The 67,445-nt window shown below is 41.1% G+C and overlaps 4 protein-coding genes across 6 annotated transcripts in view; 1 reads left to right on the forward strand and 3 right to left on the reverse strand.

Annotated features, from left to right (window-relative positions):
- Nucleotides 1-2,005: 2,005 nt before the first annotated feature.
- On the reverse strand, nt 2,006-4,275 carry urahb (urate (5-hydroxyiso-) hydrolase b). 3 transcript variants are annotated; one of them, XM_084396269.1, is made up of 5 exons: nt 4,194-4,275; nt 3,968-4,028; nt 3,619-3,760; nt 2,413-2,548; nt 2,006-2,334 (listed from the first exon to the last, which is right to left on the reverse strand). In XM_084396269.1, exons 3-5 carry the CDS (start codon nt 3,747-3,749, stop codon nt 2,245-2,247), a joined length of 357 nt encoding a protein of 118 aa, XP_084252395.1. In that variant the 5' UTR covers nt 3,750-3,760; nt 3,968-4,028; nt 4,194-4,275; the 3' UTR covers nt 2,006-2,244. The 3 variants fall into 3 exon arrangements, with proteins under 3 accessions (XP_084252395.1, XP_084252397.1, XP_084252396.1); XM_084396271.1 differs by having other exon boundaries at nt 2,045-2,334; nt 4,213-4,257; XM_084396270.1 differs by having other exon boundaries at nt 2,045-2,334; nt 4,137-4,238.
- Nucleotides 4,276-4,865: 590 nt separating this feature from the next.
- Nucleotides 4,866-40,150, reverse strand: LOC311283273 (uncharacterized protein). Its single transcript, XM_084397623.1, has 7 exons — nt 40,046-40,150; nt 38,385-38,460; nt 21,747-21,901; nt 18,607-18,720; nt 18,183-18,322; nt 11,279-11,323; nt 4,866-5,565 (listed from the first exon to the last, which is right to left on the reverse strand). The coding sequence occupies exons 2-6, from the start codon at nt 38,450-38,452 to the stop codon at nt 11,288-11,290; spliced, it is 513 nt and encodes a 170-aa protein (XP_084253749.1). The 5' UTR covers nt 38,453-38,460; nt 40,046-40,150; the 3' UTR covers nt 4,866-5,565; nt 11,279-11,287.
- A 3,063-nt stretch (nt 40,151-43,213) lies between these two features.
- On the forward strand, nt 43,214-60,711 carry LOC311283334 (fibulin-7). Its single transcript, XM_084397685.1, has 7 exons — nt 43,214-43,286; nt 52,576-52,726; nt 52,816-52,989; nt 54,985-55,155; nt 56,985-57,122; nt 58,452-58,587; nt 59,914-60,711. Exons 1-7 carry the CDS (start codon nt 43,224-43,226, stop codon nt 60,272-60,274), a joined length of 1,194 nt encoding a protein of 397 aa, XP_084253811.1. The 5' UTR covers nt 43,214-43,223; the 3' UTR covers nt 60,275-60,711.
- A 1,229-nt stretch (nt 60,712-61,940) lies between these two features.
- The window catches only part of glg1a (golgi glycoprotein 1a), a 42,655-nt gene continuing 37,150 nt past the window's right edge, over nt 61,941-67,445 (reverse strand). Inside the window, exons 24-27 of the mRNA XM_084396685.1 lie at nt 66,966-67,086; nt 66,784-66,890; nt 64,688-64,851; nt 61,941-63,126 (exon numbers count right to left, since the gene is read on the reverse strand). Coding sequence (XP_084252811.1) covers nt 63,060-63,126; nt 64,688-64,851; nt 66,784-66,890; nt 66,966-67,086 — 459 coding nt within the window. The 3' untranslated portion in view covers nt 61,941-63,059. The remainder of the gene's footprint in view (nt 63,127-64,687; nt 64,852-66,783; nt 66,891-66,965; nt 67,087-67,445) is intronic.

Below are 67,445 nucleotides of genomic sequence, written 5' to 3' on the forward strand. Positions count from 1 at the left end.
AATATAATAATCTGACTATAAAAGCCCCATTTTATTTTGACTACAAAGTTCATTTCAGTTTTAAACCATCAACTAAGTTGTTTATTTTACTTAATTAAAAGCTTGAAGGTCCTGAGAATAATTAAATATGAATAATTAAAGTTATTAAAGTAACATTATAACTTTTAAGTTGCTGTAGTCTGTTTCAGCTCAGTGTAACTCTGTTGTTCTTGATCCGACCACCAGATGGAGATAATGTGACAAACTAATAAAATAATTACTAACTAAAGACACGCTCCTTGTTTTTTGCCAACAAATGTGTGAATCATAACGATGCCTTACCGCAGTATATTCCATTATGCTTTTATATCTGGATTGTTATCTATGTTTCCCTTTACATAAAGATAATTCCAGCATGCATTGATTCAGAAAAAGGTGCATAAAAATTCACCAGAATGCAGGAAATGAAGTGTTCAATGCTCAAAATTTTTCGGGGGTGGTCCCCCAGTCAGACCCCCACATGATTAGGCCAGATTATGGTGCCCCTAACTTGCTGATTACACATATTAAGCATGTTTTGTTGACTTGTGGATAGGCCCACCTCGGCTACTCTAAGGTGAGGCTCACATTCACCCAATTTGAAAACCCCTTGTCTACGTGATACACAGGTATACACAGTATACCCAATAAGAAAGCTCCAGGATTTTCATATACCCGCTTAAAAATGTGAAATGACACACAACAACATACTTTCTATTATATTTTTGATGTATTTTTTTTTTTGTCATTTGTATTTTTCATCTTCACATAGGCTAAATAAAAGCAGCTGGACCAATCCCAACTCATGTGACTTATTCATCAAAATATCTGCTCATGCTACACAACAATTCAAAGTTTAGCCTCTCAAGATTCAATTAAGCCCACACACAAAGCAAAAGATGATTTATATCAGTTATACAACTGTAATCAAGTTAAAGAAAATTCAGAATTAGACTGTGCAGCTGGTGTCTGTGGATTCATACCTCTTTCATTGCCCTTTATCCACAGAGGAACGATTACTCGAATAATTTGAATAATTCGATTACAAAAAAGCTTCAAGGCAGAGAAGCTTCGTTTAATTCCAATCAGTCGCGTTATGCTGCGGTGACTTTAAAATTTGGCATCAAAAATTACAATTGGCATTGAAAACAAAATTCTCTCTGCCATTTACATGTTTATTCACGTGCAACCTGGCCGGTTTGGTTAACTTTTAACGGGCCGTTATGCTGTTTTTTTCGACGTCGACTGGAACATGTAAGTTACTAACATTAGCCGTGTTGGCTAACTTAACCTGTGGTTAATGCAGGGTCAAAAATAAACACCCGCCAAGCACCATATGCACCGAACAAGGCTAAAAGTCCGGTTTGGCAAAAAAATAAATTAACGTTAGGTGTCTGTCGGTAAATATTTGTTGCCGCTAAGTATGAATACATCACAACAGCAGCTAACAGTAACATAGCCTGTAACGTTAACATTGACATGATAAACAGACGTCATTAAGACGTTGCTTTTTGGGCTAAATCTCGTCGGCCCGTCATAGCCTTCATTTCGCCAAAAAATAGACGTTGAAATTTGGGCTTTGTTTGGTCCGTTTGATTTGCATCTAGATCATCTTCTAGATCTTGGTTCAGAGTGAACTTTTCCAAGAGTATGCTGTCCCCCAGCCAACGTATAAAGTTAATATCCCTAATCAAGCATGTAATTAGTCCCTGCACATGCATTTACTTAAAGTACACCAATTATACTTGAAGTTGGTCCAATTTAGTACACAAAAGTACACTTAATACCCTTAAAATTATGCTTTATTACAATTTAATTACAACTGAAATACTAAAGTATACTGATAAGTTAAGCACATTTCTTTTCACCAGGGTATGAATTAAAAAAGCAGGAAATTGTTGGAAAATACAAAACTCTGTAAAAACAGAAAAATGACATCCCTGTTTAAGAGTAATCTGAATGCATAAAAACCTTGACACAAACAATTATATGAATATAATTTTATTTTATTTGAGTTTTCTTTTTTAAGCACTTTGAGACAATAATAAAAAAAAAAATAATTGGTCATTCTAAACTAAGAATATTGAGCAAACAACAGGATGAGGTTTGGATAATTGATCGCTGGGGTGTTGAAGCTGAGGGCTGCAGCACGAGGTGATATCTCGGACCCATTGTAATGTGAAGAATGAAACTCGAGCAGTGTGTTGAATGCAGTGTGTGTGCTCTCTAGCTCCCCCTGTAGGTACTGTACGAGTATCTGCTCACCAGCAGCGGCACATGAACGCTCTGATCAGCAGCGCTTACAGTGAACACAATCTAAAGGAAGAAGAAGAAAGACATTAGCATTCAGACTGTGTAAATTCAATCAGTTCACCATTAGTCTTTCCTACAGACCTCAACATATGGGTAAAAGCTGGACTGCCCCAAACTCTCCCAGTACTGGCCCGTCTCGAAGCGGATCTTGTACATTCCTGGAGTTAAGGCGTCGCTGGTTATCAGTCCTGGACAGCGTCCGTCCTCATTTGTGGTTCTGGAATAATCAGTGACATACTATTTAACATAATGACATGTTTATTTTCCAGGGTTTTTATTGTAAACCTCTCAGAGTTTGACCCAAACAACTTTGGACAGTTTCGATGGCAACAGTTTTCAGAACAGTGTTACAATAATTTACACATTTCTTTGGACTGAGTGAAGACTCGACACAAGTGATGCCAACAGAGCTGAGTTTCTGTTTGTGTCTGATCCTGGTTTCGGGTGTCCTGTTCTGACTGAACTTATATCCCTCTGCCTGGAAATATCCCTGTTTTACAGCAAGTTCAAAATACCCAGCAAATATGTTTGAAAATTTCATAAAATTACTGTATACAGTATATTTAAGGTAATTCAAATGTTAAATACAATTAGAATATTTGTTAAATGTGTTTTTATTTATATTTTCTAATTTGTTTAGGTTTATTTTTGCAGAATGTTTTTGAATATAGTGAACATGTTGTTTTAGAGTATACTGGTTTGGTCTGCTATTTGCACTGGTTATTATTTACTATTTTTCATAGTGTAATTTTTTTGTAAAACCTAGTCGGCATGCAAGCCTGTACACGACTCTAATAAACATGAAAATGTATTAAATATTGGGTACAACAGTCCATTTTAATGAGACTGAATGATAAATACTGATACTTTTTAATATTTGATAGATTTCAAGTATATTATTGCCATTTTGGATGATTTTTTTCACTGAGCTTGTTGCTACACATTCTGAAATTGCTTTCTCCATGTAGGATACAGCAGGCAATGCTTTATTATTATTAATATTATTAAGGTTTTATTCCTATAATTCTAATACATTTGCAGCAGTTTTGGAATCGGGAGCCCCAACAAAGTTGTATTTATGAATGCTCGATGGCTGTTTAAAGGTAAAGTGTAATTTCCGAATTGCCAAAAATATGACTATTTTCAAACAGGTTTTCTGCCATTGGTTGACCAAACAGATAGCCCCGCCCCAAACTCACATGATTGGTTGAGCCAGTGTTACTGCATCAGGCTGGTGGAGATGTTCAGACACTCAAAAAGAGGCAGAGACGACATGCGTGGACTCACCCGATGGTCACGAGGCTCCAGACGGTCATGCGGGGGTCCAGCCGGTGTAGACTGAGGGCCATCCGCGCCGCTGGGACCCCGTCCCCGGTGTTCAGCACATGTGTAGTGAGGGGACCTTTCACCGAACCCATCGCTCTCAACCCTACAACACAGGAGATCACCCCGTCACATGCGGGGACTACCCTTACATTTAACTACATTAAGACCGTTTAAAACTGAGACCATGTACCGGCAACTTCCACATCTTTACCTGGAGATGTTAAACATTAAGCACATTTAAAATGACTCGACTCACTGCTTTCTACATCAGCCCTCTCTAACAGAATTACTGAAGATATTAAGAGCTTACCTGTTATGAAGTCAGTGTCATCTGGCTGTGTGTTGCTGTTTATATGGGGATGATCTGGACACTGTTTGATTAGTTTCAATGAGTTAATCAACAAAACAAATCAGCGTAAGCACACATGCAGGGTTAATATTTAAGCAAACCGGTCTTAAAAAGTTCCAGTATCACAAACCTTTAGAATATAAAGTACTACAAAACAAAGACAAGATATCTGAATCTACAATCCTACCCTGAAGTCGTTTACATACACTAGAAATGTGGACGAAGCGAGCTGAAATCCTGTTAGAGTGTAGACGGACTTTGACCTCCAGTAACTTGTTTGATTTGGTTCTTTAGATGAGTGGAAAAACATGAAGGTTAATGCTAGTCACAGTGACAAAACAGCTGGAATTTAGATCAGTGGTTTCAGAGAGCCAGAGCTACATTACGCACATTAACTAACATTATTACACTATATTGTGCTCAACAGATCATTAGTTATAAAGTTAACAAGTAGTTAAAATGTCATGAAGATTGAACTTCTATCCTCTCCTATAGACTGCCTTCGGGTTCAAAACCATGATGATTGTACAGATAATGGCTTTTGAAACGTATTAAAACTCTGTCGTCAAAATTATATTCAGGGAGCATACAGTAGGCCTACTGTACATGAATGTATTTTTATTTCTGTTGGTGAATACATTCAGAATTGTGTGATACAAACAAATGTAGCATTCCCATAATATTTTACATAATCACAGATATATATTACGAAAGATACACAAGCATGCAGCGGGAAACCGCTTTAACATGTTATGCCTTATTTCAAAGAACAGTTTTGATAAGTGCTACATTTTTACATAGAAAAAAATGACATATGCTGATCATAAATCTAGTCATAAAACTAAACTGGCCAGACTGATTGATGAGCAGATAGTAAATGACATTTGGTTTCAAATAAGTGTTTTAAATACATCTCATTTTAAATCTTAAGTCTCACATACATTTAATAAATATAAATAAATATTAATTGAATACATTTTTATATATCAGGGTCATGTATGGGGTTATCAGTTGACAAAGATTTATTTAGATATCGTTATTGGCATCAGCCGTTTAATAACCCATATCAGTAACCCATAACTATTGCGTACATATCGTAAAATTAGTGTGTAGGATATTTGCAATAACATGGTGTGTCTGTGTTTCCATCTTCGATATTATCGTATCAGTACTTTACTGATTGAAATCATGAAAAAACAACATATGGTTAAAGTAAGTCATAAAATCATCAGCAGCGTCTGACAACAAAATACAGTAGTTGAGTTTGTTTCGGTCTGTTTAGACAGCTGTTCCTGAACTGGATTCAAACCAGATTCAAACACTTGAAGCTGAAATCAGTGATCCTGAATGAGTGTTTCAGCATCAGTCCATCACTGAACCCCGAGCTCATGAAGATACGAGCTGATGTCACTCAGCTCTGCGCTCATGTTTAGTTTACAAGATGACAGCTTCAGCGGATCAGTGGAAATTATCCACACATCTCTCCTCGGTTTTAATGGTCCTTTTCTTTACACCGTCACTGAATAATCCTGTGGCTTTTCCCAAGGAACTTGCCGTGTCTGTGAGAAAGAGCAACAGAGCACTTAGAAAAAAACATCAGTTTCATACAGTTTATTTAAAACGTATCGGTTACCTAACGTAACCTCTGTTCTCTCTAGAAGAGGGAACGAGTATTGCGTAAGTAGCTTACGCGGCGGGAAAGTCTTCTTTCTCGAGATACTGAAGCCAAAAAATTATCCTTAATTTTTTATAATCTTGTCAACGCAGTGCAGCAGCAAGCAGACCTAGGGCAGGCTAACTAGCGTGCCCATTGGCTGCCCTGCGGCAACTGCAGCAGCCTATTGCGTAAGTAGCTTACGCTGCGGGAACTCCCTTGTCAACGCCGTGCGCACCCAGCATCCACTGAATTAGTCCCAGGGAGAGCCCGGGGCACGTGATAGCAGAGAGCCGGGCGGCCAATAGAAGGCTAGCGCAGTATACAAGCACATACTAGGGAGCACGGAGCGGAACAGCCGGTCCGAACTGACAATTCCCTGCACAGTGCAGCTCAACCAGTAGAGCTAAATCACACAACGTAGCCCGCGCACTGATAGTGTGCCGGTCTACGTGAGATTTAGACAGATAAAACTTTCGCCTGCAAGGCGGGAACTTCCAGATTGTAAAATCTAACAAATGTAGAGGGGGAGGCCCAGCCTGCCGCTGTACAAATGTTGTGAATGGAAATCCCGCTGGACCACGCCCACGACGAGGCCATGCCTCTGGTGGAGTGAGCTCGAATGCCCAGTGGGCACTGCAGGTCTTTAGATGCATAAGCAGCTGCGATAGCGTCCACTATCCATCTGGACAAGCTGTGTTTCGAGGAGGCGAGACCCTGGGTGCGCCCACCAAACGAAACAAAGAGCTGTTCCGAGCGCCTGAAAGCGGCGGACCGTGTGATGTAGTTTCTCAGCGCCCTGACCGGGCAGAGGAGATTACTATCGGCCTCGCTGCCGGAAGTTGGCAGGGCTGAGAGGGAAATGACCTGTGCTCTGAAGGGAGTGCCCAATATTTTGGGGACGTAACCATGCCTCGGTTTGAGAATAACTTTAGAGTCGTTAGGTCCGAACTCGAGGCACGCGGCGTTAATAGATAACGCGTGAAGGTCTCCGACACGTTTGACTGAAGACAGAGCTATCAGAAAAACGGTTTTGAGCGTGAGGTATTTCATATCCACAGTTTCCAAGGGTTCAAAGGGATGCGTTTTCAGGGCCTCCAAGACCAGTGAAAGATCCTACATAGGAACCGAGGGGGGTCGCGGGGGGTTCATTCTCCTGGCTCCTCTAAGGAAGCGGGTGACGAACTCGTTCCTTCCTAATACGCGACCCAGCTCTGAGTCAGTGAAAGCTGAGATGGCCGCAACATAAACTTTGAGCGTGGAGGGGGACCTGCCCGCGTCCAGCAGCTCTTGAAGGAAACACAATATGTGTGATACCCCACATGCCTGTGGATTGAGCCCCCTGGCAGTGCACCATTTGCTAAACACAGACCATTTAGACGTGTAGAGCCGCCTCGTAGAGGGGGCTCTAGATTGGATGATCGTGTTCATAACCCCTCTTGGCAGATCAACGGGTAAACGTTGAGGCTCCATGCATGCAGAGACCAGCGCTCTGGATGGGGATGCCAGATCGAGCCGCGGGCTTGAGAGAGAAGGTCTCTCCTCACCGGTATCGGCCAGGGGGCTGAGTCTGCCAGCTGTATTAATTCCGGGAACCAAGCTTGGTTCTCCCAGTATGGGGCTATGAGGAGCACTGTGTGGCGCGCTTCCCTGACTCTCCTGACCTGAGGCAACAGAGAGACCGGGGGAAAAGCATATAGCGGGCCGCTGGGCCAGGTCTGGGCCAGCACGTCCTCGTTCTTCGTAAAGAACTCTGGGCAGTGAGCGTTGTCTTTTGACGCAAAAAGGTCGACTTTCGCTTTGCCGAAACGGCGCCACAGTGACTGGACTGTTTGGGGGTGTAGAGACCACTCCCCAGGGGGAACGTTTTCCCTGGACAGTCTGTCGGGACCCTCGTTCAGGTGGCCAGGCACATGCGCGGCTCTCAGCGAGCGCAGAGAGTGCTGAGCCCACACGAGGAGGCGTTCCGCCAGGGTGCAGAGCTTCTTTGATCTGACACCGCCCTGGCGATTCACATAGGCCACTACTGATGTATTGTCCGTGCGGACTAGAACATGGTGACCTAGGAGGAATGGGAGGAAGTGCTTGAGCGCTTTCTCGACCGCGAGCATCTCTAGACAGTTTATGTGTAGGAGATTCTCCTGGTATGACCGGCGGCCATAGACCGGTCTGCCTTCGAAGAGTGCTCCCCAACCTTGGTTGGAAGCGTCTGTCGAGACAACTTTCCGGTGTGAGATCACTCCCATAGTCACTCCTGTGTGATACCATTCGGCTGCCAGCCAGGGCTGCAGGGCTGAAATGCAGCCCTGATTCACTCTGACTCGCGAGCCGCCGGCTGCCCAGGCTCGGTGAGGCACGCGCGCTTTCAGCCAGCGTTGAAGCGGGCGCATGCGCAATAATCCCAGCTGGAGCACCGCTGCAGCTGAGGCCATGTGCCCCAGGATACGCTGGAATGTCCTCAGCGGAACCTGGCTGCCTACTTGGAAGGATGCGGCGAGGTGATGGATGCGGTGCGCGCGCTGCTCCGACAATCTGGCTGTCATAGCCACTGAGTCCATTTCTATTCCAAGAAAGGGAATTGACTGACGGGGCGATAACGAGCTCTTGGTCCAGTTCATTGAGAGACCCAGACCTTCCAGATGGCTGAGAAGCGCTGTTCTGTGAGACACAAGCTCTGTCTCTGACTGCGCTAGAATAAGCCAATCGTCCAGATAGTTCAGTATCTGCATTCCCTGTCTTCTCAGGGGTGCAAGAGCCTTGTCCATGCACTTCGTAAACGTACGGGGTGCTAAAGACAGGCCGAACGGCAGGACTGTGTATTGATATACTCGACCGTCGAAGGCGAATCTCAAGAATGGCCTGTGACGGGGAGTTATCTGGATCTGAAAGTACGCGTCCTTCAGATCGAGAGAGATAAACCAGTCTCCTGGGCGAATCTGCGCGAGGATTTGTCTGGTTGTGATCATTTTGAATGGCCGTCTCATGAGGGCTTTGTTCAGATGTCTCAGATCTAAAATAGGTCTTAGCGCTCCGTCCTTCTTGGGTACCAGGAAGTAACGGCTGTAAAAGCCAGACTCACTCAGAGAAGGATGAACCTGTTCTATAGCCCCTTTGCGCAGCAGCTTCGCTATTTCTGCTTGAAGCAGGTGCGCTGCTTCTAAACTCACTTTCGTCTCCGTCTGCGCTAGAAAGCGCGGGGGGGTGACGAACGAATTGAAGCGAATAGCCGTGTTTATAGTATTCAGCACCCATTCTGACGCGCCCTGAATTGCTTCCCATGCTTTTGCACGTATAGCTAGGGGTCGAATGGTCTCTGGGTTCAGATCGCCGCGCTGCGCGGGATGGGGAACCTGTATAAGAGAGGATGGAGCGGCGCACGCACCGCTGGTGCTCGAATACGGGGGCTGGTAAACAGTGCTGACTGGCTTTACAGCATATGATGGCTCGATCCCTATGGATGAGTGCGTTTTGTTGCTGCTGGCGCGAGAGCGGCGTGGGGGTTATCGTGTCTGAAAGTGAGTGCGCGTGCTTGTGAGCGGGCGCAGAGTTTACACTTATAACACGGCCAGTGTTTGGGAGCTTTAGAAGGTCTGTAACCCGAGGTAACTGAGTGGCAGAGCGAGCAGCGGGTAGGTGTGAGCACAGAATTGTGGGCACATTCTCTAAGCTTAGCACTCGAGCGGCGCGTGCCCGCTCTATGAGAGTGCGCTCTGTGAGCATTACCGGGGAGACCGTGTTTGTGTGTAGCAGTGAGCACGTGGGAGTGGGCACATTTTCTAAACTTATAACACCATCGGCGTTATAGGAAACTGATAGAGCGAAATGCTTTGATGGCTCATATGTTTAGACGCTCATAAATGCTCAAGCACCATCCTGTGAGCGGGAGGGTGCGAGATGCGGGTTCGCTTTCTGTATGTAAGAAAGCTGGCCGCGCTCGGAAAGCCAGCAGAAAAAATTATTTATCTACCGCCAGAGCCGGATTCGAACACGGGTCTCTGGAGCGGAAGCCTAATGTTCTGCCACTGAGCCACAGGGGCACACATAAGTTTGTTTGCAGGCGCGCGTGTATAAAAACAGTCTCGTTTACTGCAGTATTAGTATTTCCAGCCGCCTGAACTTAGAGGGGACTGAGAAATATGTGAGAATGGGAGGTTAGTCCGGTCTAGGCGGGACGAAAACACTCTCTCTTCCTGCTTTTCGCCGGTGCTCGTGACGTCCGCTCTGATATCCCTTGAGAACAGCACAGTTGCGCGGCTCAAACAAAGGGAGAGAGAGCGGGAAGATGTCATCATGTGCTGTGACATCGTTTGTTTGCAGGCGTGCGTGTATTAAAACAGGCTCGTTTACTGCAATATAGATATTTCTAGTCGCCTGAGCTTAGGAGGGGACTGAGAAATGTGTGAGAAATGGAGGTGGCCGGTGAGTGACACGCGAGACCGAGACGCGGGGTAGCTTTCTTATATCGTAAAGGAAGCCAGCCCGTGACCGTCTACTTCTGACATCCCTTGTGAGCGGCGCGTTTGCGCAGCTCGAACAGAGGGGGAGAGCGCAGGAAGGGGCGAGCATCATCATGTTTTGCGTCAGCGTTTGTTTGCAGGCATACGTGTATAAAAACAGGCTCGTTACTGCAATATATGTATTTCCAGTCGCCTGAGTTGAGGAGGGGACTGAGAAATATGTGAGAAATGGAGTTTAGTCCGATTTGGGTGGGGCTAAAACACTCTTCTCTCCTTTAGCCAGTGACTTGTAACGTAAAGGAAGCTATAGCCCGAGACCGTCCGTTTCTGACATCCCTTGTGAGCGGTGCCATTTGCGCGGCTTGACAGAGGGGGGTAAGCAGCTGTCTATGATAGCAGCGCTGTCTGCTTCATCCCCTGAGGCGACGGCAGTGCGGGCGAAAGCCGGCCGCTGCGCGTCGGGAGGTGGGAGGGGCTCCGGCGAGCGCTCAGCTGCTGCATCCGTGGACGGAGAGACAGCGGAAGCGTCGAACGTGGCGAGTCGAGCCGGCAGGGTCGACATCGGCAGTTCTTCGCAGAGTTCACAGCCGCCCGAAGTAAGGGCGAGGGCTCTTTTAGATGCAGTGTGTCACAGTAGGCGAACACACAAACACACACAACACAGAGCAGAAAAGGATATAATTCGCCGGATAGCGGAGCAGGCAGGGAAGGCTGAAGGCGGCGAAGACGGCCGGCTTCCTCAGGTGCTGGTCGCTTGTTTCAATGGAGGCGGCTTCCTCAGAGTCCAACGATGCGGAGAGCGTCGCTGAAGAGACAGAAATCAGTGAAGCAGCCTCTGAGCCTCGCTTATATACGCTAAGCCACACCCCTTTTCGCGGGCTGTGACGCATGAAGCGCGCCAAGCGCTCTCATTGGACATGACGTCACGCCAAGGGCTCAGCGATAGGCTGCTGCAGTTGCCGCAGGGCAGCCAATAGGCACGCTAGTTAGCCTGCCCTAGGTCTGCATGCTGCCGCACTGCGTTGACAAGATTATAAAAAATTAAGGATAATTTTTTGGCTTCAGTATCTCGAGAAAGAAGACTTTCCCGCAGCGTAAGCTACTTACGCAATACGAGAGAACCTCTCGTAAGAGAACAAATAGTTACAGGTTTTAACTTACCTGAAGTCTTTACATGTAGAACAAATCTGGTTCATAGTCATTAACCTAGCAAACACACGCATGGATACATGTTACACAAAACTTTTAAATTGCTATAGTATTATATCATTTTTGTATATCCTGAAATGTTGTAGGAAGATGTTGTAGTCCAAAAAATAAGTTTGCTCGATCACAATAACAGAAATTCACCAAGGTAGCCATAGTTTACGTAAAACGCCATTATTACTACAGATATTGTTACTAGGCGAGTCTCAGGAAACCTGGGCACGTTCTTGACAGGTTTTGACTCAACTGTAAAATCATAATAAATTATTACAAAATCTCCTTGAGTAATTATAAGAAGCTTCACAATCTTAAGAATTTTTAATTTAACTACTTTAACAGTAGCCACAATATCTGTAAAGAAATATTGACTGTACATTTATAAAACATCTTGGGTTACAAATGTAACCTAGGGTCCCTGAGAAGGGGACAGGACTCGTCAGCGTGACCGGTGTCTGAAGCACGTGTTCAAACGCGACAATTGTATTGGCCGGCAATAGCCTATGTCGTCACTACCAGTGCGACCGTGAGTGTAAGAGAGCGCCTGAGGAACACATCATCCTCTTGTTGTCTAAAGGAGATGTGGCAGGCACCCCGAAAGCATTAGTATTTATTACTTTATTAGTATTACTGACAATTTAGCCATAATTATTGGCTTATTCTGGTCAATAACCTTAAATATCACTCAATAAGTGCCATAATTAATGAGGATGTAACTTTCACTTTAGAACAGGGGGTGAAATTTTCTTTATTACACTATTTTAGCAATTTATAACAGTAAACCAGAACTAATTAACCAGTTACATATTGTTCAGTTAACTTTATGGGGAATCACTGCAATAGAACTAAGTACATTACTACACAAAAATAATATATAGCTTGTTAAGTTGTAAATAATGGCTAATGGCTTACTGTACATTAAGTTAATCGTTATTTACTAGCTTATTTTTGCTTATTTATCACATGAATGTGGATCCTTCAATGGCTAATATGTCCTAACTATATGTTAAGTTAATATGTTAAAATCATTAATTACAAGTGTGTTCCTGCTTAACTAATACATAATTCTGAACATGTTAATTATTAATTACTAGTGTATTTATGCTTAACTAATGCATAATTCTGGACCCTTAAAATAAAGTGTTACCAAAAAGCTGAATCTCCTGATCGAACTGTTTGAGTCAGATTCCCCAAAGGAAAGCTGTCAGTAACAGTACTCCCTACAGCCACTGCCTAAGCTACATACCCTAAATACTATTGATCTGCCTGCACTGACACCATTAAATGAGAACTGAACTGAACGATGACATCACAGCTTTCTCCAGAGAGGCGATGTATATAAATGAACTAAATTAATAACTTTTTTACAACAAAACTGAAACATCACTGAACTTACTTAAGCTGGACTGTGATGCTATTTTCTTCAAAAAACAAACTTTGTTGCATTCCTGTTATCTCTGTAAAGCTGCTATATAAATGAATGTGACTTGACTTGACTTAAATGAGGAAGTTCCCACCGAGCGGTAGGGCTCAAGGGCTCAAGGGCTTGGAATCATTTACCCACTGAAAGATTCCTTTAAGGGAATATGGTCATGCTCGCAGAGACCCTGGTAAAGCATCAACCTGACTCCCGCCATCCTAGCCTGGTCAGCCTAAGCAGAATCTCTAGATCTAGCAGTCTCACAGAGGCCTCCAATGAGACGGTATTGCAACAGGCAATAACCATTTCACACCGGATTCCAGAGACAGACCTAGAAAGCAGGGACTCAGTATATCGATCCTCCAAGCGAGGGGCGTCACTCTGCTCACCCCAAAAAGGGGTTTTCCAGGCCCTGCAGAGCACTGAAGTTAGAGACCTGCACTCCTGCGGGACCCAATGCAACAGAGTGCGGCGCGGGACTAGATTTGATGGCCGAGTGCGGGCAGTAAGGTGCTTGTGTGTGTGTGCGGGTTGCGGGAGAATCAACGCTTCGCGCCACTCCCGCAAAATGAAGTAATAAAACATCTTAAATCCAAATAAATTGTTATTCATCTGTTGCACAAAAGTAACAACTAAAGAACAACAATTTACAGGCAGAGTTTCTATTTTAACATGTTTTTGCAGCATTGTGCAATGTAGCCAATCACAGACATATGTGTTGATTTCTTGAACGCAATGGCCAATCAGATGCATTTAAGATAGAATCCACTCACCACTCAAAACCTTCTTTTACTATGCTCAAAACTGAGTTTTTGTTCAGTGCTGAATTCTGCATGCGGGCAAATCCTCTGATTATAACAAAGTCTGTAGACATTATGAAAGATTCATTGTGCAGTCAGTTTCATTAATGGTAATAGAGCTTTGTGAGATCGCGATGAACAGAGATGTCAGCTTTTTAGGAATTATTAAGGGAGCGCACTTTGCGCGCATTCTGCCATGCCAAACCATGCTTTTGTTAAATTAACAGTGTTTTTTTATTTTTGCAATTATTTTTGGTCCCTTCAGGGGCTCCGTAGAATAGGCTCATCCCTATTCCCACATTTGTTGTAATGACACTATAATGCAAACCGGAAATTGTAACGCGTGAGCACGCAATAATTATCTCGTGCGCATGCGAAAGCCTGTATATTTTTTATTTTTGCAAAGGTCCCTTCAGGGGCTCCGTACTATTCTATTTGTTTTTCTGATATAAAAAATAAATAAAAAACTTGCAATGTTTTACCTGGACTAGACTAACTGACTAACTGAGACTTGTTACTTGTAGATCCTGTAAAGAAAGCCAGGCCGTTCGAATTCACTATCCCAGTGGTTAGCTCAAGGAAGTGGAGACTTCAACCGAACGACTCTCAATAGATGACCAAAAGCCTAACAACACTCTGCTTTTTCAAAAAGCAGCCAAGGCTAGTTTTAAGAAAAAGCTCTAAATAGTGGAGGCCTCAAGCTGATAATTCTCAAGAGCGAGAGGAGGCCTGATGACACTACTCTAAACAAGCCGTCCTATCAGGACTTACTAAAAACCGTTCCACTTGGAACATCATATTAGTAGTAGAAGAGTGAAAACCTCATAGAACGACTCTCCAGAACGAGATCTTCCCCTAATCACTCCATATCTGAAAAACATTTTATCGAGGAGGCTCACTGAAAGCCTTGCCACTCGAAACAGCAGGGCCCAGAGGAGAGAACCCAAGCAGGATCGATTCACAGTCATGGAGGCACAAGTGAAGGAGATCTAATGAGCGGCGGCCTCAGCAAAACGACTGAGAGGTGGCCTAGTTAATTCCAATGCCTAACCATACTGAGCCCTAGAGAGCGAAGGTCTCAGCATGAAGACCCTCTAAAAGGAATGGTCAATCAAAATAACTTTTCAAGAGGGGCTTTCGCACCGGAGAAACCTTAGTTCCTAGAACTATTAGCGGAAGTACCCGGATTTTTGGCGTTTTCGCACAGCAGAAACTAGGAACAATTTTAGTTCTTGGAACTCATTTTGGAGGAACTAATTTACTCCTCCTTCAGAGTCGGTATAAACCAGCGCTGTAGGAACTATCCGTGACGTTAGTGTTCGCTGATTGGCCAAACGAATGTGAAACACCAGCACCCGCCATTTAAAAAAAAGCAGTGTAAACACACAGATTGTAGCCTACATATTTACTCCAGAAACTAAATCTACGAACAAAGATCAGTGATAGATGTGCCTCTTAATCTTTACACTGAGGAGAAAATGCAGTGCAACTTTGAGGGGACCAAGCCAAACATGATTATGTATTTCTGCTCAGCTAGGACATCTGGATATCAACTACATGGCATATGCTAATAACTTTTCATATGCACGGTCTACTTTCTAGGTATAACAGTTCTAACTAATTACGTATTTGACAGGACTGTTAGACAGATCATAAGGTATTGAACACAGACAATGCGAGTGCTGTGAGCTCAGGCTCTGGCGTTCTCAGCGCCGTCAAAATAAAAGTCACTACAATGCGGCTTACGTCACTTCAGAGTTCCTACTGGCGGTGCGAATGCAACCAGGAAACTGTTCCTAAAGGAACCATTAGTTCACGGGGAACCACCCTGGTAGCTAGTTCCTAAACTCCTAGAACTACCCGGTAAGAAAGCCCATAAAGAGGCCCTCAGAAAGCCACTCACTTGATTTTACAAGCAACAGAGCTCCTAGGGAGCGAGTACTCAGTATAACGACTCTGCGTACGAGGAGAGTACTAATAACACTCCGCTATGATCATGCTGGTGAAGGCACTTTTATTTTCTTAGAAAGCCATTCGTCTGATAATAGAGCTCTTAGGGAGCGGGGTACTCAGTATGAAGACCCTCTGACGGGAGTACTACCAACTCAAACCATAACGTCAATACCATCACATTAAGGAACATGGCGACCGCACCACACAGCATAACTCCCTCCAGAGCTGCACACTCCGTTCAAACACTAGATTCTGATCTCTGTAACAAGACACAAGCGAGAACAAAGTCTACTGCCATGAATGCATCGTTACGATAATATTTTCAACTCTCCAGAGCTAGACGCACTCGTACAAACGCTGATATGGGTGGAGCTTCCCACCGCGACCGCATTACAAAGCAGACATTCAGCTCCCTCGAGAGCCGAACATGCTCTGTTCAACACTAGACTCTTATTGCTCTAATTAAAAAACAAGCGAGAACAGAGTCTGGTGCCATGAATGCATCGCTAAGAGTGCCTTTATCTCCCTCCAGAGCTGTATGCGCTTGTGCAAACGATAACAACTGTCCCTCAGGAGAGAAAAAAGAAGCACAAAGCTTCTTATCAGTCTCTTTCATGTGAGCATATCCAGCTTGCTGGAGGAGTCAAATGTGCATCACCTGTGGTGTTTCTGTCTGATACGTGCATACAGACAAAAGGCTCCTGAAGATTAAGAAGAGGATGACGTGTTCCTCTGGTGCCCTTTTGTACTCTTGTACTAGTAGTGACGTCATAGGCTGTTGCGAACCAATACAATTGTCGCATTTAGACATGTGCTACAGACACCGGTCACGCTGTGTGAGTTCCCATTCAAAAGGGAAATGCAGTTTTAATTTGGTAGATTGGTAGATCAAAGTTCGCCCACTTACAAAGAAATGAAGGGTCTATAATTTGTATGGTAGGTTTATTATAACGGATAGAGACAGAATATCAACCAAAAAATTCAGAAAAACACATTATATAAAGGTTATAAATTGATTTGCATTTCAGTAAGTGAACTAAGTATTTGATCCCCAAGCAAAACATGCCTTAGTACTTGGTGGAAACCTTTGTTGGCAAGCACAGAGGTAAGATGTTTCTTGTAGTTGGTCACCAGGTTTGCACACATCTCACGAGGGATTTTGGTCCACTCCTCTTTACAGATACTCTCAAAATTCTTAAGGTTTCTTGGATGTCACTTGGCAACTCAAAGTTTCAGCTCCCTCCACAGATTTCCTATAGGATTACGGTCTGGAGACTGGCTAGGCCACTCCAAGACCTGAATGTGCTTCTTCTTAAGCCACTTTGTTGCCTTGGCAGTATGTTTTGGGTCATTGTCATGCTGGAAGACCCATCCACGACCCATCTTCAGTGTTCTGGCTGAGGGAAGGAGGTTCTCGTCCAAGATTTTACGGTACTTGGCCCCGTCCATCAGCCCCTCAATACAGTGAAGTTGTCCTGTACCCTTAGCAGAGAAACAGCCCCAGAGCATGATGTTTGACTGTAGGGATGGCGTTCTTGGGGTCATAGTCAGCATTTCTCTTCCTCCAAACACGATCTGACCACAGCACTTTCTCCCAAGCCTTCTCTGAATCATCAGATGTTCATTGGCAAACTTCAGATGGGCTTCTACATATGCCTTATTGAGCAGGGGGACCTTGCAGGCGCTGCAGGATTTCAGTCCGTTGTTGCGTAGTGTGTTACCAATGGTTTGCTTGGTGACTGGTCCCAACTGCCTTGAGATCATTAACAAGCTCCTCCCGTGTAGTTCTGGGCTGATCCCTCACCTTTCTCATGATCATCCTTACCTAATGAGGCGAGATCTTGCATGGAGCTCCAGACCGAGGGCGATTGATTTTCATTTTGTGTTTCTTCCATTTCTGAATAATCACACCAACAGAAGTCTCCTTCTGACCAAGCTTCTTGCTGATGGTCTTGTAGCCCATTCCAGCCTTGTGCAGGTCTACGATCTGGTCCCTGACGTTTGACAGCTCTTTGGTCTTGCCCATGGTGGTGGAGAGGTTGGAATGTAAGATACAGATTCTGTGGACAGGTGTCTTTTATACACATAATGAGCTGACATTAGGAATACTTTCTTAAAGTGACAGGACTAATCTGTGTTCCACATGGGCACATAACCGATCTGTGGGAGGCAGAATTCTTGCTGGTTGGTAGGTCAAATACTTATTTCCCTCGATCAAATGCTTATATATAATGAATTTTTCTGGATTTTTTGGTTGATATTCTGTCTCTATCCGTTAAAATAAACCTACCATAAAAATTATAGACCCTTCATTTCTTGATCAGCAGGGAATCAAATAATTATTTCCCCTACTGTATCCTTGTGAAGACCAAATGTCCCCACAAGGATAGTAAAACCTGAGATTACCTACATTGTGAGGACCGCTGGCTGGTCCTCACAAGGGAAATTTATTAATAAACATAATAAATTGTGCTTTTTTGAAAATATAAAAATGCAGAAAGTTTTCTGTGATGGGAAGGTTTAGGGGTTGGGTTAGTGTAAGGGGAGAGCATATAAAGTTTTTACAGTATAAAAATCATTATGTCAATGGAAAGTCCTCATAAAACATGAAAACATAACGTGTGTGTGTGTGTGTGTGTGTGTGTGTGTGTGTGTGTGTGTGTGTGTGTGTGCGTGAGTGTGTGTTTACATGCTGTCTGTCTTCATCACTGTTGTCTGCTGTCTGTGGACTCTGTGTCTCTCTGTCAGTCCTCGAGGGAGGAGAGCTACCAGACGAGTCGTCCACACTGCTCACGGAGCCGTGGAGCGGAGAGAACGCCACACCGTCTCCTGAGACACACACACACACACACATACACACACACACACACACACACACACACACACACACACACACACACACACACACACACACACACACACACACACACACACACACATACAAGAGTGATAAATGGCATCAAACAGAAGATCAAGGGCAGAGACAAGGCACCGTCTCTTTGGACATCCCACTTGCCCAAACTGTGAGACATAACATCACAAATCTGAGTCAGTCTCTGGCCTGGTTCATAATCCCCTGTTGCGCTCTGATGATGGAAGAATGAGTGTTTTACCGCACAGCTCTTGGTTTTGAGGGTCCATCTGCTCCAGACTGTCCAGCAGCTCGTCTATCTGTGATTTAATCACGGTCAGTTCCTTCTTAATGCACATCAGCTCCTCCATTCTTACTGCGGAGAGAGAAGGACAGGGTCAGCGCATCTGTTGAGCTCAGCATATACAGTGACAATCAGCAACAGCTGGAAAATATGAGGTTCTTACATTTATTCTTACGTTTTTTTTTTTTTTTTTTTTGGGGGGGGGGGGGGGGGGGGGTACGGGGGTTGTCCAGAGAGCTTATTTAATTTTATCTTGAAAATCTTGATTCTGCAGTTGCACAACTCTTCTGAGTGTCCTTTACTGTAACATGCTTTTCATTTACAGTTTTTTTACTGTGATCTTTTTGGCTTTTGCAGTTGGGTCACTGCAGTTGAGTCACTGTATAAGTGCTGAATACTGTATACAGACATTCAGTTCTATACAATATTCAGTACAGTACTAAACTTGCAGTGCATACAGTATTTATTCACCTTACTACTGCAAGTTGTCATTACTATACTTTTTTACGTAATTGCAAAATTTGTTTACTTTGTTACAATATACTTTTTTTCTGTAACTGCATGCTCTGGATTCTGTGTTCTCCATTTTTTGATGTAGTGTCTAATGAATGATCTGTTGTGTTTATAATATTGACTGGCTGTTTGTATGATCTGAAAGTATTGTTTGATTTTGAGAACAGATAAAATGGTTTTGAGGCAATTGTTTGGTTTTGCCAGAAGAGTCAGATGTTCTCTGAATGTGGCTTGAAAATTTGGTTTTGTGTTTAAGGTTTTGAGAAAGTGAGTGATGGTTTCAAGAAATGTGTTTTAGCAATTCAGAAAAACTGTAATTCAGCTCACAATATCTTACATTGGGTGTCTTTGCTGGACTCTTGTGGAAAAAAAGAATATAACATGATATTTCATGACTCTTGCCACTAGATGGCGATATAGCTCTATATGGAGCAAATGAGCTGTTCCGCTGGGTCCTAAAGTCAGTTCATTCAGTATGCATTCAGATACACATGTAGACATCATAAAATATGTTTTTTTGGTAAAGTTTTAGCATTTTTAGCTTGAATTTTGAGCATTTCTAGGTTTTTCTATGTGTATTGAAGCATTCCTCGCATTCCATTCAGTCCTATGGGAGTCAAATTGACCCGCATTGTTACTTTTTTAAATTTCAACCACAAAACTCCTCGAATCAATTCAATTTTGTGTGTGTGTATTCGTGATTCAAGTGTGACAAAAGTCCTGGGGTCTTGGACTCCTCTGATGAACACTCAATTTTTAAAAAAAGCAAAAAAAAAGAGGGAAGGATGAGAGTTTAAGGACCGTTTAGCATCAAAATAACCTACTTTAGCTTTAAACGATTTTTTAAAGAACCAAAGTCAAACTGCTGGACTTTCAAGAGTCAAATACGGAGATGTTTCAGGGATTAATTCATTCTCTGTACAAGCCCAGATATCAGCAACTCTTCTAATGTCTCTCATGACGGAAACTTAGATTGGACCTCTTCTGCACAGCGTGATAATACTACACAAACACCCCTCCAATCCCAGCTGGATAAAAAAAGCCCATTCCAGCTCAGCAGCAGCCATTAAAAAGAGGTTTGACCTCCTAGCTACAAAGGCAAACTCATTCTACTGTGATCTGCTGGCAGTAAAAACTATTAGGCCTTGTAATAAAGCACTATAAACGCTTCTTATTGGTTATGCACTATTAATTTGCTATAATTGCTTTTGGTGATAGGCTAGGTTTGATTACGGAGGGTGTAGTCTTATAGCGAAGGGAGGATTTTAATGAAGAAACCATCTGGAGTTCAACAGCAGAGAGGCACACACACACACACACACACACACACACACACACACACACACACACACACACACACACACACACACACACACACACACACACACACACACACACACTTATATATGCAACATATACCTACACAATCCTGAGGTAGAAAGCATGGAGACGAGAGACATGCTGATATTTATCATGAGACGGAGACACAGGCAGATTACAGTGACAGACTCCAGTACTGAAGGGGGCGATAGAGTTAACTTAAAGTTGCAGAGATTGCTATAAACATACTGACAGTTTAAAATTGTCATCTATAATCATTTTATAGCTCTGTCCAGTGAAGTTTAGATTGTGCGTAACATTAAAAAACAATTGGCTTTAGTTTAAGAAGCGCAGCAAAACCATGATTTGCTATTATTAGTCAAATTATTATTCTTGAGAGCATTTTACTGGACAAAAAAATGACATATTCCCCTTAGTGCGAGATGATGTCATCAATATTTTCAGCCCTTTTTCGTTGAAGAGAAAAGTCAATTGATTAATTGTGTGTGTGTATATACTGTATATATATATATATATATATATATATATATATATATATATATACATACATACATATATATTTATACATACTTACTATAATATATAGTATAAGTTATAATATAATATATAGTATGAGTTGAATATAGTAAGTTGTATTTAGTTGTAGTTGTATTTTTCAACATTTTATTTTCCCCAAAAATTGAACACTTTAAAATTTTGATTTTTGTTTTAATGGGGTCTTGATTATGTCATAAAGAGGACCTATTCTGCTTTTCTCCATGTTCATCTTTAGTGTGTAATGTAATATCAGTGTCAGTGTTTCTGAACTCCTGAAACGCCTCCATTGTATCTTGAGTTTCTTCCGGGAACGAACACGTCACAATATTCCTCATTATAATAATTCAGAATAAAGGGGTGGGGCCTGGATTAGTTAGTTAGCGGTGTGTTAAACTGGCGGATATGGTAAGGGGCGGGACATTTCCCAAACACACTCGAAGCGCTCGACCAATCACAACACACTGATCCAGCCGACCAATCAGAGCACAGTGTGCTTTTCAGAAGGAGGGGCTTCATAGAGACAGGAACTAAACAGAGCGTTACTGACAGACTGGGAAGAGAGGAGCCGCAACAATGGAGAATATGAGGAAAATAATCAACATTCAAGCTGGAAAACCTGTTCTAGTAGAGCCTGAAACAACATCAAGACTTTGTGAAAGTGCATTACAGGTCCTCTTTAGGCTTTGAAAGATGCCGGTGCTTCTTACGCTGGGTTCCTCTGCTCCTGGCCTTGTGTTTGCTCTGAGGTTTGTCTCTGCTTTGCCGCAGGTCTGCAGAAGATGGAGAGGGAGAGGAACACGTCCGTCCGAAAGGAGCAAAGTCACACGTCACGGAGACCGGAACATGTTGATAATCGAAAACCCTGAAAATGAAAACCAGATCAGTCAAACTGAAAGAAAGAGGAAGATGCTCTAAGTTGTGCTTCACAAGGCCTGGTTATTATCGGCAGGCTCTGGCCTACTTCCAGGACTGCGACTGAGGAACATCACAGCTGATTCTGCATGATACACACATTAGCAGTACGCCACTTTACTGATCACTCTGTCTCCCGCTTCACACGCTCTGTCACATCCTCGGCATGCTGCGAACGTCTCCGGAAAAAACTTGGCAACAAAGAGCTTTCTCAAAAATCGCAAGGCTTTTATTTAAAGATTAGCGGTTTCTATGAAACCGGAGCGTTTTCCCATTATGCCCTGGGGTCTAGCGGTCTGTGACCGGAGAGAGATATCAGCAGATGAGAGGAATCTGCTGCTCGTGTCAAGAGCGTGATGGAGCATGCAATTAAAAAAAAAAATGGGGTAGGATAGGGCCAAAGAAACGAGACCTGACAGAAATAGAGACATAAGCAGGGCCGGGTGGAATCTGCACCTCAATAAAACACAGCAGATTTCATCTTACACCATATTAAACCAGCATAATTAAGAATATTTTTGACTTGGTACTAGATGCACCGATGTATCGGCCGATTTTTGATCAATTTACAACCATTGGCATATTGGCTATTGCATGAAGTAGGCAATTTAACAAATTGATGGTTTATTAATTAACTGATTGAAAGCACTGAGCTGTATAATGTCTGTTGCATAGTCCAAGATTATACTCTATTCCTGCTGCGCTCCTGTCTGCGTTTTAATGTTAATCAAACTGCAAAAGAAATGATTAAAATGAAAAAAAAAAAATGATTAAATAACTTTTGTAACTTTCATAAGGATGAATATGTATAGGGCCCTTTGGTTTTCGCAATGCGGAATTTGTCAAAGTTTTGATTAATAAATAAAAAGTAGGTCAGTAAACTTAAATAAAATCGTGATATATACTAGTGTCTGTGAAAAGACTATTTAAATATGAATCCTGCATGTTCTGCATATTACTCCGTGTGAATGAATGGCACAGACGTGCGGTTTCATTTACCTCACACACACACACACACACACACACACTGAAGCACGCATGACACTCGCGGTATTTTTCACTATATGAGGGCATGAATGCATGAACTTCATCTCCAGAGTCACTTCATCAGCATTTTACCGTTTCATTTCACAAAACTATCGTCATATCAAAACACAGAAACTCGATGGTCTTCATGGCAGCCCTTTAAAATAAAAGTTCAGTGCAACTAAGTAATTGTGACAGAAATATATTACTGTAATACAGTAGAATTTAGCTAAGTCTCAATGCAATAATTATATATGTATTTAATTTATACAGCGAAGAATATGCAGTGTTATTACAGTTGTTTACTTTATTTCTGTACATGAAACATCTAAAAAGCACTGCTTATTTCATACGTATCTTTGATCTGTTGTGTATTTATGTTGGCCTGATGAATGTTAAATGGATCCAATCCATGTTCATTAGAAATTGTTTGATGATGCAGCAATAAACAAGCTAGTAACTTAATGCATGTTTTTTTTTAACTTTGCTGATTTAAAACATTATCAAAACACATCTATTTTAATGACAAAAGTTAAAATAAGAGAGCAAGTGACAAATATCGGTATCAGCCAATGTTAAAATCGGTATCGGCCCCAAAAAATCCTATTGGTGCACCCCTACTTGGTACATGTGTTTTTAAGCCGATAAGAACTAGTCGTAGGTACTAGGATACACAAAATAATAGAGAAACAAGAGGGAATGGAATTGGGACATAAAGCAGGCTGGATTCAAACCTCAGATTCCCACATGAGCATCACGGCTTGAACTAACCGCTAGGCCATGGCTCCATAACTGCTGATGCTCTTTTCTCCCTCTCTCTCGGAGAAGGAAATGGGATCACACGCCACACGGAGAGGTCTCTTCAAACTAATGAGATTTTGTTGTAAAGTGACAGGCTGATCTCTCAGACAAGCTTCATTATCCAGAGTTCAGTCTCTGTCTGACGGCTCACAGGGAGAGAGCGAGCGGCAGACGCGTCTCGGTCAAACGCTTCACTGTATGTTTTATCAACGCTCATTCATGTACATTTGAACAGATATCTGCTTTCATTTTATTGCAAAGTAGTTCAATAAATTGTAGAACAGCAGGAGCCATAAAGACATGGCGATGATATCTCTCTTTATGAGCTTAAAAATAAAAAAAATCGAATTGGCATGAAACATTCTGATCTATTTCAGAAATTGTTTGCTGCATCATTAGCGCATCTGTTTGTTGTTGACTAAATTTGCTGTGTAAATCATTGCAGGACAGAAGGTGTTAAATGGGACAAGCTCAATGAACGGATATTGGGACGTGGTGTAAATGCAAAACTGCTCTCTTGTCCTTCATGTGTTGGACATGATTGATTCTCTCCCTGAGGTAATTCAGATCGATTAATTCAGATTGAGTGTGCACACAGGGGAAAAGTGGTTTCGCTGAAATGAATGGGGATCACAGAAGCGGGATGGAGGTTAATGGAGTGGAAGGAAATCTTTTGCTATTTCAGCAGTTAAAAATCAAAACATGGCCATTTCAGATGAACAGGAAAATAATGGCAAGAACTCAAAGACACTGCTGCATCTACAGAACTGAAATCTGTAAACGCTGCTGCCTGCGGATGCATGAGCAAGCCTTACAATATGACCTGAGAGATCATAAATAATCATTTGTATTAGTATCACAATATGGAGAGTTGACTCACACATTCCTGCTGAGCTTTGCTAATGTGCCAAATATACATTTGAAGCAGATAAAGTAGCAAATAGTTCTGCAGTTCGGTAACACTTAACAATAATGTTATATATGTTAACATTACATAATGCAGTACCTTATTCAGAATTTAGATTAATAAATTGTTAATAAACAATTTAATAACAATTGCTGGTCATTTCTAGTTTATGAAACCTAATGCATTAACTGCTGATATGAACAAATTGAACCTGTAAAGTGCTATCAGCCATTATTTACATCAACCTTCCTCTTTACAGTAAATTGACTCTAAAACAGTAAAATGTGACGGATTGATGGGTTGGTTAGTTGGTGGTTGGCTGGTTGAATGAACAGCCAGTAGGTAAAATGGTGACTTACTGACTACTAGATTGATTGGTTAATTGGCTGGCTGGTTGGTTCATTGATAGAACATAGAACAATCAACTGTATGTTGATTGGTAGACTGACAAATTGATTGGTTGGTTGGTTGGTTGGTTGATAGGAAAGTGTTTGAAGAGTGCGCATGTGCGAACGTGCTCTAGTATGTAATAACGAGCCTAGATCGAATCAGGAAATAAAACAAAATAACTGAGAAAAATGAGGGCGGCACGGTCGCCTCAGAGCGAGAAGGTCCGCAGTTCGAGCCATGGCTGAGCCAGGAGGTCTTTCTGTGTGGAGTTTGCATGTTGTCAGCGTTGGTTTCTCCCACAGTCTAAAGACATGCAGGAAAGGTTGATTGGATATGCCTAGTGTGAGTGCGATTGTGAATGTGTCCCAGCACATTGCTGAGTTGTGACAGGAAGGGCATCGGACATAAAACCTGTGCCAAATCGTGTGTGTGAAGCGTTGCAAATGAGCCTGTAAATGAGCGGGAATAATGCTAAGACAGAGAGAGAACTGAGAAAAATGAGAAATAGTCCTCAGATGCCATGTCTGTAATTTATAGCAAAACATCTAGCATTAATTTGATCTCAAACAGATTTATTAAAAGTAGTTATTACTCCACCACATGCTTGACATCATTAACTACCGTGGTTGAATGACCAGTTTGCGACAATATGGTTTTGGCAAACAGTCGAGACTAGCTAGTTGATTTCTTCACGTTGGATCGTACTGTAGTAGTTAAGCAGAGAGTTACGGCATGGTACGGGAAACTCACCCCAGGTTAGTTGTCTGGCTGGTTGATCTGGTTGATTGGTAGACTGACTTACTGACTAATACATTGATTGGATAATTGGCTGGCTGGTTGGTTCATTGATAGAACAATCTGGGCTGCGTTTCCCAAAAGCATCGTTAGCCAACTATGGTCGCAAGTTCCGTTGGTAACAGCAGTTCAACGAGTCAGTGTTTCCTGAAAACATCGTTCTAACGAACATTCGCAAACAGCATCTGAGAGTTGTGCGTTTATAACGACAGATCTCGACTCGTGGTTAGAAGAAGAGTTTCTAGTTTGCATGACATGTGGACTCAATAAATCCTAATCTTGAGCAAAATAATCAAGCTGACATTCAGAGCAATCTGTGTCTTTTATTTAGAATACATACAAATGTCATTTACGACTTTTAGTTTGACAAGAGATTTAAAGCACAGTTTTTGAAGAGTGTGCATGTGCGAACGAACTCTACTATGTAAAAACAAGCCTATGATTGAATCTGGAAATAGAGCAAAATAACTTAGAAAAATGAGAATTAGTCCTCAGATGTCATGTCTGTAATTTATAGCAAAACATCTAGCATTAATTTGATCTCAAACAGATTCATTAAAAGTAGTTATTACTCCAACACATGCGTGACATCATTAACTAACGTGGTTGAACGACCAATTTGCGACAATATGGTTTCGGGTTAGGGTTAGGCAAGCAGTCGTGACTAGCTAGTTGATTTCTTCAACGTTGCATCGTACTATGATAGTTAAGCAGTGAGTTACGTCATTGTATGGGAAACGCACCCCTATATGTTGATTGGTAGACTAATTGATTGGGTATCTGGCTGGCTGGCTGGCTGGATGGATGGTTGGATGGTTGGTTGATAGAACAGTTGGTAGGTTGTTTGGTAGACTCACTTATTGACTAAATGATTGTTTGGCTGACTGGTTGGTTGATAGAACAATAGGTAGGTTGCTGAGTACACTGACAGACTGTTTTATTGATGAGTTTGTTAGTTAATTTAGTAGGTTGTTGGGTTGACGTTTTCAACTAAAAACGTAAAACTTTTTATGCGTTTTGGCCATTCGTTTACATGACAACAGCGTTTTGGGTGCCTGAAAATGCAAACTTTTGAAAACGGGTTTCAAAGTGCAAGTTTTTGAAAATGGTCTCCGTGTAAACAAAAACGTAAATCTCTGAAGATGATGATGTTGTAACAGTCTTGACCTGTCACATTAGTTTCCCTTTGGTATGTAAAGCTTTACCTGACACTAGGGGGAGGTAGTGTGCTTATTGCTCTAGGATATCAGTAAGGTAATGATAGAAGGAGTGAGATTTGTTTGGGGATAACAGCATGGTGGATGGTGTCTGCGTGCCACTCTTAGGGCCCTATTTTAACGATCTGAAACGCAAGTGTCAAAGCGCAAAGCGCAAGTAACTTTGTGGGCGGGTCTCGGGCGCTGTTGCTATTTTCCTGGCGGGATAAATGACTCTTGCGCCCGGCGCAAATCTAAAATGTGTTGGTCTGAAGCAGCTTCATTACTCATAGGTGTGGTTTGGGCGTAACGTGAAATAAAAAAATCAGAGCGTCATCTCACATTCCCTTTAAGAGCAGACGCGCTTGTTCTAAAGCGGATTCCTATTATATTATATTCCTATTATTCCTATTTGCACTGAACCGCCCAGGGAGCGCAAGTTCATTCCCTAGTTTAGCGATGTGCTTCTGTGGAGGGAAAAGCGCGCTTTGCGCGGGTGCAAAATAGGAATGATACATGCGTCGGTGTACAAAGTCAATTGCGCTGGGTGCTAGATAGGGCCCCACGAGTCCATACTGGGAATCTATGGGATTTTCTGCTCAGCCAATAAGGACTCTTTAGTCCTTCCTGATAATAGCCAGGAGGATTTTTCATCAAAAAGACTGTTTAACCCCAGGAAAATTTACCTCTACCCTCTTTGTCATCCTCTGGGTCGATGTACAAGGAGAAAAGTCTGGTTACGCACATGATTTATGACGGATTAAATCGGCCTGATTCAGGCCACTTCGTTACAAGACTTTTGTGCACTTGAGTACAGCAGAAATTACTTTGTACTTTTGCACTGCTTCTGTAAATAGTGCTGTTGATGTGTGACTTTTTCCATCTGTTTTGAAATGCTTCGACTCTGGTTTTTATGTGTGTGATTTCCTATCATGTATTGCTGGTTGTATGTATTCTTTACCTCATTCTTTTGCGAATTATACTCACTTTTGCATCTATTTCTTGTCTTACTGAGTATTTAAACTAGCACAGACTGTAACCGGTGGTTCCCTCCCTAATATAAATCTTGTGGTAATTAGTCTGGGTTTGAATACTAGACAAAGTGTTACAACGTCGTGCACATGCGTATTACCCGTTCAATCTAATTTCATCGCCATCTACTGGCCTGGCAGCAGAATACAGCGTTTTTATGCATTTTCGCAGATCCGTGTCGTCTGTACGCTGAAAACTCAAATGAAAAACTTCTCCGTTTTAAGCATAGCGTTGTCGTGTAAACATACCCTTAATGATTGGTTGGTTGATTGATTGATTGATTGATTGATTGATTGATTGATTGATTGATTGATTGATTGACCGGCTAACTGAATGATTGATAGGTAGTTGGTTGTCTGGTTGGTAAAGTAGATTGGTTGGTTGGTAAGTTGATGGGTGGATTACACCTTTACATGTGTTTATCACCACAATAAGCATATTCATATATGAACAATATACAGCATCCCTGTTCGGTTTCTCCAGCATAAAATTGCTTATAAATTTCATTAGTCTCCATCACTCATACATACATATACCATAAACTGAGAAATGACCATATCATTTATTTACACTTGTGCAGGCTGAAATATGTAAACCGAATGCAATACATTCATTGTGTTGTTGAGAGAGCACAGGTGGGTTATTGCTTTGCTCTGAGGTTTAAAGTGTTGTTCAAATAGTATATTGGCCCTATTCCACTGTTTTATGGGCCTTACAGTTTTCCCTGGATCCAACACAGTCCAGATAGATTCTCTGATCCACAGATAGAGAGCTGTAAATGACTTTTCCTCGGAGGACTAGGGTGATTGAGGGAGATCTACATTAGACTGCAGTGGGATCAGAGCGGGTCAGATTGCTGCTCTAAGCTCTAGGATAAAAGAGTCTTACGATACTGACATCCAGCTCTTAAAATAACCTGCTCTCGGCTGCAGATCTGAGCCACAAACACTGGTCTGAACCTGCAAAAGCCAACATCACTATTACTGTCACTCATATTTCGTCATTTAAACCAAACTGCATACCTACACGTTAAATTTCATTGCACAACACCTGTGGTTTTATTCCAGTTAGCTCACATTTATTTAAGCCCTGAGTTCTCCTTAGTTCTGGATTTCCTGTGTTTCCTTGTGGATTTAAATAGACTATTTTGTTGCTATTTCTTCGTTGTGCGCTCCTTTCAGGAACAAACACTGTTACACATATCAGCCACTCACAACACAGCGGAAACTGCATAGCAACATGCAAAAAATAAAAATAAAAACACTTAACAAAAAAAAAAAAAAAATCTAGTTTAAAATTATGATAATCATAAACTTTATTTCATTAAACAAAAAATTACATTTCTTGCATAATTTAGCTTTTTATGGAGGCATTGCTGTATGGTATGGAAGCTTGTTTCAGCAATATTATAAAAATATAAAAATGAATTGTGTAATAATTGTGTAGTAATTGTGTAGTAATTGTGACTTTTTATCTCCTATTTTTTTTTTTTTTACTTTTTCCTTTCCTTTTTTTGTGTGTGTGCATGTGGTCAGGTCAGGTTTCTAAAAATTCAGGATAAAATATAAAAATTAATAATAGAATCAAAGACAGGTTTTTATTTATGCAAATATTTCTATTTATTATTATTTACATTTTTAAATTTTTATTATAAACTTTCTGTTCCCTGGTCTTCATGTTGGATCTATTGGTATGTTTCTGTCTTGTTTTTGAGTACAAAGGGAGCCAATATTTGTGGAGCCCACTGTATGATGTGAACTCATATGAACTGCAGTTTTCTCTATTGCTGCATCCATATTCATTCAGCTGCGATACAACATGCAAATATTTTATGACGCTTTTCAAATGTTCACTCACTGACAAATGTGAATCATATTTTTGAAAGGGTGCATCTTCTGTGAGCAGCAAAAATGTGCATCCTCGACATGATGACAGAAAAAGATGAGCGCCAAGAAAGACCTTTTTATTGTTTATTCAAAATAATCCCTTGTGAAACACTTTATTGCTCTCTTATATGCTTCTAAAGGGAAGAAAATGGGATTGTTAGCCTGAGGCAACATTTTGCACAGTAGAGGGTTAAATGTAGACGTTTGTTATGGCAGACACACACACATCTCCAATCTAAAAAGAGCGGCCACCGGAGAGACGGCTCTGTGCCACACTAATGCATGCTGCCAAACGCGTGTGAGAGGTTTTCTCTATACAACGGGATGCATGGCCCTACGGGAGGGCGTTTAAAATGCAGATCGAATCCAGAGGTAGTGTTGAATCTCAGCACACACTAATGCAGTAACAACAACCCACCGCCGAATCTGACCGCAGGCAATAACCAATGAGACGTCAGATCTTCTGATGAGATTGAAATAGAGAAGAAAGTTCCTGATGTGTGAAAACACTTAACAAGATGCAAATAAGCCCAGCAGTGTGAGTCACACAGAGCCCAGAGCCAAGAGAGAAGATGCCAGTCAAAGCCACCCCGTAACATTATGCAGATGAGCGGAGTAAATTCCTGTCGTGTGTGTTTAAGTGCTGCTAGGATGCTTAGGAAGGTAAATGAGATTAAATGGACTGTGAAACTGCATTATAGACCTTGTACTTTTTAAAGTGCATTATGGGTAGATAAAGGACATTCAATTTAGTCTGCAGGGCTCATCATAGATGTTCATCAGAAGCCGCGTTTCCACCGAAATTACCCGGAACAATTTGTCCCAGGAACTTTTTTCCCTCAGACCTGTTGCTGTCTGTGTTTCCACCGAGGTCTAATGTACCGTGAAGATTAGGCAAATTAGTCCGGTGCCTAGGACTGCGCACTACTTTACAGTTCCCGCTGGATTTCATCCTCTGAATTTAAGCTTAATAAAGCCTGAACCTCGTCATCAGTTCATCGGTCGTATTTTTTAAACTCCATTGATTCGAATAGCAAGTCCCTAGTTCCTGGGGAAAGTTCCTGCGGTGGAAACGCGGTTAGAGATGCTACTTGCGTAGTGTGCCAGTATATCCGTGGCAAGGGTCCCCTCAGTCAGGGAGTAGTGGCAGTGGGAGTGGGAGGACTTCTGGGAGGCAAACAGGTCTACCTGTGAATCCCCGAATCGACTCCAGATCAGCTGGACCAGCTGGGGGTGGAGTCTCCATTCTCCTGGGAGCGTGAGCTGTCGTAAGAGCGCGTCAGCCGCACAATTGAGCTCACCTGGGATGTGAACAGCGCGCAACGGCTTGAGCCGCTGCTGACTCCAGAGGAGGAGATGGTGGGCGAGTTGTGAAATGCGATGTGAGCGTACCCCGCCTTGGTGGTTGATAACGCAACAGTTGCAGTGTTGTCCGTGCAGACCAACACGTGCTTGCCCTGAAGAAATGGTTGAAACCAGCGCAGGGCCAACAGCACTGCCAGCAAATCCAGGCAACTGGTATGCCAGTGCAGTCGAGGTCCCGTCCATGAGCCCGAAGCTGCACGCCCGTTGCACACAGAACCCCAACCCGTTCTGCAGTAGGGGTTGAACAGACTAGTCGACTTTAATGCTCTGCCATGACGCTTTAAGCTTGACGTCGACTAGTCACTGGTCTTGGCCAATAGAGGGCGCAACAGGATAAGAAATCTTTTACTTCCACTTTAAGTGTAAAAGTCCACTTTTACGCTCTGTTTCCAGCAGTTAAAATGACAAATAAATGCAAACTCCGAGAGCGCTCCACAAGACATGTTTGATTATATCATCTGGATGCTCAAAATTGATTGGGTGAATGGACGTTTCAAAAAGCTTATTGTACAGGTGCATTACACACACAGACAGTAGCGCACATATCACATGAAGATCGTACGCACACAGAATCATTCAGTAGCGCAGAAATGCATTGTCAACACTTTTCTGTGATTTATCAATAAAATAGCTTAGAAACTGAAAAGTTCTAGCATATTTTTCTTGCTATTTAAAACCCACAGCTTCACTATTAGTAGAGAGACGCTGCTAGGAGCAGTTCAAACGCAATCGCTCACTCTCTAATGCATTCATAAAAATGTAATCTTTACTCTGCTACTTTATCTATAAAGTTATATTTCTCACAGAAATCTGTGAGAAACATAACAACCCAAAGACAAAAGAACTGAAAAAAAAAAAAAAAGCTGTAATGTAGGAGCGCTGTGTCATATGCAAAAGCTGTGCACAAGGCAACCCGCGTTCAGGCAAGGCAAGGTCTGACCAGTGTTATGGCCCGGCTCAAAAGCCACAACAAATAGAGGAAACCATGCTCAAGAAATAACCAGGAAAGGGTGTTTATTCACAAAAGTAAATTAACTGAATAGAAATACAGCAACTCATATCTTTTAACACTTAACAAACGTAACCAGCAAAACATAATACCAAATTAACTAAACGAACAAACAAAACACAGCAAAGGACAACGCCATCATGCTGGGGACCAGGAGGAAGCAAACAGCCAAGCCCAACAACAATCAGAAAGGGGCGGGATTTATTCCATCCAGAGACAGTGGCCAGCTGCCCCTAATCTGCCTGATGGCCTCAACTCCACCCGGAAGTTCACCCTGTAAAAAAAAGACAGACAGAGACACACACACACACACACACAAGCACTCTGTCCGAGGCCCTGGGGCCGTCACATGTATGGATCCACTTCCCCAAACACGTGCTCCTGCTATATCATTTCCCAGAATCACGGTAACACCGTCTATGGGCAAAGCAGGACGCACTCCCATTTTAACTTCTCCCTCAAATAACTGTGAATAGAGCACAAGTTTATGTACAGGAACATGAAAAATAGACATACCCATGCCCACAACAGGTACAAAAGATCCAGTATCCGTTTCCTCAGAAAACGGCAAAGCAGACCCTAAAACAAATGAATCAAATGCTCCCGTATCCCGTAAGATAGTCACTGGTACCCTCTCGTTATTTCCCACCAAAGACACTTGTCCTTTTGAAATAAACGGCAAGTATGAGTTTAAATCCGGCTTTGCCACCACAATTGGTAATTCAACACTCAACTGGTCTGAAAGCACATTGGAAACCCGCGCCGCTAAAGCCACCGGTTTTATATCAGACACATCTTGCCTATTCCGCGACCTAAACGCCATGCATTCTCTCTTCCAGTGACTATATTTATGACAGAAATGACACTCAGAGTCACGGACTCCCTGATCAACTCTCCGCTCCCGAGGAAAACTTCCACCTGACGCTCTAGAGAAAAACACCCCTCCAGTAGGCACAACATTTCCCCCAGCCATGCTACTTTTGTGGGTCAAAAAATAATCATCTGCAAGGGCAGCAGCCTCCCCCGCTGTCCTCACCTTTTGTTCACTTATATACATAGCAATTCGCTCTGGGACTGAATTTTTAAACTGTTCAAGGACCATCAAGTTACATAAGTCATCAAAATATTTCACTTCTGAAGCCGAGCACCACCGATTAAAGTGAATCCCCAAATCACGTGCAAATTCAAGATATGATTTATCTCCTTTTTTCCAACTCCTAAAACGCTGACGGTATGCTTCAGGGACTAACTCGTATGCTTTCAGTACAGCCGTTTTAACCTTGTCATAATCACCGCTGTCTTCCGAAGACAACGAGGAAAAAACCTCCTGAGCACGCCCCGTTAACACACACTGTAGCAAAACTATACGGTCTGAATCAACCCAGCCCCTCGCGTCTGCAATACGCTCAAATAAAGTGAAGAATACATCAACGTCCTTCTCATTAAATTTAGGCACCAAGCGCAAACTATTCAAAATATCACGTGAATTATCACTGCCCCGAGACAACTCTTCATTCCCTGAGAAGTCATATAATTTACCCTCTTTAACTAACCTCAGTCTTTCACTTTCTAAGTCTAATTTTGCCATTTCTGTTTGCTGCCTCATTTTCTCTACTGCCAACACTTTATCAACTTCTGCTTGCTGCCGCATATACTCCAACTCCTTTTCTAACTTCATCCGCAATATCAACATTTCCTTTTGCTGTTCAAAATTTAAAGCTACACCAGGAGACATATCCTGAGAAAACCCATCTAAAGCGACACTAGTAGGACTATGTAATTTTTGTACAGATGTCAAAACACCCATTTCATACAAATGTGCCCTTATAATAGATCTAACATTTTCCTTTAACCTCCTGTCACCCACGCTGATTTTATAATGATCAGCTATCTTTAACAACTGATCCCTAGTACACTGATCCAAAAATTCCTCTGAAGGAATAGCAATGAAATCATCCACTCCTGCCATGATCAACACCACCTGACCAATGCACAACAGCGACAACAATACAAAAAGTATAGTATTGACCTAACTAACGCGCAACACAGACCACAAAGTAATCTCATAAATTGAGCATCCCCTCTAAACTGCCTAACCCGATCTACCTAACTCAACCCTAGTCTTCAGGAGTTACTTGCGGCGGGTATTTATGCACCAAAACCCAGTAGTTTGGTTAAGCGACCAGCAAGCTGGCAACTTCGCCACAACCACGGACGTGCTCCCGAGGCAACCGCTCTAACCACTTTCACCCCGCACTACATTTCAAATGCACACGAATCCTAAAGAGGAAAACGCGCTATGCCTACAGGGGAATTAGCTCAATATATATATTTGCGCCAAAAAAAAGAAGTCAACACTTACCTTCCTTGTCCCGTGACTAGACAGAAATCAACTTGCACCTGGTTAAATCCCTTACGTAGGTTTCCACCAAAACGAACTAAAGGAATCCCAGACTTGACGTTACCATCCGGAAAAACCCAATTCACTACGTCACCCTCCTGCCAACATCCAATGAAGGCACAAAATTTACCGCAGCGCTCTCACTCACAATTTCGACGAAAAAAAAAAAACATAAATCAACCTCCAATAGCAGCATAATTTTCAAGTTTTTGACGAGCCCCCAATTTGTTATGGCCCGGCTCAAAAGCCACAACAAATAGAGGAAACCATGCTCAAGAAATAACCAGGAAAGGGTGTTTATTCACAAAAGTAAATTAACTGAATAAAAATACAGCAACTCATATCTTTTAACACTTAACAAACGTAACCAGCAAAACATAATACCAAATTAACTAAACGAACAAACAAAACACAGCAAAGGACAACGCCATCATGCTGGGGACCAGGAGGAAGCAAACAGCCAAGCCCAACAACAATCAGAAAGGGGCGGGATTTATTCCATCCAGAGACAGTGGCCAGCTGCCCCTAATCTGCCTGATGGCCTCAACTCCACCCGGAAGTTCACCCTGTAAAAAAAAGACAGACAGAGACACACACACACACACACACACACAAGCACTCTGTCCGAGGCCCTGGGGCCGTCACACCAGGGACTGAATGTCTGGCTACAGCTACATCTCAGGACTGGGCCGTGTAGAGAGAAGGGATGGCTGGGAGTGAGGAAGAGGCTGAGGAAACTGCTCTTTTGTTGAGAAAGTGGGTACTGGAACAGGAATAAAACTAAACTGAAGATTCTCCAGCCCGTTCTCCTCCGGGGGAAGGAGTGGGTCATTCACTCTTTCCTGGCTCAGAGCAGCTCTCTCCATCTCTGGGCCACCCGTCTCAGGGCAGCTTAGATGCATGGGTTAGGGTTAGGCGGCCTGGATGGGCTGCTTTACCTTCCTGCAGGGGCTCGACGGGGCGAACGGGATGAGGACTCAGGTCGTGGATGTGTTTTATGGCCTCAGTCTGCTTCTGGACTGCCGAGAACTGCTGGGCGAAGTCCCCGACTGTGTCACCGAAAAGGCTGGCCTGGGAGATGGGGGCGTCAGGTCCAACCAGAGATTGCGCTTCTTGACCACCAGGGTGGACATTGTCTGTGGGCTGATGACGTGACTTTTTGTCACCCGGAGGGTGAGGTGCGCAGTTCCTGCATCAACCCTGGCTCTACCCTCCTGCAGCTCTTTGAGAGTTTTTTCCTGATGGACCTGAAGGATGTATGGCAGCCAGGGCTGCTGTCGTCTTACAGGCCTTGGATGGGAGATGTGGGGGATCCCACCGGGTAGCAGGACTCTGTGCGCAGGACTCCACCTGTGGGATCTCCATGTAACCCTGGGCGGTCCCGCCATCGAGGGCAGTGAGAGAGAGGAGGCTACAGAGCGGCTACGGTCAGTAAAAGGTGCCTTCCACGACTTCTGAACCTCCTCATGCTCTTCCGGGAAGAAAAGCTATGGGGCAGAACGATGCTGTGAACCATGCACCGCACCCAGGAACCAATCATCCAACCGTGAACACTCAAGGTAAGGTGGAGGGTCCCACTCGAGCCCGATGCCCAGGCAAGCATGACTGCCAACTCTGAATCCGATTCAGCATGAGCAACCATCCCCGAGGGGTGATCATCTTCATCATCCTCTCCAGGGGAGCCCGCTCCGCTCTCCGATGCAGCGATTGACATCTGGAGCGCCGAATGAGACACAAGGTGCCCTCGGGCCTCCCAAAGTGTTAACCAGATCCACAGCTCTGCTATGAGAAGCGGTGGCAGGCTGGGTAACAGCAGAGGGGACTCTCCACTGCAAAGAAGGAAAGTCGCGACCGCAATGCCAACATGGACATGCTCTCGGTCCAGAAATGTGAGACAGCGATCGCGGCCATCAGATGAAGCCAGGAAACGACCACATCCAGAAACACACGGACATCTTTATAAAGAAGCTCTTCGCCCGTGCTTGCTCTTTTAGGAAATTTGCTCTTCCACGCCGAAGTGCTGAGTGGTGAAACGCTGTACTTCTGGCTCGGCGTGCAAATCTCATTGGCCAATATCAATTGGCTCGTTTAGTTACCACTCGAAGGTGATTGGGCTCCCAGGCGAGAGCCCAATACGTCAGTATCGACATGATGTTGAATGTGACTGACTGAATGGGAACCATGATCTCTCTCTCTCTCTCTAAAAAAAAAAAAAGATTATCCAGAGTCAAAAACTAAGCTTATATGAATATATCTCGCATCTAATACTAAAGTACGCATCTAATAAGTAAATTAACAAGGTTTTGGTACAATTATAAAGCATTATAATGAATGATTCTGAAATATTTTCTTATTTTAAAGACATGGCGAGTGTGCTAAGTTCTGCACTTCCTAAAAAACTAATTTTTATTTTATACTTTTTAATTACTAATATTCAAATGAAACTTGAATTTAAAAGAAATTATTACAGTTAGGGGGGAGAGGCTTTTGGCTTGTCTCCTGAGGCCACAAGACGGCGTATTAATGCACCGCACTATTCAAAGCAATGAAATAACATGACTGACTGTACAAAAAAGTGCATAACGTTTAAACTAATGTTTAGAAATCAAATATAATTTAATAAATTGCATAAACAATTATGAACAAAACAGCATCCTGTATTTATGCCTAGCTTAATACAAAGAGCCGAAGTGCCGATCACACAAAGTGCCTTTTTTTGCATTTAAAAACATGATGCAGTGGAATAGAAAAACCCCAAAAAGTCTCAAGACATGTTTTTTAAAAGTTGACTTTCTAAACACGCAGTTCTCTTGTGCGAGACCGAGTGCAATGTCAAAGATGTCCGTCTAGCGCATGTTTACATAGAAAACAATGGAAAAGCAGCGCAGAAAATGCATTCTATGTGAACAGCTTGGTTAAGGTTTTGACATAACTAAGATCTTCTCCGCATTTATCTTCTCTATTTCTGCAATGATTTGAATGAACAGCGCAGCAGCGTCGCATAAAGTGGGTTCGACGATAGACTAACCAAAACAAATAAACTCAACAACTCTTACATCGTCATCACATCTCGTGTGCACTCAGTCACTGATAAAGCTGCCTGATGCACACCTAAAATTCAAATGCACCCTTTTTAAATTCAGATGTGGATTTTTATTTAAAATTTGATGAATATTGAAAATTCAAAAAACACAATTTTCAAAATGAAGTATTTTTGTCCTATGTTCAAATACATTTGTGCTTCAGATTATCTTGTTGCTGGCTGGCTAGATTCATTCATGGCTTATAACTCTTAAACAAAGACTTTTTAAAATGCCTATGGGAAAAATGAATGGGAAAAATTCTTCAGGAACCAGCGCCGCTAAAAAAGTAACCAAACTTTATGCCCATAGTCAGAAGTTTGACTATGTGAGACAAGGTTTTAGAAATACCTCACACAAATCTAACTGTCCAAACACCCGGAAATGGATATTGGCGAGGAATGAAATGAGATGGAGAGACAAGAGAAAGACAAAGATGAGAAAATCACAGTGGCAGAATGTCAAAAATAGAGCAGATGTTTATGTCTTCATGATGCGAGTTGTGAAATATGCCTGTGAGAAATGAGAAATGTGTGTGTCTGTACCTGTAAGGCTCGTTTCGAGGGCGCTTCATACCGGGTCTCTGTTTGGAGCTTCGCAAAACACCCGTCATGCTTTGGTCTAAATAGGAAAGACAGCACAATGAGCTGAATAATACAACAGCACTCCTTCTGTCACAGCAACACACGCCGCTGCCTCACACTGAATGTGTGCTTCAAGATCAAGAAACAGGAGAAGGGTAGATTTTGTGTTAGAATGGCGAAAATAGACATACAATATCTCTTTAGTGACAATGAAAATTGTCCAAATATTTTTAAAGAAACACAGTCTCATTATTTTACTGTCAGTACGAACACAAATGACGTTACCCAACATCTGTTGCTTGGCTAGAGTTAATCATCTGTGTTTCTCAAGATTAATATCTCTGTCAGTATTCAGTGCACTTTCACCACTAACGCATCATTGTCCTAGTGATATAGGCCATTTAACAAGTAATGACTACAATAAAACACCTGCAGTGTTTGTACTGTGCTCTTTTTACTTTGTAAAGTTGATCTTTACTTGTCTTGACATGTGAAATAATACACATTAGTAGAATAGCAGTGGCTAAATCATCAGAATCAGATGACTGCAGAAAGTCACTGTCCAGTAGTCTAATATTAGTCTCATATATCTTATAGCAGTAGTCTAATATTAGTTTATTTATATGTTATTAGAGTGTAGAAAGTGAAACTGTGCAGTTGTAATACTGTGAGACGTCTTCCTGATCTGAGCATTACAACATTGCGTATGTTGGTCTGACCTGAAGTAGTCGATTTAAGAGTGTTGTTATTGGTACTAAAAATACAAATAAAATAGTTTTCGTCAATTGAAATGAAGCTGAAATAAAATATAAATACAAAATATAAATCTATTTTGACGAAAATTTAAAGCTTAATTCGAAAAATAATAGGTAAAAAAAAAGTCTTATTAGAAACATTTAGAAATTAAATAAAATAAGTTCAAGTACCAAGAGGACACACAAAAATAAAAAGCGGAAAAAGGTACAGGTAATTTTCTGCCGGGACATTAAGTTTACGGACATGGCTAAAACACAACACAAAGCAAAAAATAATACGGAAAATTCTTTCATGTTAACCTAGTGTTCGTTGGGCTTTAATAAATCTCAATAAAAATAAATCTCAATAAAAATATTACAAAACCAATAACAAATTAAAAAATGACAAAAAAACACAACACAATTACTAAATATTAAAGTGATTTAATAAAATAAAATCAAAGTTAACTCAAAATATTAACAAATATCACAGTAGTAATTAAATAATAATAAAATAAATGTCCAGGTCTTATTTCACCCCAAAACCAAACACAATTTTTTTTTTATGATTTTTTATCAGCTAAAATGATTTTAATTGTCATGATAATTTTACAATGCAAAATATTCTTATATTCTTTATGCAAAATATAGCCTACTTTATTATTATTATTATTATTATTTTTTTTAGTAAAATGTGACAGACATGTTTTTAAATGTAGTAATAAAAGCTCTATCTCTCCTCCTCCACACACACACACACACACACACACACACACAGACAGAATTAGACATTTCTTAATACCAGCACACATCTGACAACATCTCTCGCTGTAAATGCTGATGAGAATGAGTGAGAATGAGGAGAATGACACAATAACTCAGACTTACACTGAAGGCTGCGATGCTGGCTTCTCACAGGCTCATCAGAGTCTTATATTCTGCTCATCCTGTTCATCTGCTCTGTAGATTCCCTCGAAATGCTCTCTTTATATCAGTCTAACCTCAGAGAGAGAGAGAGAGAGAGAGAGAGAGAGAGAGAGAGAGAGAGAGAGAGAGAGACCGAGCTCTTACTATGTCTTATACACTGGGGGTCGAACCATCAAATTCAAAGGGGCTGCTGGACGGATCCATTTCCTACAGGAGAGGATAGGAGAACACAGACGGGAAAAATGAAAGTTGTAAAGCAAAATTCAGCTGAGACCTCATAAATCACTGTCTGCTCAGCGCGCGTGCGCACACACACACACATACACACACACACTCAGCCTCTGTTCTTTCGTTTGCCACATTTCCTCCAGGCGCCCTTATTAAGGAAATCAATGAAACGATAACTTAATATAAAACTGTCGGTTCCCGTTTTAACATGATCCAGCTGACTGGTTCTTTTCTTGTTATTCAGGGAGCTTTAAACTCATTCCCTCGAGTTCCCCCCCTCAGTTCCCGCGCTAATGTGACTGAGAGGATGACAGATGAAAACTAACTTTAGCTTGAGCTCGAGCGGGTGAAATCACGCTTATAAAATGCTGATGATGTAAAACTGTCGTGGGTTTGGGATTTAAAAAGCTGTGGTCTGTGACAGCTGTGATTTCTGAGCATGTTAGTCTTGGGAACACATTCAGATGATTAATGGACGACTGGATTTCTATGAAAAAATATAGCGTTTCGTTGACTGCTTCGATAGCAATAATTGAATCTATAACTACAACTAAAACATAAATAAATGAAGCAAGAATAAAACATCCTGACATCATTTACTCACCCTCATGTGACTTTCTGTCGAATGCAAAGAAAAAGGACCAACCATTGGCCACTTTTAAGGTCTTTTTCCCCCTCAAACTTTGAACTTTGGAGCTGGACAATTACCCATTCATATTTTGGGTATAAGAAAGGGGAGAGTGGGGTAAGATGAGCCAGGGGGTAAGTTGACCCGCCCCCTTTATCTTGGCAACCAAACACTTGTATTAAATATAACATAGCATAACAGATGTAATGACTGTTACATCAAAGCAAACTGGTCTAAACATATTTATGATCCAATCATTGAAGTATTAACTGCATAATTTCAATGTAATATATATATATTTTTGAGATAAGTACACCAAATCCTTCTCTTATAAGAACCAGAAGATGTTTAATCATAGATTTAATCATATATATCTTTCCACCTGTAGTCCCTAATGGCCTAAGATGTTGGATATGGCAGAAAACATGCCAAGAACCTTTTGACTAAATTGTTTATTTCAGTAACATTTATTTATTCATTCTAATTCAGTTTTTATTTAATTTTACTCAACAAACTCTCTGTTTAGTCTGTTTTTTAGAAGGTTACAACCTTGGTGTTCAATATATTGTTTCAGCAATGCAAACAAATAAAGATATTGAAATTTCATGTTAATTTGCATGGTTTTATGTTGTTTAAAGGGTTAGTTTACCCAAAAATGAAAATTCTGTCAGTAATCACTCTCCCTCATGTTGTTCCAACCCCGTAATACTTTCGTTCATCTTCGCAACACAAATCAAGATATTTTTGATTAAATCTGAGAGTTGTCTCACTCATGCTTCTATAATTGAAACTTGCCGGCCCCAAAAGTTAGTAAAGACAATGTTTAAAATAGTCCAAGTGACTACAGTGGCTCAACCTTAAGTTTATCAAGCAATGAGAATACTTTTTGTGAGCAAAAAACAAACAAAAATAATGACTTTATTCAACTCTTCATGTTCTTCTGTGTTTCTCCGAGTGAGTTCACGAGTGTAACAGCGCAGCGCTTCTGGGTTGTACGTCAGAACGTAGGCTCACTATTGGCCGACGCTGGTCATGTGTGTGATGCCGGCCAATAGTGAGCCTCCGTTCTCACTCAGAGACCCACACAGAAGAAAAGGAATAGTGCTGTCATTAAAAATAATCCATTTTAGCGGAAGTGAGGGATTGTAAGGTTTGAATGCTTATTTCTCCTAAATGCGAATTTTGTCATTGTTTTGGATGCACCAGCTTATTCATAACATTAAGGCTAACATATTCATCCTAAGAGCTATAAAAGCTTACATTTTGATTTCAGGGGGCATTTGAGGCATGAAGACTTTTTTTTTTTTTCAAGGAAAAAACATTTACATTTGTCAATTTGGTGATTAAAAGATGAGTTTTAAGGAATACAATTATTGACTACAGGATGACTTTAAAAATGTTTGTTTTCCACCAGGTGACAGAAATCCTCCACTAAAGCATGGCACATTTTCTACATTATCTCCATGAATGAAAATCAGAAATTTAGATCTTCTTTAAAATTAAAAAATAGTTACATGTTGAAAAATTAAAATTAATTAAATAATGTTTTACCCACATATTGCTAATCTAAAAAATTACAGTAATATAAAGTTTGTTGATATTCTTAATGAATATAAATAATGAATATTAGCTGGTTATTTAAAATTATTAGAAATCAGTTCAATATTCAGGGATTGACTTGATAGGTAGCGAGAACCATCTGTTTAGTTCATAGTATACAAACAATATATTATTATTATTATTATTATTTTTAAATCATACCCTCCTAATACTGAAATCAGAATATTGGCCCTGATCTAGAGAAGACCATTTAGGAAAAAAAGCACTATACATACAATATATTTTTACTCAAATACCATTGCATTTTTATTATCATAACATTATTATTATAAAACAGCCTTATATGCAATTACAAATCAGTTATTAATTAACCTTTAATAAAAATGTAGTTTGCAACATTAGATTTTTTTCCTTGAAAAAAATTAACATACTATATCCATGTTTATCCAAATGAAAAGATATTAAATCGACATCGAATTCAATATCTTTCATATCTAGATTTCAAATCTATTTGACGCTTGAGTTCTCTCAGACGCGCGTTCGCGTGCAGATGTGAGCGCGCTCTGATCTGAAGGGCGGGTTGAAAACATCTTCTCAAAACAAGCAAAGACAGCATAGATGTTCAGTCAGGACTCACACTGGATCTATTCTACACTGGAAGAACAACAGTGATCTCGAGTTTTCTGACATTCACTCAGGATTTTGAGGACTTTTGTTATAAGGATGAAGGTGGTATTTGTTTTCATGATCATTTTTACAAGCCAACTCTTCACATCTCAGGGGCAAGTAAGTGACTTTAAAACAATATAGTCTAAAAATCAACAGAAACATTAAACGATCTTAAAAAAGCTTTTTACAAATAATTTACACTTGCTGTCATGAGATTTTCTATTGGGCTTAGGCTATATCAATATATCAATGTTCACTGTCTTTAATGTATTTGTATTCATTAATAATAATAATAATAATAATAATAATAATCTATTATAATATATTTGGCCTATATAATATTTCATCATTTAATGTTTTTAATAATAATATTTTAACATGTTTTATTAAAATATTAAAAATTTTATTATGAATATCAATATAAACATAAGAATGAATATAAATATGATAGTCTTTTAATCAAAATATTAATATATTATTCCGCTTCTCCAGGGCCTAATGCTGAATACTCAACATTTTAAATCAATAGCATATGAATGAGTTTAGTAATCATAACAATGTTCCTGTCAAGCTCTCTTCATAAACATCATGATTCTCTCTTGAAAACATCTTCCAGCTCAGTCTGCAAATATTTTTTTCACACTGTGAAACCGCTGTGGTGTTTGCCTTTGGTTTTAACACCAGGCTCTTATATTTTCCCAAAACACAGAGTAGATCTAGTCCAAGACTAACCAGATTTGCAGTGACAATCCAAATGACAGGGTAATTAAGCTCAGAATAGCCTTAAACTTTGTTTGGAACGGACTCTGGATTCTTCTGTAAAATGCACATTAACACATAGCCTACATATTGTGCATATTGTGTCTATATATATATATATATACAGTGCATCCGGAAAGTATTCACAGTATTTCATTTTTTCCACATTTTGTTATGTTACAGCCTTATTCCAAAATGGATTAAATTCATTATTTTCCTCAGAATTCTACAAACAACACCCCATAATGACAATGTGAAAGAAGTTTGTTTGAAATCTTTGCAAATTTATCACATGTACATCACATGTACATCAGTGTTCACAGCCTTTGCTCAATACTTAGTTGAAGCACCTTTGGCACCAATTACAGCCTTTGGTCTTTTTGAGTATGATGCTACAAGCTTGGCACACCTATTTTTGGGCAGTCTATCCCATTCTTCTTTGCAGAACCTCTCAAGCTCCATCAGGTTGTATGAGGAGCTTCAGCGCACTGCCATTTTCAGATCTCTCCAGAGATGCTCAATCGGCTGAAGTCTGGGCTCTGGCTGGGCCACTGAAGGACATTCCCAGAGTTGTCCCGTAGCCTCTCCTTTGTTATCTTGGCTGTGTGCTTAGGGCCGTTGTCCTGCTGGAAGAGGAACCGTCGCCCCAGTCTGAGGTCCAGAGCTCTGGAGCAGGTTTTCATCAAGGATGTCTCTGTACATTGGTGCATTCATCTTTCCCTCGATCCTGACTAGTCTCCCAGTTCCTGCCGCTGAATAACATCCCCACAGCTGATGCTGCCACCACCAGGCTTCACTGTAGGGATGGTATTGGCCAGGTGACGAGCGGTGCCTGGTTTCCTCCACACATTATGCTTACCATTCAGGCCAAATAGCTCAATCTTTGTTTCATCAGACCAGAGAATTTTTTTGCTCATGGTCTGAGAGTCCTTCAGGTCGGCTGTCATGTGCCTTTTGGCAAACTCCAGGTGCCTTTTACTGAGGAGTGGCCAGCACCACTGCACCATACAACACCACTGCTGCCTGCTTAGCTACTGTTCTTCAGCAAATCAGCACAGTGCTAAATCGACAGCTTGGCATCAACGTAAAAACTAGAAACTTTTGTGAATGGAAGATTACTACAAAAAAAGCAGTTTTCCAATCCGACCAGCCTCCCACTGCCATCAGCCTACATTCCGGAGAAGTAAGCTGATGGCTTAAGATGAATTACCCGTCTTTCGAATATCTGGGCATTGTGTTAAAAGGTGCTCCACACATTTTACTTATCATTATTTACAGGCCTCCAAAATACTCTCCAGCCTTTGCTGAAGACTTTACAGAACTGTTATCAACAATTTCCTCAGAGTATTTCAATTTCCTCAACAACAAATTGACTGTTTTGCTATTGCTGGGGATTATAATATTCACATAGATAATGCAGAAACCAATATGGCAAAATAAATCAAAACTGTTTTAAAAACTTTTGATCTGACTCAGCATGTACATGGACCCACACACAATCGTGGACACACTCTAGATTTACTTATCAGTAAGGGTCTAATTTCATCGATTGTTATTAAGGATGTAGCGCTGTCTGATCATTTCTGTATATTCTTTGATATATTGATCTCTCCTGCCACTGAAGCTAGATCTGTGTCTGTCAAGAAGAGATGCTTAAATGAGAACACTAGTGTACTATTTATGAAGGCTATATCCTTAACACCAAGTATATCTGCTGACTCTGTTGATTTTCTCCTTGAGTCCTTTAACTCAAAAGTTAAAAGTGTAATTGATGATATTGCTCCTGTCAAAGTCAGGAAGAAGAGTGGCAGACAAAAGGCACCTTGGAGAAACTCAACAGCAGTGCAAAATATGAAAAGACAATGCAGAAAAGCAGAGCGCATGTGGCGGAAGACAAAACTTGTAGTCCATTATAACATCTACAAAGACAGCCTTCATGCTTTCAATATGGAACTAGGCAAAGCTAGACAGACTTTCTCCTCAAATATTATAAACAGAAAAATAAATAACACACACACTCTTTTTGCTACTGTAGAGAGACTGACAAACCCCCCAAGCCAGATTCCCAGTGAAATGCTCTCAGACAACAAGTGCAGTGAGTTTGCTTCCTTCTTCTCTGAGAAAATCAATAAAATCAGAAAGGCGATCAGCACATCCTCGTGTGGCACTGAGGTAAGACAGATTAAACCACATCCTCAGAAATTTACTATGTCTGATTTCGAAGAAATTAATGTTAAAATTTTGGAAGAAACAGTACAGCACCTTAAAACATCAACCTGCGCTCTTGACACACTCCCCACCTTCTTTTTTAAAAGTGTGTTAAACTGCTTAGAAGCAGATCTTCTAGAAGTGGTAAATGCCTTACTTCTCTCTGGGATTTTCCAAAGTCCCTTAAAACTGCAGTTGTCAAGCCCATCCTGAAAAAGAGCAATCTGGATAGCAACATATTGAGCATTTACAGACCAATCTCAAATCTTCTTTTCAAAGGCAAGATCATTGAAAAAGTTGTCTTCAATAAGATGAACAACTTCCTAATCTCAAACGGATACTTTGACAATTTTCAATCTGGTTTCTGACCACACCACAGCACAGAGACAGCGCTCATAAATATAATAAACGATGTTCGGTTAAATAGTGATACAGGCAAAACGTCAATTCTGGTACTACTCGACCTCAGTGCTGCATTTGACACTGTCGATCATAACAAACTTCTTGACAGGATGGAAAACTGGGTGGGGCTTTCTAGGATAGTCCTAAAATGGTTCAGGTCATACTTAGGAGGGAGAGGTTATTATGTCAGTATAGGAGACCATAAGTCTCAGTGGACATCCATGACATGCACTCCACAAGTAGTGAGTTAAACTCGAGGTTCTGTGGGGTGCGGACTGGACTGATTCCATTCCTAAAGCTTCTGAACAAATGGGTTTTTGGGGTGCGGACTGATGAGGCAGTGAACCCGAGTTTACCCCGTGAGTCAGTCCTAGAGCTCCTCCTGTCCGATTTTAGGGAAAAATCGGGTCTATTGGAGACGTCCAATAGATTTTTTTGGGCGCGTCAAAAGAACACCACAGACACAGTACAATCCACATGGGAAAATCTCACAGTAAAACAAGCAGCTGGGTTGGGCTGGCTCTGGGCTGGGTCTCTGGGTGGGTCCATGTTAGCTGTTAAGTTGAAGAAGTTAGACCTCCTTATAAAAAAACAGGATTGTGAGGGGCAGAAGATCAGGCTTTGCGCCATAGAGGCACAAACTGTTAGGGACATTGAAATGTGTCAGTTAGACTTGCGTGCTCTGAAATTAAATCGAAAACCAGTTCCTATGCCTCTCTCTAGACTCACCTCTACTTTATCTCCTGTCACTTCACCTGTTGCTGTTGGACCTCAGAGTAATGATAATGTGATTTCTGAGCCGGATTTTGATGTTGGCAAGTATCTTAAACTCATGCCCCCATTTAGAGAAGCGAAAGTGGATCCGTATTTCGTTGCCTTTGAACAGGTCGCTACGAAATTGCGGTGGCCAAAAGACGTGTGGGCTCTGTTATTGCAGTGCAGCCTTTCTGGTAAAGCACAAGAGGTTTGCTCTGCCTTACTAATAGATCAGTCTCTTGACTATGATATAGTGAAATCTGCTGTTCTGAGAGCGTTTGAGTTGGTACCTGAGGCATACCGTCAAAATTTTAGATCACATGTGAAAACAGCCAAACAGAAGTTCACGAAGGGAGAAGAAAACCCTTTTCAAGAGATGGTGTCTCTCCAGCAAGAACTCGACTCTTGATCAGCTTCAAGAGCTGTTCTTGCGGACTTCAAAAGTAGTATTCTGGGAAAATGTTGTTGTCCATTTAAATGAACAGAAAGTTGCAAACCTTTCTGATGCCGCGGTTCTGGCTGATGAGTTCATGTTGGCGCATCGGAATGTGTTCCTTCCTGCACGTCGTGTTAGTGTGTCCCCTTCCGTTTGCGAAGTATCTGATAGGGAAGCGACACGTGTTTTCTCATGCATTGGCAAAGGTGAGAGCCAGTCGAGGCCACGCCGTAAAAATTACTGAAGCGATAAACGGGCTTGCTTTTAATGTCTCGATCCCAGTCATTTAATTTCTGACTGTAAGGCGTGGAAGCATTCCTCATCAAAATATCCACTTGAAAACAGATCTTGTAACAGGTACTATAAAACTTGGTGTGCGTTCTCAGTTACCTGTCGAGGGGGTGGGCATTATTCTCGGGAATGACCTTGCAGGGGGCAAAGTTTTTCCCTGTCCAATTGTGGTCCATAACCCTAGTGTGAGTGAGCAACCTGACTTAGCACATCAATTCCCTGCAGCTTTCCCTGCGTGCATTGTGACTCTTGCTCATTCGTCTATATTCAGATACATGGTGGATCTCTCTGAATCATTTTTGGTGTTGCATGACGAATCTGTGGACTGGTAATAAGATACCAGTAGAGCCAGAAGTTCGCCCTAACAGCGAGAGCGCAGTTACATTTCCTTTAAAAGTTGGTAAGGAACAGCTGGCTGCTGCACAGAAATTAGACCCCTCATTGGTAAAATGCATTGAAGTTGCTGTTCCCCTTAGTCAGGTGTCTAATGCAAAGGTAGCTTATTTTTGGGAAGATTCTGTGCTCATGTGTAAGTGGAGGCATGAAGCCCATGATGATTGCAAGAATTGCTCCAAATTGTATTGCCAGCTGGTTACCGAGAGCATGTGTTAAAACTGGCTCATAAATATGTGCTACTAGGACATTTGGGTGTCACAAAAACCTTTCCCAGAGTTTCCTGATACTTTTATTGGCCGGGATTAAAATCCAATGTATCCAACTTTTGTAGATCGTGTCCTGTATGTCAATTGGCTGGTAAACACAACAAAAAAATGCCAGTTGTCCCTCTGCAGCCGATACCGGTTATGCAAGAACCTTTTGAGCGACTCCTTTTTGATTGTGTGGGTCCGGTACCTAAATCAGGACACGAATATATTTTAACAATCATGTGTACCACAACACGTTTGCCAGAAGCGATACCTTTACGCTTAATTAGAGCCCAAGTAGTAATTAAAGAGTTGGTGAAGTTCTGCACTACCTTTGGTCTGTCCCGTGTTGTGCACATCATTGTTTACATCAAAGACATTTGCGCAGACCCTTGCTGAGTTAGGGGTTAAACGCCAACTCTCAAGCGCGTCCCACCCTGAATCGCAGAGCGTGTTCGAAAGATTTCATCAAACCCTTAAGTCATTGTTGCGCTCCTACTGCATAGCCAATGGGAAGGATTGGGCTGAGGGTCTTCCGTACCTTATGTTTGCTGTGCAAACATAGCAAGCAGAGCAAGAGAGTCTTGGGTTTAGTCCAGCTGATCTTGTTTTCGGCCACACTGTGCGTGGCCCTTTGAAGTTGCTAAGTGAGCAATTATTAGCTAAGGACTCCTCGCCTGTGACTGTACTTGACTACATTAGCACTGTTCGTAAGAGATTGCATAAGGCCTGCAAAATTGCTTGAGAACACTTGGTCACAGTTCAGTCAAAAATGAAGACCCTCTATGGTAAGAGAAGTAAATTTCGTAGTTTTCAACTGGGTGACAGTGTTCTTGTTTTCTTACCCGATCCGGGTTCTGTGTTTCAAGCAAAATTTTCGGGTCCATATGAAGTCAAAGAAAAGCTCAGCGACACTAATTATGTCATTCACACTCCTAACCACGGCGAACATAAATATGTTGAAGCAGTTTATTGTGCGTGGCGAGAAACCTGCTTCCTTCTCTGTTCCACCTGTTGCTGTTTCTACTGTTCGTGTAATGCCAGAGGATGAACTACTTGAAAAAGGTGCACAAGTTCCAGCTAAGCAGCTTCAAAACTCTGCCATATTGAGTTACTTACAGAGCTTTCATGCACACCTGACAAAAAAACAGAGTGAGCAGATTATTAGATTGGTTCGTGACTATCCCTCACTCTTTTCTTTAACATTGGCAGAACGACAATGTTAAAACATGACATTGATGTAGGTGAATCTCATCTAGTCAAGCAACATCCCTATAGAGTAAACCCCAGAAAGCGTGACATAATGAGATCTGAAGTGGGGTATATGCTGCAGCATGGACTAGTGGTGAATAGTCAGAGTCCATGGAGTTCGCCATGTCTATTAGTGCCCAAATCCGACGGCTCCTAATGCTTCTGTACGGACTATCGGAAGGTTAACTCCTTAACGAAACCTGACTCCTTTCCTCATCCTCGGTTGAAGGACTGTGTTGACAGAGTAGGCTCTGCTAGATATGTCACAAAATTAGACCTGTTAAAAGGTTATTGACAAGTGCCCCAACTCCACGTGCAGCTGAGATCTATGCGTTTGTCACTCCTTAACATTTCCTACAGTATGAGGTTTTAGCTTTTGGCATGAGAAATGCCCCTGCCACCTTCCAGCGCCTTATGCAGGTGGTCTTGACAGGACTGCCGAATTGTGACGCATACCTAGATGATGTAGTCATCTATTCAAAAACCTGGGAAGATGTAAAAACTCTGGAGTTAGTATTCAGTCGCCTGGCTGCTGCCTCCCTAAACTTGAATCTTGCCAAATGTGAGATGGGCAAAGCTGTGGTAACGTATCTGGGGAAACAAGTCGGCCAGGGTTGTGTCAAGCAAGTTGAGGCTAATGTTGCTGCCATACTTGAGTTTCCTACACCCCGTAACAAGCGTGATCTACGCCGATTTTTAGGCATGAGTGGGTACTACCGGGGTTTCTGTTGTAATATCTGCACTTGTGTCACCACTTACTGATCTTCTCATTACTACCAAGAGTTTTAGGTGGAGTAATGAGTGTGATAATGCTTTTAAGACCGCAAAAGATCTTCTTTGCCATGCCCCAGTGTTGTCTGCCCCTAATTTTGACCTGCCTTTCAAACTCCAAGTAGATGCCAGTGCTACCGGTGCTGGAGCAATCCTGTTGCAGGAGGACTCCCGTGGAATTGACCACCCTATCTGCTACTTCTCAAAGAAGTGCTCAGTGTCAACAGTACAGTACGATTGAGGAGGCTCTCGCCTTGCTTCTAGCCCTTCAGCATTTCAAGGTTTACTTAGGAAGTAGTGCCATGCCTATCGATGTTTACACTGATGATAACCCATTGATCGTTCTCTCCCGCATGTCCAACTCCAATCAACGTTTGATGCGCTGGGCCCTAATTGTCCAGGAATATAATCTTTACCTGCAGCACATCCGTGGTAAAGACAATGTGGTGTCAGATGTGTTCTCTAGGACTACAGATGTGGAGACTTGAGTGGGTTGGTTAAATGATGGCTGAATTGCACTACTATTGAAGGTCTATGAGTAGCCTATTTTACAATTCGTGGGTTGTAAACTTTAGTGGTGGGGGTGTTATGTCCTGAGACGTATTTTATTTGTGATTGATCTATGTGATTTGTGTTTGGTTTCGTTTGTTTTTGTTTTTCCCCATGTCTACTGCTACCATTCTCATGGAGGTGATTGGGTTCACCTGTTGCTGATTTGCTGCCCATACACCTCAGCTCCACTGATTGGCTGCAGCCAGGAGAAAACCAGCATATAAAGCCGGCACTACTTCACAGCAAGCTGAGAGGGATGCAGATTATAACTTGCCACACAGACTTTTTTTTTTTCTTTCTCCTGCTCCAGAGAACTTTACTGTGTTCTGTTGCTGACAAGTGCTAATCATTGGTTCAATTGTGAATTTAGTAGAAAACTTACACCTTTGTTCAGAATTTAAGATTTTCTTTTAAGGAAATTTGTAGGGAGGTGGGTGCCCTTTTGTTTGAAACTTCTTTTCTCCTGGTTATGTGTAGTCAGGGAGATAGGAAAGTTCATTTGTTATTTATTTTCCTTTTTGTTTTGTTTATGTATAGGTAAGTTATAGGTAACTGAGTTAGACACCTTTTTGTTGTTGTGCTGGCCTTTGCCCCCTCCTGAAGCTTATGTTTCCATTTTATATTCTTTTGATTCAATAAACACCAACTTACTCGTTCTGGATGTGTGTTACTGGGGCTGGAGACAAGAAGTTCCTGTGCTCTCTCTCCCCCTCCATAATTTATGGCTATGCCTATCACCCCTAGACTAAAAGGCTCGTAACAAGTCATGTCCAAATCATGTCCAATCAACTGAATTTACCACAGGTGGACTCCAATTAAGTTGTAGAAACATCTCAAGGATGATCAGTGGTAACAGCACCTGAGCTCAATTTTGAGTGTCATGGCAAAGGCTGTGAATACTTATGTACATGCAATTTTTTTTTTCATTGTAATAAATTTGCAAAGTTTTTTTTTTAAACAACCTTCTTTCACGTTGTCATCATGGGGTATTGTTTATAGAATTCTGAGGAAAATAATGAATTTAATCCGTTTTGGAATAAGGCTGTAACTTCACAAAATGTGGAAAAAGTGAAGCGCTGTGAATACTTTCCAGATGCACTCTGTATATATATATATATATATATATATATATATATATATATATATATATATATATATATATATATATATATATATATATATATATATATTAGCATTTATATTATAATATTTGTCTTAAAATATAAAAAGTCTAATAAAACCATCTACAGATGATAATTGTGAATGATTAACTGTTCCTCATGTTGTGACAGGTGGCGTGAGATGGTGTTGTGTGTTTCTGTGTTTGATTGCTCAGGTCTGTCGGAGCAGTCCAGAGGTTCTGAGCGCTCTTCGGCAGGTGCAGAAGCTCCTCTCGGCCCACGAGACGTCCTTCCTACAGAGTCTGCGGAGCCTCCGCAAGAAACTGGGCCTCTTGCAGAACAGCACAGTCAAACACAGCAGCACAGGTGAGGTCAGCAGCGCCACGGCCCAACACAGATCACTGTCCTTTACACCATGAAACACAGGCTGTAGGAACTGCTCGTCTCATTCCCAGTCTCAGCCTGTCCTCCTCCTGAACCGCTGGCTAACGGCCGGGTCCTCGGGAGTGTGTTTGAGTCGGGACACGAGGTCCACTTCGTGTGCAGCCCTGGCTTTGAGCGGACGGGGCCGGAGACCAGAGTCTGCCTGGAGTCCCGGAGCTGGAGCGGAGCAAAGCCGTCCTGCAGGGGTACGACTGCTGCACACACACTTTACCTGTCATTTACACTCATACTCCACTCTGACACCAGTATTTAGTATGTAGCCTATGTTTGACACATAAATGTCTAGACCAGGGGTTTTCAAACTGGGTTCCAGAGACTTCCACTTCCAAAAATAATTAAAGAAATTTGATTAAATTAAAATTGTAATAAAATAAATAAAATTGTACATAAAGAAATGATCTTAGATTAAAATAAATTGTTTAAAGTGAATACAATTTTAAATAAAAACAATTTAATTAAAATGAATAAAATTGTATTTAAATAATTCATTTGATTAGATAAAAATACAATTTCTTTAAATAAATTAAATCAAATAGGGCAAAACTAAAATGAAACTTGATTTCAATAAATGAAAATAAGAAAAGCAGTGTGAAAATGTAAAAAATAAAAACAAAACACTGGCAAGTGAAACAGGGCAACACACACACACACACACACACACACACACACTGGGACTAAAGAGATATTTAACAAGACACAGGTGAGACACATGAGGGCAAATCAAAAACCATGGCAACAGATGAGCATGAAGGAAAACACTGAGAACACTGCAAAACTAACTCAGTCCAACCGAAGCAAAATTTAAATAAAAACATTTGACAAACAAAAAATTGAGAACTAAAAAACATTTTATCTAAATATAGAAATAACTAAATAAATCAAAACATTTGATTAAAATAAATACAAAATGATTACAAATAAATACAGTTTCGTGTAACTAAATAAAATAAATAAATTGGACAAAACTAAACTAAATGTTAAGAAAATAAACAAAAACAAATATAAAAAGTTAATATACAAGAGTTCAGCACTGCACTGAGTAGAAATGTCATAGAAACTAAATATTTTACACATTTGTAATATTAATTTTCCACAGTAATATATGGGTCTTTGTACATGAAATCATATAACTGCCTTGGTCATATTTCATATCATATCAGTGGCATCTGAAGATTGAAAAGCCTTGGTTTAGACTTCAGAAATATAAGTTGAACGAATGTTCAGTGTAAATTGTTTGTGAACCTCTTGGTGTCAATCCAGTGCAACAAGCAGAACAAATCTGAAAAACCTTATTTATATTGTTGCTTTCAGTTTAATGTACCAATTTATGGCTTATTCATGAAATCAAGCCAAAAAATAATTTCATAAATTGTTGTGTTCAAATAAACAAAACAAAAAAAAAAATACACTTAATTTATGAAGCAGTAGCTGAGCAAAATAGTGAAAATTCTTTGTAAAATGTTTCGCACAAATATTGAATTAATTGCAAGAATAAATAACTTGTTAATAAAACATGAGCAAAAAAATCTGTGTAATTCCTTCATAAAGCCTTTGGCATTAGTTGTCAAGTGTAACAATGTATGCATCATTCATGAAACACAAGATAAATTATTATTAAATCTTTTGCATAAATGTTTGCATTCAATTCAGTAGAACAGTTAACGCCTTATTTGTTCAACACGAGCCAAACAAATTAGTGCAAATCCTTCGTAAAACCTCTTGCATAATTTACATTCAATTTAACAACAATTTATACTTTACACACGCTTACACTTCCTCTTTTGTTTCATGAATAAATTAGTCATAAAATCTTTTGCATGTGCACATTTAAAACAATTTAAGAATCATTCATTAAACACAAGCTGAGCATTTTTTGTGTAAATCATTTATAAAACCTTCAGTTCAAAGCAACACTTTTTACCTGTTGATGAAACACAAGCCGGATAATGTGTGTAAATCCTTTTATCCAGTGTTGTGTTGCGCTGCTGTGGGGCCATTTCTATTTTCCTCAAACCAAAGCCATATTTGACGTTTCACCCAGATATACAGCAGTATGACACACTGAATGGACTTTACTTCCATCGGGACCTTGCTGTCATATTAAATGTGGTGTCTACTCTGACAGAAGTCGATAAGGTCAAAGGTCAGTGTATGAGCGTGTTCTGCTTGTGTGGTCTCAGTTGTGGACGCCCCTGTAAACACTGATGGATACACTGATGGATCCGCTGACGGATACACTGCTCTATCAGCGTCTGAGAGGCCGTCGCACTGCATCCAGTTTCTGGGCTCCAGTCACTGCAGCTGTGAGCCGGGGTTCAGCATCTCCAGCCACAACAACACACTGTGCACAGGTGACACACACACACACTGCATGTATACTGTTGTTATCAAAATTATTCATTGCAAATCAGGTTTATTGGCAAACATTACAGACTGTTTGCAATGAACAAATCAAACACAAGTAATTGAAATAGCTCAACACAACAAATGTTTCAAGTGGTTTCCCCAAATTTAACTGAAAATGCAACTTTTAATGACTTCTGCAGTCTCAAAATTATTCAACCCCCTGAATAGAGTCCATCAGAACAGCACAAATCTGCAAAACAGGGGCACGTTCAAGTTCAAAACGGTGCGCAACGTTTTGCTACGGTGTCCGGGTTGAACGTCATGTGTCCTGGAAATGGCGTGCAATGGGGTTTGAGATACGTCTTCTCTTGTTTGGTGGGTGTGTCAGAACTGCAGTCCAATCAGCAGCAACATGTACTGTATATAAAGCACACGCTATTAAAGTGAACTCGCACAATGGGTTCAAGGAAAGTAATTTATGTGTTCGATGCAACAACTGAGGATATTAGAAGACATGTTTGTCGTAGGTTTTATTGTAAAAATATAGGATATCAACATAATGATGGAGTTGTTTATATTTTTAGCTTCATTGCAAGTGTATGAAATTTGGTATAGAAATAAACAATGGTAATTAAGTGCTTTTCCTAAAAATGAGAAAGAAAATACAGGGTATTAAAACAGTATGAACTACAAATAAAGTCAGTATGTGAGGCTAAATAGATGTGTTTTAGTCTGAATTAGGTAAGATGTGTGCTTCAGTTTCAGCAATCCCTTCACTCGATTGGGATGTTCTCTTTTGTTCTGGGTGGCAAGTGCAGTAACTGTAACATCGGGCATATTTTGTAGTATTAAACATATTTATACCGACTTCATCAGGCTCCGAGAATTCTTCACAAAGAACACAAAGAATGGCCTTCTCAGCTGCCATAGTTGCAACTCTTGCGTCATCAGAACAGTGTGTTCAACGCATCACCGTTTCTGTTTAAAAAACGTTGTGCAACGTTTTGTCGGGGCTGAACGCAGCCCAGGTGTTGTCTCACTAATCAAGGGCTTCATTAGTTGCACCAGGTGTGCTTGAGCTAGAACACATGAAATATCTGAACCTGCTAGATTTGTTGAGTGTCACGTTTAACTGCAAGATAGAAATATGGCTAAGTCAAAAGAATGGTCCAAAAAGTTAAGAAAAGATATCATCACCCTTCACAAGAATGAAATAAAGTATTGATCATCTATCAACTCAGAATGGTTATTTTCTTTGCCACAGAAAAATAACTCCTACTGTATCCAGTATTACACAGAGTATGTACATCACGAGAGTCAGCAGGAGAAGAAATGTTGATGATGATCAGTGGAAGACCAGACTTCAGCTTGACCGTTTCTCGTCGTTAGTCTTACAACTCGCAAGTGAATATATATATATATATATATATATATATATATATATATATAAATTCGATTTTTATACATTTATATCATTTTTGCTTCTATAATACCTGCCATGAAAGTCAGCTTATTCCAGTGTTGTTACTGGCTCTTAATGCCAGTGATAAAAGAGCATGTCAGCCAATGTTCAATTAAATGTATTTTTAAAATGCTACATTATTCAGTGTGATCATGTATGAAATGAAACAGAACAGAAATTAATACAGCATGGTAGGTTTGATGTATGATTAATGAGTTTCATTTTTAAACAGTTTTCAGACGCAAATGCCACAGCAGTCGTATCAGGACTTAAATGACAGCAGCGACGTCTGACCTAAAGCAGCACTGTGTGTGTGTGTGTGTGTGTGTGTGTGTGTGTGTGTGTGTGTGTGTGTGTGTGTGTGTATTTCAGACATTGACGAATGCGAGCTCTTCCGCCTAACTCCACCTGGCCGCCTGTGTCTGCACACCTGTGTGAACACACCTGGAAGTTTCCGGTGCCAGTGTCCGGCCGGATACCGCCTGGGCCGCGATAGCAGGAGCTGCCATGGTGCGTTCATCACCAGACCTGCATTATCTGCTCCTGTATAATCATCTTACACTACGACAGAGGCTCTGTTTCATTATCTAGTGCGCTGCTTTCTAGGGCAGCATCCGAAACACAACGTTCCTCAGTGAGGGAGTGATTTGTAACGCTCTACATCAGTTCTACACGCCACATACACAACACTCCTCTTGAAACACTGGGGATTCACAGCAGGAGGCGAAAACCCCACTCGTCTCCATAGAGAATTGTTTCAGAGGTAACAAAAATAATGTATATGCCAAATTCCCTGTGGATAACTACATTACCCATAATCCCAGAGAAAGATCCACCAATCAGAGGAGATACCGTTAACATGGAAGCGCAAATCATGGCAAAATATGTCTCCCTAAACTTGCAAACTACTTATATGCTTGTTTATCTACACTGAGAAAAAAATTATACAAATTGAAAAAAATACTGTTTTTAAACTTAAAGTTGCATAAAATTGCAGTAGTTTTCTATTTTTTCTGCATTTTCATTTAAGGCTTTGATTTTTTTTTTCTGCTTCGAAAAAGTTTGTAATGCGATTCATCTTAGGTTTTTTTTAAAGAAATCTTTATGGAGAAAATAAACTAAAACTAAATACTGAAGGCAACAGTAATTTAATTATATTGAATGATTATATTTAATCAACGTTTTTTGATTAAACTATAGGATTTTCTCACACGTCTGCTGTCTTGGATGGGTTTCTTTCGCTGTGTTTAACTCCACTTTTAGACATGCACTGGTGAACTTCCCTGAGCACTTCTCGGCTGGATCCCCGTCGCCATTTTGAAGTGCGTTCAACTTCGTCAAGTGGGCGAGGGAAGTTTATTAGGACTCGATTTTGACCAAAGAAGCAAGTCTACTCAATACGTACACTTCAGGGAGATCATAGACCACAGTGCAAAACTGTTGTGGCGTCACAACAGCAACTCGCAGAGTCACACTTAATTTACCCACAAGTGATCAAGGGCTGAGACCATTCAATGAAACACATTGCAAGGGTTCTGCTAGTAGTGGGCGCTCACGCAACGCAAGCAATGGCGTTTATCTGAGTGAACGAGACTGAGGAAAGTTGGGGAGGGAAGGGCATAAAAAAAGTGGACTTGAATGCAGCCGCTGAAGTTTTTACAGGGCATGCTGGGAATACAATGTGGCCGTAGATTTTGCCCAAAAGGTGGTGATTTAGAACAAATCTAGATTGACCAAGATACGAGCCAACTAACTTAAAAATGGGCAAAGTGAACTCTAATATTTTCATAGTAGTTAAAAGGAACCTTTTAAATAAAAAGTTGTTTGTGCTTCGTGTAGACATTGACGAGTGTGTGAGGGCGAGCCATAACTGCAGCAGGGAGCAGGTGTGTGTGAACACATACGGAGGTCATCGCTGTGAGCCGGTGGACTGTCCTCGCTTCCGCAACGCCACATACATCAAAACCTCAGCGCTGTAAGTTACAGCACCGCCAGCGTCTCTCAGATTAGCCCTGATCTCAGGGTGAGCGTGTTCAAGAGCTGGCTGGAGAACTCACCAAAACAAACGGTCATGACCAACAATGGTCCCACTTTATATTCAGTGGTTTTAACTACTGTATACTAACATGGAAATTAGTAATATGATATAATGGACTTATTGTGTATATATGTTTTTACATTGTACTTATATTTTAAAAATACCTGCATGTAATTACAGCTGTAATTAATGTAATTACATTTATAATGACACTGTTGACCCTTCCCTTACACATTAACCCACCCATACCACCACACCGGTCCCTAACCTTACCCGTATCACACCTCAACAATAGCAGCACAAGTGTTTTACAATACAACATGAACACAATAAGTACATAGAACATAAAGCCACTTAATATAAAGAGGGAGCCAAACAATTAATCCGAAGGCTGCATTAAAGGAGAACTTTACTCCGGTCAATTTTAACATTGAGCTCATTTTTTTGTACATTTGGAGTGCTGTCAGTACAGAGAACAACGACAAAAATTGGTGTTGCCTACACCGGGTTATCCTCTTTTTAAAAATTGCACCCTGTTGACTTCAATGGGGCAAGTACTAAACCAATGCGCGTGAACTCGACAATCGATTACTATGGACTTCGACCGAAAACAGGATGTAAATACAGGTATGTTCGCTGGCTGAATAAACATCATTTTTATTAATATCTTTCACATCTACTGCAGTCAGATTCACCGTGTTCACTCTGAAGGAATCACTCACATGACCTGTGCACTTGTAATGACACATCAAGGATGTTAAGAGGCTAAAAGCAGGTTTAAAACTTGCCCCATTGAAGTCAACAGGGTGCAAATTTTAAAAAGAGGATAACTCGGTGTAGGCAACACCGATTTTTGTCGTTGCTCTCTGTATTGACAGCACTCCAAATGTACAAAAAAATGAGCTCAATGTTAAAATTGACCGGAGTTCTCCTTTAAGACCGAAAAACAACACAAACATGTAAACTCAAACTCTTAGCTATGCTAGCTCTTCATACTGACAGATTTGAAAATCGAATTGGCGTAGCTAAATGGGTTTGGTTGGTATATTGGTTTATAAAGCAACAGATGGGAAACATGTTCTTAGCATTGTTGCAAAAACAATAGTTTTCCCCTAAGTTATAATTAGTTTATCCACATTTGTCCATATTTCTGGATTTACTGCTCTGTGCCGATCGACTTGCTATATTTCCAAGACATAATTTCAGGCTAAAGTTTGGTCTGGCTTCCCACCGCCTCTCTCTGGTTCCTCTTCCTCCGCCCAGGCGCTGTGACCGTAACCCGTGTGTCCAAGGAGACCACTCCTGTCTGCAGGCCCCGGTCTCCATTAACTTCCACTTCATGGCGATGGTGTCCAACATATCGGTGCCCACCGTGCTCTTCCGCTTGTCCGCGGCCCGAGTCCTGGGCGACGAGCTGCGCTTCGGCCTGCTGCGGCCACGGGGAGTCCAGCACTTCAGCGTCCAGCGCGCCGGCAGACAGACGGGGCAGTTGGTGCTGGTGAAGCCCGTCCAGGGTCCCGCCACGCTAGAGGTCGACATCGAGATGAGCGAAATGGAAAGAAAGGAGCTGCTGGGGCGATACGTCACCAAAGTCACTCTCTTTGTGTCACCATACAGCTTCTGAGACGCAGAAGACAGTGCTGTGAAATCATTCACAGGCGAGATACTGGGGACCGTCCCTGCCGAGGAGAGATAGAGGCACTATTATACTATTCCTGAGGTGCCAATTTACCAGGACAAAAGAAAACTTACGAGTGGTCGGAGTAATTTAAGCCCTCAGAATAGGAAACAAAAACCTTCCATTTGGACCGAAATATTTATGCATGTTGAAGATAATTAAGACAGTGACCTGTCATTTTGAAATGTGGAAAAATTACTTCATTTCATATAAAAAATATTTCTGGGACAAATAAGGTAGTCGAAGACAATAATAAAACGACAAATCTATTAAAATTTAGTTTGAAATGTCAGTTTTTTAGAAATGATTTCAAGTTGGTTTTATGGGTTTAAAAAACAGTTTTCAAGAAAAGCATTTACTGACTTTAATTGTGTTGTAACATCAAATAAAAAGTAATAAAAAAATATACTATGAATGTGTATTATTTTTAAAAACAGTTTTTGAAAACATTAAGACAAAACATTTCTTTTTTGTCACTAAGTTTTTTTTTAGAGAGTTGCACCACATGACATTGAAACAATTGCTTCACTACATATTTTTACAAAATAAAGAAAATATTGTCTTACTACTAAAGATCATTTCCTCAAATATTTCAGTCTTTTCATGAGACTTATGATCTCCACCTTGACATTTCTATATTAAAGGGTTAGTTCACCCAAATATTTAAATTGTCATCATTTACTCACCCTCATGTTGTTCCAACCCCGTAAAACACAAATGAAGATCTTTGATGAAATCTAGGACTTCTGTCCCTACGCAACTACCACTTTGACTCTTCAAAAAGTGAATGAACCGATTGACTAACCCAAATGAATTGAGTGGTAAAGTCCACATTTTCTCAGACTTGATGCCTGTATGAACACATTTTTAATCAAACGTGCTGCGTAACATCAGAATGAACCTCGTTGGTTCTTGCTTGAAAGCAAACATGCTTAAGCTTCCGTTCACCACAACTGATGTGTGAATTGATCATTTTTTTCCTCTTCAGAATATTTGGACTAAATCACTCAATTCATATGGATTAGTTTTATGATCCCTTTATGAACTTTTTGAAGCGTCAAATTGGTAGTTGCGTAGCTGTCAATGGAGGGACAGAAATCTCTCAGATTTCATTAAAAACATCTTCATATGTGTCCCGAAAACAAATGAAAGTCAATTTTCGTTTTTGGGTGAACTAACCCATTCCTTTTTAATCCAGAAATTGTTCATGATAGAGGTTTTAAAGTTGAATAAATTCATAGATCCATAAAAAATGTGGCACGTCACTGACTCTTCTAAAGAGAGAACCAGAAACTTTGCTGGGAAAAATAGTTTCAGAAGCACACTGGTTCCTTTGAAAGAATAAATACAAACAATTCCCTCCACAAGTACTCATTTTCATCTCACGACAGAGCAGATGTGGCTCCACTGAAGCAGCAACAGAAAAGTGAAACGTTTGTCGTACAAAGTCTAGGTTCAGAAACCGGTTGAAGGGAATGTCGCACCTCAGCGTCAGGCGGCGCCTCGACACTCCTGACCTTTACTGTGTGAAGAGGAGGAGGACATATAAGACACTCACACACACCACAAGCACGCCAATCCCACAAGTTTAAACAGGACAAAATACAACAGATACAAACCATCAGATCAATTTTATTAACAACGGTCCAATTCGACTTGTACAGAACAAAACATGAAAAATGGCCAAAGAAAAGCGCAGTTATTGTGTGTTATATCTGTATAGTACACGGCTTGATCAGATTCCAGGAGAAACACTTTCAGAATAAATTTGTGCACGGAAAGGAAGTACAAAAACAGTCCGGCATTTATCATTTGATCATTTCTATGTCATATATCAGCTTGACAGACAGAAAGCATTGGTTGTGAATGATGGCGGTGAGCAGATGAAATACACTCACACGTTTTCCAGTAATAACTCGTTCAAAAATAATGTAAAAACAAACAAAAATTTGACAAAAAAAAAAAAAACAACTGCACCCAGTGCCGACAGCCATCGACAGAAAACCACCTTATAATTGATACAAACTACTTGCAAACGAATATGAACTTGAGATTGGCTTGGTCAGATACTTTTTAATACATTTTTAAATCAAAATTAAGCTTTTTTTTTAAGTATCTGATCAAGTTGATCAAAATTAAGCTAAATTAGTATTACTATTATTGGTTAAATGCTCAAAAAATGGCTTAGTTTTTATTTATTTTTTTGATTTTAGGGTGAAATATGAACCAGACACGCATTTATAAATTAAATATTACCAAAAGTAGCTGTTTATTTCTAATGTCGAGTCCAAATGGACAATGGTTCAAATGAATATCTAATACACAAACAGCACAGCTCAAGTAATTTGTATCAATATAAACCAATTAAAACCAGTTTGTTGAAAGAGATGATTTACAGACGGAGGAGATGACGGACCTTGTTTCCCATGCTGCGAGTGGACAAAACAACAACCGAACTAGTACATGGAAGAAGAATGAAAGCGTACAGGATCAATTTCCTCATCTTTGCAGGAAACCCGATCACAGTCATGAACTGAAGCGTTTATAAGCATGAGGATGAAAAGCACGTGAAGCTAGAAAGCCATCGAGCGCGACATCTTTTGATTTAAAGAACTTTGCCAATGTGGATACATTCAATGTATGGCCTGGAAATTATCTTTAAAAACGTCATGCAGAAACATACTAGAGCACAAGCCATTTGATGGGGTCTGAATAAAAGTGGCTATTTTTGTTAGTGAATAAGAATGTATCCTTTCCTGTCCTTGATTTTAGGAGCAACCCATGGCTGAGCAAGTCTTCTGCAAAGAAAAGAAGAAATGCCAAAGTTAAGGCAGAGTTTGCGAGACCCACAATCCTCTAGTAAAAGCACTGAGCTATTTACAGTACGGACAGTACAGCATTATGACATGAGTTCAGATTATTAAAGCACAGCTTGAATGCACAAACACTATAACCAAAGTCCACTTTAATGTCATTTTGTACAAAAGCATACAAATATAACAATAATACAAAAGCCAAATTAATGTAAAAGGCAGAGATGCACAGGGACTCTAGGGGTTACGGCTCTATTGCGGTTTTAATAGTGTGTCGTCTCTCCAAAGAGTGAACTTTACTGTCAATGGGGAACAAATATGGGGGTTTATGCATTAAAGCCTTCAGTGATTCAGGAAAAGGAGTTTCGAAGCTATGAATCCAGTCAACTTATTCGACAATAACTGGTGTTTAGTTTCAGTACATGAGAAAAACCCAATAGTTCTTTATGCATCACAAAAGAAACAGAAGAAAAACCAATGGCTGCGAATGATAAAGCTGAAACTGTGGCGATTATGGACGGCACTGAGCTTTACATGTTTCCAAACCACAGAAGAGATGGACCGACTGTCAAGAAAGCTTATTTCAAAATATTGTACGAAACACAGTGTGTTTAAAACCAACAATTCCCCCCAAACCGGCCTAGACGTGTCTGGAAACCCAGTGACATACGAGCAGGGCATCAGAGAATGATCCAAAGATGTGATTAAATGACATCTACAATGTGTGTGAATCGCCAAAACCGTCACTTTGATTGACAGAAAACTCTGTTAATGTCCGAATGGCACAGTGGAAACATGAATGGAGTGGCTCATGATATAAACACAGTCCGGAGTCAACCCGTCGCCCTCAGGCTTAACATCTGGATCGTTATCATCCACGGTCTACATCTCGCGGCTCAGTTTAGACCAGAACTCTTCATGACACAGAAACCCTCCCCTCGTGAGATAAACCAATGACAGAATACGCACATATTTATAGCCCCCGCTGCAAAGAAAAGACTCAAAGAAACAAGAAGCCCATGATAAAACCAAAAAACATCAGTCCCTGTCACACAAACGGCACAAGCTCTCTCACTCGGACGGGCAAGAAGGCACAAACACGCATTCATTCGATCGCTCCATCTTCATCAGTGTGCACATCTTCAGTAGCTGGAGGCGAAGACCGCTCACCGTCCCGGCCGACCGAAGGAGATCAAGAGCCAAACCTCCTGCGCATCCAAAACACCAACAATAAATAAAAGAGTTCAGCTGGAGAGCGAAACCAAGTCTCTGTGACGTTAGTTGATGAAGCCGATGGAGTCGGGCGTCCGGTGGAGGCGCTCGCGGGGTGGACTCGGAGAAGCAGGAGACGACGAGGACAAGCACAGTCAGGGGAAAGAGAGTGTGTGTAGCAATTAAAACTGGGTCCCCATGTGGCCGTCGGTGTAAATGCGCACACACTCACACACACACACCGCACGAGTCTGCCCCCCCCCGTCACCCAGTGTCCTCCCCCGGCCCGGGACGGGGACGAGTGTGTGTCTGGGCCATGGTCCGATCCCTCTACCTGTTCTTCAGCTCCTGCGTCACACGCTTGGTGATGCGGCCGCACAGCAGACCCATGAGGAACAGCAGCAACACACACACCGCTAGCATGCTCAGGATGTAGCCCTTAGCTGGAGACGTGAACACCTGACCCGCCAGGTCGGAGAACCCTTCTGCTGGAGCCACCTGTGGAGGACAAGAGGAACAACAGTGTGTGTGTGTGTGGGAGAAAATCATGCAAACTAAACTCGGGTGCAGTGTGTGTGAGAATGTGCATGTGTGTGTGTGTGTGTGTGTGTGTGCGAATGTATGAAAATAACATCGAAACTTGTCTAAAGGTCGTCAGTTCCCTTCAGAGATACAGTAATATAAAACACCAGCGCCACATTTTGACTTTGAAACATGTTTATTCAGTGATGTCAAAGCCTTTTAGAAAATCTATTTGTGGCGGCGGTGTTGATATTGTGAACCAATGTGTGGGAAACACTAATATAATTTGACAGCTATCAGTTATAGTTTAACCTCTTCACCGTCAGGCTCAGTAACACACACACACATCTGTGTATCACCAGTGAACAGTGAAAAGACCCTCTCAAACAGTGTCGTGCCGCGTTCGCAACGTTGTTTAAGCCATATACACTGGTATTGCGGTATATTAAAAATTCATATCATCACAGAAATAAACACCGGTATTCGGTATGAACCGGTAAACCGCCCAGCACTATCTTAAACTACATCTAAACGACCCACAAAATATGGCATCTGCTATATTTATGCAGAGTACATTCCTTCAAGAAATTCAAAGAGCGTGAATGTGTACGCTTCATAAACCGTTCTTCAATGTGACAATGTACACAATATTTTAGACGTATATTCAGATTCATTTTTTATTGTCCTTGATAGAGGGAATTTGCTGGACCAGGAGCAACATCCAGCACACATAATGTGCACATACACACAGAATACACACATACACAAAAATGGCGTATGCATAATTTTATGTAATATTTAATGTAAAATGCTTATGCACTATTTACGAGTGACTGACAGAAGGTTTACACACAAATTGAGTCGCATGAGGCTCGTTGTTTGTAAAATTATTCTTGAGTAATTGTAACACTGGATTGAGTTCAGCAACTTCAAGATTTATGTAATTTGTTAGTAAAATCCTGCTTGCGTTAATCGTCACATTGGATCGAATGCAACAATTTTTGTAAGATTTGTGCAAACTATTTGTAGAAACATTCAACTGTCGCATTTACTGAAGATGTTCAGATGTAAAACGCAACACTCGAAAATGTGGACCTAAATTTGCATATTGATTTAAATGCAGAAACAAGAGTAAGAATTGCGTATTTGTCCATAAAATCTCTTGAATTGAACGCAAAAATTCATGCAAGATTTTCTAGGTAAATTATGCCTAGGCGACATTTTCTTTTTTTATTGGGCGTAAAATGCTAATAGTGAATGAGCACGAGCGCGTGTCCTATTCACGAGTGACTGAAATTCACTACAAACCCGAGTGTGTTTGTGAATCTGGAGGAGAGTTTTCAGGAAGCTCCAATTTATGTGCAAATAACTGTACGTTTATGGATATTTTATTAATGAAGTTTACCGTTCGTACAATTATTCGAGAAAAATGTTGCATTGGATTCAGTTTTATGTAATTAGTTTGTAAAACCTTGCTTGAGTAATTGTCACACCGCATTGAATGCAACAATTCTCTGACGATTTGAGCTAATTATCCGTATAAACATCTTTACAAACACTTGCATTTATGCACAATTTGTTTTAATGTAAATTGCTTGTTAAACCATTCGGATGTAAATTCGGCGAATTGATTAAAATTCAGAATAAGATGTGTGTAAATTCTTCTCTTTTTGTATTAAATGCAATAATTTACGCAAGACAGTCGTTCAGAGAATCGTTCTGAGGAAATGTTTTGCTAAGAATGGTTATATACAAACCTCATAATTCATGCAAAGCAGCTTTATCATTAATCCACAAACAGCGCTCTTAGAAGGCAGAATTGATCATATGGAGTAATACTATCGTTCCGCCTCTGACGGCCAGGTGTCGGTTGTGTGTGGTGGTGTGTGTGACCATGGGATTGTTCACCTTAGCAGCGTAACTCCACATGTCGATGCGGTCCTGTAACCTCTTCTTGCACTCGGGCTGGAGCCTCACACGCTTGTCCTGGAGAGCCTCCATCAGACAGGACATCTCTGCACAAACACAGGGCGCAGGGGTTAATACCTGTACGGCTCAATGAGCCTCAAACCCCTCCCAGAATGACTCACGTCGTCCTCTTCCGGGCGGGATCGCAGCACACTGGTGTTTGATGTCCAGCGCACAGGCTGTGTGGAGAACCGGATCCACAAAGATATCAGCCTTGCTCTCCTTCAGGATGTTCAGCACCTCCTACAGCGTCACACACACCGCAACATCTCATCAGGGCCATGAAAACACTGGGGGTGCATAAACTCTAAAAATGTGCATTAAAACGATGACATGCGCATAAACACAATTACCAAATAAACCCCTTGATGTGCAAAAAACAAAACAAAACAAAAAACACATGACTTTTCCTCAGCAGAGTCTGTGATTGGATAACTGGAGTAACAAGCGGACCAATGGCGTCGCAGCATCTCAGATGTTGGTTTGGTGTTTCTGAAACGCCGGAGTCAAATTATTATCTTTGTAAAGAAACCTTATGGCTGAACCGGCTACTCTCTGCTGTCTCAGACGATGACATCACTTCCTGTCGGCCACTGTAACTT

This window comes from Rutilus rutilus (assembly GCF_951802725.1).
Source record: "Rutilus rutilus genome assembly, chromosome: 23".
Lineage (NCBI taxonomy): Eukaryota > Metazoa > Chordata > Actinopteri > Cypriniformes > Leuciscidae > Rutilus > Rutilus rutilus.

Coding starts and splice junctions, on each gene's coding strand:
- urahb (XM_084396269.1), bottom strand. CDS start 3,749: ATGGGTTCGGTGAAAGGTCCCCTCACTACACATGTGCTGAACACCGGG. Junction 2,549..3,618: donor TGGAGCCTCGTGACCATCGG/GTGAGTCCACGC, acceptor TGATTATTCCAG/AACCACAAATGAGGACGGAC. Junction 2,335..2,412: donor GCTTTTACCCATATGTTGAG/GTCTGTAGGAAA, acceptor TTCTTCCTTTAG/ATTGTGTTCACTGTAAGCGC.
- LOC311283273 (XM_084397623.1), bottom strand. CDS start 38,452: ATGACGGGTGTTTTGCGAAGCTCCAAACAGAGACCCGGTATGAAGCGC. Junction 21,902..38,384: donor CCTCGAAACGAGCCTTACAG/GTACAGACACAC, acceptor TTTCATTTTCAG/GGTTTTCGATTATCAACATG. Junction 18,721..21,746: donor CAGGAGCAGAGGAACCCAGC/GTAAGAAGCACC, acceptor CTCTCTCCGCAG/TAAGAATGGAGGAGCTGATG.
- LOC311283334 (XM_084397685.1), top strand. CDS start 43,224: ATGAAGGTGGTATTTGTTTTCATGATCATTTTTACAAGCCAACTCTTC. Junction 52,727..52,815: donor AGTCAAACACAGCAGCACAG/GTGAGGTCAGCA, acceptor TCTCATTCCCAG/TCTCAGCCTGTCCTCCTCCT. Junction 55,156..56,984: donor CAACAACACACTGTGCACAG/GTGACACACACA, acceptor TGTGTATTTCAG/ACATTGACGAATGCGAGCTC.